At 33.4% G+C, this 72,089-nt stretch overlaps 1 long non-coding RNA gene across 1 annotated transcript; it reads left to right on the forward strand.

The window, feature by feature from the left end:
• Positions 1–20,934: 20,934 nt before the first annotated feature.
• On the forward strand, positions 20,935–46,953 carry LOC125616866. The gene is made up of 3 exons (XR_007347651.1): positions 20,935–21,034; positions 44,356–44,359; positions 46,915–46,953. It is a non-coding gene; the product is annotated as an uncharacterized LOC125616866 (long non-coding RNA).
• The last annotated feature ends 25,136 nt before the right edge of the window (positions 46,954–72,089 follow it).

Here is a 72,089-nt window from a genome sequence, read left to right on the forward strand (position 1 = left end):
TCCAGCTAAACAAGCATAAACATAAAGAATTGTAAGCAACTATTTGCAGTCCCAGGAAATCTTGCTAGGCCTACATCAAATGGAGAAATGTTTATTCAAATATGTCTTGATATCTAAAACAGTGTCTTCAGCACTGGATCATGACTTTCTTATTCCAACTGCAGAATAATGTGATGGAGATCTACTCTACTTTAGTATGACCAAGAACATAGACTCCTTCTCCCCATAGCTTTTGTCTCCATCTAGGACTACAGTTTCAACTCAGGACACCAGGACCTCTTATACCACCTAACTATTTTCCAGTAAAGCATTTAAGAAAACTGAGGCTCACCAGCCCCACATTGGCCTCAATGGAACAAAGACAGAAAGTGAAGACCATGTGAAGAAACAAGGAGAATCTGGCTATCTACAAGTCAAAGAATGAAATCTCATTAAAAAAATAATACTTCCAAAACCTTGATTTTAGATTTGTAGCCTATAGTGTTGGAAAAAAATTATCTGTTGTTTAAGTGACTCAGTTCATGGTACTTCGATAATACAACACTAGAAAATTGATCCAAAAAGGACATACAATAACTAAACTATCTGGAAAAAGAATAAAAGTTGAGGGCTCCAGGACTCAGCATCAGAGTAGGTCTCCCAACTACTTGCCCACACAGGACTACTGGGTGCCCAAGCAGAACCATAGGCTTCAGCACAAAACCTTCAGCCACCCACCCGAGCAGAAATCCCAGACACAGCTCTTGGGCAGTACACCTGGAAGTTACCCACATGCAGGGTCTCCAGCTGGACTCCTGTGTGGACCCCCATCAACCAATAGCCAGCTTGCACCAGAGAACTTCACACCGGCTCTGAAGACAGCCACAGCCACAAGCTGCAGGCCACAGACCCAGGCTCTGAACTCATCATCCAGCACCATCACCAGGTTCACTCCACCCAACCGGAAACCCCATCACTAAAAGCAAATGCCTCCATTTTGGGTCACCTTCATCACCATCTTTGGGGGGGGGCAACTCCCAGTTTGGAACTCTGGCTGGACAGGTACCCAGTTTCTAACTCCCCAGTCTCCCCAGTAGCCGCTAACCCACTAACCCAGCACAGTGAGTGGTCAACAACAACAACAAGAAGAAAAAAACAGCTCTCAGTGGGGCAGGTGCAGAGCACCCAAAGTGCTGCACACAAGAGCCTCAGAGAGAACATTCCCTTATTTGGAAGCAGTAAGGGAGAGGGTGAGTGTGAGACAGTTTAGAGACTAACAGAGACCAGGAACTGGGAGGTCTTCAGATAGGATAGGTGATAAGACCAGGAGCTCACACCAAAAGAGCAGGCTAACAACAGATGATCCCACCTATTGAATGAGAAGGGAAGTAGGAAAGATACTGATCTCCAACCAAAACAATCCTTGTTTCTTATGTCCAGATTTCTTTTTCTTTTTTTCTTTCTTTTCCCTCTCTATTCTCCCACTGTTACATCCCCAACATATGTGAAACCAGGTACTTTGGATGAATTATGACATTGAGGTCTGAGACAACAGAATAGTATATTACAGTTGTGTTGTATATTCTTTTTTTTTGTTTTTGTTATTTTTCTTTTTTCTCCAATTTTTATTATTTTAACTTTTTTTGTAACTTTTCTTAATATATATGTATGTTTGTTTCATGTACTCTACTGTCTTTCCTCTTAGTTGTCTAGCCAAAATAACTTTCTCTCTATTCTCCTTGTTATGACCTACTTCTTTAGATTTCTCTTTCACAAAGCAAAGGATTATTTCAACAGGGAGATAGAAATTCAAAAGAAAAACCAAACAGAAATCCTTGAAATGAAAGGAACAATAAGCCAAATAAAAAGTCCAATTGAAAGCATCACCAATAGCTTAGATAATGTGGAAGACAGGACATCAGACAATGAAGACAAAATATATAATCTTGAAAATAATGTAGACCACACGGTGAAAATGGTAAGAAACCATGAGTAGAACATTCACAAGAAATAAAGGATAGCATAAAAAGTCTAAATTTAAGAGTTATTGGGATAAAGTAAGGCATAGAGTTCCAAACCAAAGGAATGAACAATCTATTCAATGAAATAATATCAGAAAAATTTTCAAACATGAAGAACAAGTTGGAAAACCAAATTCAAGAGGCTTACAGACACCAAATGTACAAAATCTCAATAGATGAATATCAAGACATATTATAATGAAAATGCCTAACATACTGATTAAGGAGAATATTAAAAGCCACTAGAAAAAGGCATTAGATTACATATAGGGGGAAAACAATTAGGTTACGTGCAGATTTTTCACCACAGACCCTGAAAGCTAGAAGATCCTGGAACAACATATATCGAGATTTGAAAGAAAATGGATGCCAAACAAGAATCTGTATCCAGCAAAATTAAGCTTTTGATTTAATGATAAAATAAAAACCTTCCATTATAAACTAAAGTTAAAAATTTACAGCTAGGAAACCTGCATGACAGAACATCCTTGGCAAAATATTCCATGAAGAGGAAATGAAAAGCAGCAATAAAAATCAACAGAGGGAGGTATTACACTAAAGGAAAAACTAATCAAAGGAGAAACCAGGTTAAATAACAAAAATAAACAAATATGGCCAGGAATACAAATCATGTCAATGGCCTAAACTCACCAATGAAAAGATATAGGCTAGCTGATTGGATTTTAAAAAAGACCCAACAATATTCTTCATCCAAGAGACTCATCTCATAGGAAAAGGCATCCACAGACTGAAAATGAAAGGTTGGGAAAAATCAATCATATCACTCACATGGATTGCAGAAGCAAGCAGAGGTTTCCATCCTCATGTCAAATAAAGTAGACTTTAAGCTAAAATTAATCAAAAGGGATAAAGAAGGACATTTCATACTATTCAACTGAACCGTACACTAACAAGACATAACAATTATAAATATATATGCCCCAAACAATGGAGCACCTACGTTCATCAAACTCTTCTCAAGTTCAAGAGTCAAATTGACCACAACACAATAATTCTGGGTGACTTTAACACACCTGTTTCACCACTGTGTAAATCTTGCAAACAAAAGCTGAACAAAGAAACTATAGAACTCAATAATACAATCAATAACTTAGACTTAACTGACATATATAGAATATTTCATTCTTCAAGGAGTGATTACATTTTCTTCTCAGCAACATATGGATCCTTCTCTATAATAGACCATATTATAGAGAAACAAAGCAATTCTTAACAAGTAAAAAAAAAAAAAGTAGAGTTACTATCCTGCATTCTATTAGATAACAATGGAATGAAATTAAAAATCAATGATAAAATAAGAAATCAAAACTACTCCAACATCTGGAGACTAAATAATAGGCTACTGAATAAAAAATGGGTTGCAAAAGACATCAAGGAGGAGATTTAAAAACTCTTAGAGGTGATGAGAATACTGATACTACACATTGAAATCTCTGGGACACTATGAGGGCAGTACTAAGAGGAAAGTTCATTGAATGAAGTTCATTCCTTAAGAAAAAGTTAACAAATAAATGACCTAACATTATATTTCAAAGTTCTAGAAAAAGAAGAACAAATCAACACTAAAGCAGTAAAATAGAGAATATAATTAAAATCAGAGCTGAAATCAGTGAAATTGAAACAAAATAAACAATTGAAAATATTGACAAAACAATTCTTCTATTATATATAGCAAATTAGAATAAAAATTTTAAAAAATGAAAAAAGAATTGAAAGTTGAAAAGATTAAATTTCCACATTTAATAAGTTACTACAAAGCTATAGTAATCAACATAATGTGATACTGGAATAGAATAGACATGTAGATCATTGGAATCAATTAAAAGTACAAAAATAAGCCCTTATTATGGTTCATTACGTTTTTCCAAAGGGGCCTAAATAAGTTCAATAGGAGAATTTTCTTTTCAATAAGTGATGCTTGGATGACTAGAAATGCACACTTAAAATTATGATTTTTGAAGTCCTCCTTTAGACCATACACTAACATTAACTATTCATATATTGTACATTTAAATGGAAAAACTTAAATTATGAAACTTTTAGAAAATAACTTAGGAAAGTATAGTTTTGATTAAGAAATGGTTTTTGGGATATGAAACCAAAAGCATAACTGACAAAAGAAAACATGAAACAAACCATCCTTCATCATAGTTATACATTTTGTACTGCAGATTATAGCATCAAGGAATTGAAAAGGCAGCAGGCAAATTGAGAGGAAGTATTTGAAAATCATCCATTTAATGAGGGATTTGTGTTGAGAACATGTAACCAATACTTACATAAACAACCCCTTTAAATGGGCAAAGTGCCTGAATAAAACTTTTCCAAGGAAGACTCATAAATAGCCAATAAACACTTGAAGAACTGCTCGAAATTATTAGCCAATGGAGAAATGCAAATTAAAGCCACAGTGGTGTATGACTATTTGCCCCTCCTAAGATAGCTATAATCAAAAACAGACTACGAATGCATACATAGATTTGGAATATAGGAATGTAAAATAGCTTAGGTAAACATCTAAGTTTCTTGAATTGTTAAACACTTATCCTATAACTAAGCAATTCAACTCTCAAGTAAATCCAAGAAACATGAAAGTATAAATCCACTCAACAACATAAACATGAATATTTATAGTAACATTATTCATAATAACCAAAAAGTTGAAGCATCCCAAATCTCTATTAATTTAAAAATGGATAAATCTAATGTATTACATCTATACAATAAGATGTTATTTGCCCATCAAAAAATTACTAATATCAACATAATGTGGATGAAGGTTTACAATATTATGCTAAGGGAAAAAAAAATAGTCACAAAAGACCATATTATATAATTCCAATTACCTGAAATGTCCAATTTAGGTAAATGTATAAAACAGAAATTAGGCTGTGATTGCCGAAGACATGGGATTTGTAAAAAGGTTGGAAAGTGTGAACAACTGCTAGTGAAAATGTTCCTTCTTGTTGAGGTGACAAGTGTTTTCTCAGATAAGATTTTCATTATAAATATACAAATCTTTGACTAAAAATCATTGAATTATACCCTTTGAGTGGATTAATTTTATATTATATGACATTTATCTCAATAAGACTGTGGGAAAAATTACAAGTAGTAGGATCTTTTCAAGATAAAAGTGTTAATCTTAAAAGTAGAAAAACACTGATGTATTAACTTGGTTTAGAACTGTAGTCTTCTTCTAGAAGAGTTATTGGTAATATCTTAGTTAAATAGAGGTGTCACATTGAAACTTTCACTCTTGGAGTTATGAATGAATTCACAGAATGACTATAAATAGAATTTAACACATTCCACATGGGTCTCAAAGATGGATCCAGGATTTATGCCTCAGACATAAATCATGTAAGTTGGTTAAAAATAGATAAGAGGAGATAGGGAGGGATAGAGACTCTCTAACTGTAGTGATAATTATGCAAGCCCAGTTTAATTGACTGTGGGTCACATCATATATGTCAGTATGAGCAGGCACAGATGCTTCCAACACCTCTAGTCTTTGTTAAGAATCGTTTCTGTTTTTGTTCCCTTTTCTGCAGAAACGTGAGTTTACAGCCAAAGTTTTACTTAACAGCAACAAAATAATTCAAGCCAAATACACTAGAAAGTCAATGGAATCTGATATAGTACTTACAATCATGTTTTTATTTGTGTAATTCTGTCCAATACATAGACCATCCTTTCCTAACTTTGACAATATTTACCTGCAAGTAATTTTCATATTCAGCAATTACAATTCTCATGCAATGTGCAGCCTAAAAGATGTTCCTCAATGATCACTGACTTTTAGTAGTTTTTTTTTTTTTTTTCTTAATCCTGGGTTGAATTTTGAGAATCCCTCTAATGAATGTAGTAAGGCAGAAGTTACTGCATATACTGTGATATTAGACATCCAGATCATGATAGAATGACAATCTTCTCCACTCCTTTCCTCTCACTCTCTTGTCTTTCAGATTCCTATGATGAAAGTAATGTTCCACCTTTTGGCAGGTGTACATGGTTAGAAAGTATTTCTGGCCAGAGACCATGTCAGTGAACTCAGAGGGGATCTTGGCCTAGTCAACCCTTAAGATGAATTCAGTCTTGTCTGACATCTTCTTTGAGCCTTGTAAAGATCCCTGACCAGAGGCATTCAGCTTCTTTATACACAGAAACTATGTGATAATATTTTTTGTTGTTGTTTTAACTCACAAAATTTTGTGGTAATTTTTTACACAGTGATAAATAATTTATATGCCTTATAAAGATATTACATACTAAAGAACACATGCTGTAAATATGTGGGTTGGAATATCCACAAAGGAGAGAAAGTAAATAATTTTGCACTCTTGAACAATAAATGCAAGTTTATGTCACAGATACATTTTAAATTTCTACTGAACAAAATGTTCTAAATGATTTTTTCCCTAATTTTCAACCTTTCCTCTACTCTTCTGAACAACTGTGATTCTACTTGTTTTTAACACATAGCTTCACTTATTTTTTGATAGATATAAGATATATTTATTCAACAGCCTAGTTTTTAGAAGATATATTTATATTTTCAAGTATGTATTTGACCTTTTTTGCACTGTTTTTAAAACATATATATGCATATATATACACATCTTTTAAAAATTTTTACAGATTCACTTCATTTCCTTGTGCTCCTATTGTTTTAGAACTACACATGTCAATCATTTTCAAATGTATATTATTAGCTAATCCTTTTAAGTTTTGTGTATTTATGAGTCAAGAGCCTCCTTCTCATGTGGATCCTAAAATGACTCAAGAAGGCAGGAGGTGATTGGAGGTATCTTGGTATCAATTTATGTGTTAAAAAAAGTCTCTAAGATTGAAGGGTTAAGAAATAATATGAAGTCACCTATTGCCATCTGCCTTTTTAGCTACTTAGTGTCTATTTTATTTTTCCTACCTACAGGCTTTGTTTTGGTTTGTTTTTTAATAGTTGTTGGCAAAGTCATATTGTGTATGTATACATAGAGAAAACTATTTATGTTATATAAATATTACATGTTCATATGTATGTACTCTGATCATTTGCCTTCTTTGGGGGATTTTTAAGGAATTTGCCCAGTCAGATTCAGCATATTCAACCATAGACACATAAGCAATACTGGTTTTCGAGCTGTGCTGCAATTTTGAGAGGTAACAAAATGCTTGTTAAGCTACTACATTCTGGAGTCCTAACTAGTCCATGCATCCTAGTTCCCTAAGGCAGATTCCTTCCTGATGCTATGCCAACAGCCATGCATTCTACATTTACTACTTTCTACATTTTTTCTAAGACTTGATATTGCCACTTGTCCTCTGTGGATCTTATATCCAGTGGAGATGGAAGTCATTTCCTGCTCATCTTTGTAACCTTATAACCATGTTAAATGCCTCACACATAATAGATATGTAGTGAATTGCTATTCACTGGTGAATTTATTCAAACTTTTCAGGCTTCTTGTAGCATGGAGGCACAATTTAAGTTTTCTCTTGTTTCCTTCACTCATTCAGATAATGTAGTGGTGATTGCTTTGTGTTTTCTCATAGCTGCAGAGGCTTCAAACATCCTGAGAGATTCAGTGACATTTGCTATTCAAATGTTTTTGTTCCAATTAATAGTGGTGCTTCTCAAGGGGAATTGAGCACAAATGACTGGTCTCAGAGATGTTCTCTCCCTAGGATAACTTTGGGGGAAAATCAAAATATGCCATAGTTTTAATGAAAAACAGTCTGCATAAGTCTCAGTAGAAGTGGAAAACTGGGAATTATGTTGTGAAATAGAGCATGTCAAACAGAATGTGGCCTTTGCTCTCAGCTACTATCTCTGGAATAATTCAACAGCAAAATCAATGAATTGACCTATTTCTCCCTTTAACAAACCTGTTAGGATTCCATTATTTTACAGTGTTGCTCTTAAAAATCAAAATGTACTCATTCTTTCTGTAACTTTTCTAACTATTAACCATAAAGAAATTATGATTTAAGTATATTTTGAATTAAACTCATGATCCTATAAAACCTCAGTACTTAACCTTATGCAAAGACATATTAATATAACATATTTGGAAAGCATTCCAAATAGTACAAAATGCTACAATGTCAACAATCCAAGAATGTAACTCTGGCAAGAATTGCTAATTTTATTTAATATTGGAATTAGCAAAATCTCAAATAATTAATATATTACATCTCACAAAGAAGTGAAGAATCAATATTGGAACCAAATCTTATTTAAAAATCATTGCACTTTTCTGAGAAAGGCATTTTTTATTTAACCAATTTTTAAAAAATGAAACTTCATATATCTACTTCTTTCTCTTTTTCTTCTACCATTAAACACTGGATTCGTTACTTGATGCACGGTTTTATTTGCAGGCAGAGGAACTTCTAATCCCGATTTCTAGTGGCGGCAACTTTATGGGCAGTAAGGAAGTTGTTACCCGTGATTACAAAAGACTTTTTAAAGGCAAAGATCATGAGTTGTGCACATCCTGGGGTTTGCAGCCTGACTTTGACTCTGGACTTCTCTATTTGAGATTTTAATCACCCATAGTTGATATATGTGCTAGAGCATAATTATTCTTCCACTGCATAGCATAACATTATTCATTCATCTTTTGAATCAGCGTTTAGGAATATCTGATTCTTTCCAATTCCGACTATATGATAATGTTAGAGGTATCAGGGTGCCACAAGAAATCAGGCATATGCTCAAAAGTTACTCTGCAAGACAAACTTTACTTCTGCATAAGTGTGTGCTACTGAACAAAATCTGGGAAGTAAACACACTTGGGTGGGCAGTCTGCCTGTATCTACTCCCTAATGCAGCACTGGTCCTTGCTCTGATAGCAGGAGCTCAGGGTTACAATTCACACATTGGCTAGTTTTAAAATTATGGCTATGATTAGATTAGATAGAGGTTGTGAAGTTCAAAATGGCTCTGATTGGATCTTCACAGTTTTACATTTAAGTCCAAATACTCTATTCTGCAAATGGAAAAAACTGAACTTTCTATTTCACACATGGTAAAAAAAAAAAAAAAAAAAAAAAATCCACATTGTGCCTGTTCTCATGGGTTTATAATCTAGTAGAAGATACAGCTTTTAACAAATAAACACACAAGTATAAAATTTAAAGTTGTAATAAATGCCATTGTGGAAAATAAGCCAGTACTCTACAGGAAAACAAAAAGAGTATAGATTTCTACAGAACTGAAAGGCAAGAACACCAAGTAAATCCAAGATCAAAGTTCTCAAGTTGAATTGGACTGGAATCCTTAGGTGCTGCTGGAGGGTAGTAATTGAATCTAAGGCTGCCAAGAGATAAATTCAGGAAGGGTGGATGAATCCACTTCACAGAAATCCATGAAGATCAAGGTAAAGAACTCAGATTTATTCTAAAGGCAGTGAGAATCACTGAGACAGCTTTTAAGCTGAGGAATGAGATACAATTTGTTTTTAAAAGATTACTATGGCTGTTACATGGTGACAATTGAGGGAGTAGAAATGAGCAAACAAAGTAGGAAAGTTATAGTTGCATAGAAGATATTTCATTGACTTGTGTGTGTACTAATTTGGGACCACATTGTTGGGAAGTAGAATGATACAAAGTGTGTGTGGTAGTTCCATAACCAGAGATGTCCAGGATGGGTTGTAGCCTTTGATGTTGAATATAAAACATATATTTTATTGTGAATATTTCCCAGATTCCTAAGAAAAGTAGAATGTAAATATATATAGCATCAATTTAACTCAGAACCTATGCTACAACATGGCTCACAGTAAAGTGAAAAAAGCCAGTGACAAAAGCCCAATTGTTTGATGCCATTTGCAGGAGTTATAGGAAATTGGAAAATAGAATGGTGGTTACCAGGAGCTACAGGAAGGTGTAATGACGAATTACTATCTAATGAGTATAAGATTTCAGCTAAAGAAGATAAACAAATTTTTTAGATGTGATTCTATAAAAATATAAATATAGCAATACTTCTGAACTTTATACTTAAAAATAGTCAAAATGCCAATTCTGTGTTAAATATATTTGACCACAAAGTAATATTAGAAAAAATATTGAAAATTTTACCTGAATGAATTCATGAAAATTGCCATGGATATTTAGTAATGTATTCTATATCAATTTCCTGTATAATGCATTGATGTGTTGTGAACTAAAATATGAACTAAATGCTGCTGCAGCTGCATTTTGAATTTTATTCAGGAAAGCACTGAGAAAGTTTTGCATGCTCTGTGTGTCAGGGTTTAGGCATTTTCATGTTCTTGTAAAGATCTGGTATTCTACTTTTCTCATTTTAAATAACTTTCACCTGACTTTCATTTCTGTACCAATAAGTTCATTCTAGTCATAAAATTTTATTGTCAGTCTCTCCAAGTTTTTATTTTCACCTTTTTATTAATACTATCAGGAGACAGAAAGAGCTTTACCCTTATATACCAATGTGCCACTCAAATTTATTTCCTTCAGCTAATCAAAAAGTTTTGGAGGATTTATTTTCTCTTATGATTATCCAAATGTGTCAATTCAGTAACATCCAGGTGTTCTAAAAATTCAGCTCCACTGAGACCAGATAAAAACCATTGTAATTATTAAGCTGAGTGGATCCTAAGCTTTTGAAATGAAAAGAGAATCCCCTGCCCCAAACCCAAACTAGATGACTCAATATATCACACATAAGAGGTGCAGAAAAATATTTGACTGGGATACTTAATATGTGTTATCTGCCCAACATCATATACTTGATGTGTGTTTGTGCTTCCATGTCATTTGACATAGAAGAGAAAAAAACTAAATTCTGTCATCCCACAGTCTGTAGTCATACGACCTATGTTCCCCTGATAGGTTGTACCTGTGTGAGACTTGGATTTAAATAAACAACATGAGAACACAAATCTGCACCAAGCCATCTGTTTTCTGAAACAAGCATGTGGAGGTGTCTGATGCTGGGTACAGTGGTAGTTCAAGGTCGAGGTCTTAACTCAGAAGTGCCACCCCTGTGTGGCAGTAGTAGTGGTTGCAGAGCTGCAAAGTCCCTAGCATTAAGTAATGGGTGGGAGCAGTAACAATTGAAAAGTATTTTCATCTAAAGTTCAACATTCTTTACTTAGTTGGCATTTCTTTGCTTCATTTTGATAGGAGCTGAGCCTCGATCCTGTGTGTCTGGGCCTCCTAATGATTCTCTGTGCTATCCAATGTACTTTGATAACAGAAACTATGTTTTTGCTTCAAGCATTAAGAATATATTCTATTGTTGTGAAAGAAAAATCTGATTATTATATTATATATTATATTATATTATAAAATTGATTTTAGAAAAACCCTTTCATTGTCTTTTCTGGATGGCATTTTCAAATGGGATTTATCCTTCAAACAGTAAGCCATTCATTCATACCCTTACTCAGCATTCACTATATACCAAGAACTGGGTTTGGTGTAGGGAAAGACTGATAATGGAGTTTTGTCTCAGAAATACCTAAATCAGGTCAAGGGGCTTGCTGAGGAAGTGGAAAATCCCATCAACAGTGTGGTTAGAATTGTAAATAAATACTCAAATCAGCAATTATGTGAAAACACAGAAGGTGCAACTTTGTCAGGCTTATCAGTGATCAAATAATGCTTCTTAGAAACAATTGTGTTTTCCAAAGTGAGACTCTTAGGTTACCAGCATTGGTGTCAACTACCAGGGCCTGATATGCCAAATTGCTTGCTCTATTCTAGTATCTACCAAAGAAAAAGTTTGATGTTTTTTCTCAGTTATCTTTGTGTGTAACAACCATTTCTAGAATGTAATTTGGGAAAGTGAAGGGAATGTACCTTGGAAGATACCTTTTCAAAATTTTAGAAGTGGGAGCAATTGAATAATTGATATTCTAGAGTCAAAAACAGATTCAAGTATCTCTAGATTAATATGTTTTGACATTTGCATAGAGCATCAAGATTATGGGGCAAAGTGATGTGTATTTGAATCCAACACTAATTGTACTGGCCAAGATGTCACTGTCTTGCAAAGTATAGTTTTAATTTTTGACAAAAAACAGAAGGATATCAAAATCAGAGGAAGACAATGAGGTTTAAGTTTAATTAACTGTAAAGTCACTCACATTCAATAATGGTTATATTCATTACTCTTACATATTTTTTTTTTTTTGCCAGAGAAGTTCCCTTTTTTGTTTCCTTGTTGATTTTTGTGGGGTTTTTGTTGTTGTTGTTGTTGTTGTTGTTCTTTCTTTAAAAAAAATCTCTTTACTCAGAAAACAGGAAAGTACTATGCAGATAACAATTTAATAAATGGATTTTAACAGTAGTCATGTCAATGGTTTATACCTTCTTAAGTTGTTTTTAATATAATTTATCTTACATTCTACTACAGAAATATATCCCTTTGAAAAACATATGGGGATGTATTTGTTCACTTTATGAATATTGGCTCTCATCCAGCATACAAAAAATAGCAAAAAAGAGAAAGACATATTTGGCCAAATTTCAAGGAAAATATTTAAAAATGTACTGGGAATGTCTTAACAGATGTTTCTCAGTGTTTAATATTGCTATGGTGAAGCTTAATGTTGATATAATATTTTAATTCAAATTTAACTGCTTTGCTCCTAGGTATATAAAACTGTATCTACTTCTCCAATTTTGACCCTTTTGTTATTGATTTAAAAAAAAAAAAGAAGATGAGATCAATTATGCTTACGTCACTCTTTATTGAGGATTTTCATTTTGGTATTTTATGCTACCCTTGTTTTTTTGGTTTCCCATGAAATCAGATATTATTTTCTAATTATACAATGCAATAACAGCCAAGGATGCCATGATTTTTCTGTTATTGGTTTTTGGAAACAAGGTGTTTATGATTTTAGCATATGTCTTTGATTTGTGAGTTTTCACTTCTTTCTAAGCAAATGATCAAGTCACAGAGACAAGCCCACAATAGGAATATTGTGCTAATCTTATAATCAGCAGCTTCACAATTTCACCTGCTGCTTTCAGAAACTGTATAGGCTCAGAAATTAGACTGACCATGTGCTCTTTTTGCCAATACAATTTAGTTGTTACTCATTTTTATGATATCTACTGCTTTCGGTGTGCCTCTATAATGCAAATATACACAGTGAAAATTGTGTGCTATTTGTTATTACCTCTATTACTTTAAAATGTATTTTGAAATGTATTATTTTAAAATGTATTCATAAATACATATATTCACTTTTTAAAATATATGTAAATGTATATTTACATATATTATATATGTATGTGTGTATGTTTATATGTATACAATCACATATGTGTGTGTGGGTGTGTGTGTGTGTGTATAAACATGATTGTGATTTTGGGGGGAGAACCCACACTTTTATTATTCCTTGTCCATAGCATAAAGTTAATATTTCTTTTCATGTTATCTGAAGCCTCCCTTAAATTGATGTTTACCAGTCTTTTTAGATATATTATTTTTTTTAGTTTTTAATTTTTTTTAAATTTTAATTTGTTATATATGACAACAGAATGCATTACAATTCATATTACACATATAAGCACAATTTTTCGTATCTCTGGTTGTTCACAAAGTAGGGTCACATCCTTCATCTTCATACATGTTTTTAAGGTAATGATGACCGTAGCATTCCACCATCTTTCCTAACCCTATGCCCCCTCCTTTCCCCTCCCTCCCCTTTTCCCATTTGCCCTACCCAGAGTTCATTTAATCCTCCCATCCCCTCACAGCATATTATGAATCAGCATCCTTAAATCAGAGAAATCATTCAGCATTTGTTTTTTTGAGATTGACTAATTTCACTTAGCATTATATTCTCCAGCTCCAACCATTTACCTGCAAATGACATGATTTTATTCTCTTTTAATGCTGAATAATATTCCATTGTGTATATATACTACATTTTTTTAACCATTCACTTACTGAAGAGTATCTAGGTTGGTTCCACAGTTTAGCTATTGTGAATTGTGCTGCTATAAACATTGATGTGGCTGTGTCCCTGTAGCAGGCTGTTTTTACGTCCTTTGGGTATAGACCGAGGAGAGGGATAGCTGGGTCAAATGGTGGTTCCATTCCCAATTTTCCAATACTGCTTTACATATTGGCTGCACCAATTTACAGTCCCACCAGCATTGTATGAGTGTACCTTTTTCCCCACATCCTCACCAACACTTACTGTCATTTGTCTTCATAAAAGCTGCCATTCTGACTGGAGTGAGATGAAATCAGAGTAGTTATGATTTGTATTTCTCTAATTGCTGAGATGTTGAACATTTTTTTCATATATTTGTTGATTGATTATATAGCTTCTTTTGAGAAGTGTCTGTTCAGTTCCTTGGCCCATTTATTAATTGGATTATTCGTTTTTCTGATGTTAAGATTTTTTTATTTTATTTTATTTTTTTATTGGTTGTTTAAAATATTACAAAGCTCTTGACATATAATATTTCATACATTAGATTCAAGTGGGTTATGAACTCCCATTTTTACCCCAAATACAGATTGCAGAATCACATTGGTTACACATCCACATTTTTGCATAATGCCCTATTAGTAACTGTTGTATTCTGCTATCTTTCCTATCCTCTACTATCCCCCCTCCTCTCCCCTCCCATCTTCTCTCTCTACCCCATCTACTATAATTCATTTCTCTCCTTGTTTTTTTTTCCCATTCCCCTCACAACCTCTTATATGTAATTTTGTATAACAATGAGGGTCTCCTTCCATTTCCATGCAATTTCCCTTTTCTCTCCCTTTCCCTCCCACCTCATGTCTCTGTTTAATGTTAATCTTTTCCTCCTGCTCTTCCTCCCTGCTCTGTTCTTAGTTGCTCTCATTATATCAAAGAAGACATTTGGCATTTGTTTTTTAGGGATTGGCTAGCTTCACTTAGCACAATCTGCTCTAATGCCATCCATTTCCCTGCAAATTCCATGAAAAAATGCTCACCATCTCTAGCAGTCAGAGAAATGCAAATCAAAACCACCCTAAAATACCATCTCACTCCAGTAAGATTGGCAGCCATTATGAAGTCAAACAACAACAAATGCTGGCGAGGATGTGGGGAAAAGGGTACTCTTGTACATTGCTGGTGGGACTGCAAATTGGTGCAGCCAATTTGGAAAGCAGTATGGAGATTCCTGGGAAAGCTGGGAATGGAACCACCATTTGACTCAGCTATTGCCCTTCTCTGACTATTCCCTGAAGACCTTAAAAGAGCATACTACAGGGATACTGCCACATCGATGTTCATAGCAGCACAATTCACAATAACTAGACTGTGGAACCAACCCAGATGCCCTTCAATAGATGAATGGATAAAAAAAAATGTGGCATTTATACACAATGGAGTATTATGCAGTATATTCTTTACAAATCACACATTTTAACTGAATTGGGTTTTTTTCTAAAGTATGCCTGCAGTTTGATAGTTCTATGCATTTGCTTACTATGTCTTTGCTCATAATAGATCTCCCTTGCTGCTTTTTCCATAAAGTTCAACTGTATAGCAATGGTAATGAAACCCTCCGCCAACGTTCTTTGGAAGAGGTCTAATATTGCTATTAAAAATAACTGCAGGGGACAGTCTTGTCTATCTTCATATGTATACAAGCAATGGTTACATTACACACACACACACACACACACACACATGTGCATTATATGGAATTTTAGTGTATAAATCCTCAATTTTACATATCATGCCAAATTTGGTCCTAAGAAATTCAAATTTATACTGCACTCAATATAATGCTAATTCCCAAGCTCAATATCCAATGCTTGAAATTGTCATATTTTAATTATTGCTAAAATTTTTTTTAACATCTATATGCTAAAACCTTTTACAACATGCCATACCAAAGATAATGGTTCATTTCTGTGTCAACTTCATTAGGCAAAAGAATGTCCATTTATCTAGATGTGTCTGTGAGAATGTTTTCAAAACAGGTTCAAACAGGTTGAAATGGTGAACTGAGTAAAGTAGGTGGCCCTCTCCAATGTGGGTGGCATCATCATCCAATTCTTGAAAAACCGAATAGAACAAAATAATAGAGGAAGTTTGAATTCTTTCTCTGAACGTCTCAGCTGGAAGGTCTACTGTCTTCCCTAGGCAGTCCTGGTTTTCAGGCCTTCAGACATTGCCTGGAATCTACACCATCGGCTCAGCAGCAATCAGGCCCTCAGATTTCTGAAAATTTCCAGGGTTGAAAATCTTGTGAGGTAATATCCAGTACCTTGCAATACATGTCTTCATAATAGATAGATAGATAGATAGATAGATAGATAGATTAGATAAATAGACAGACAGATACACAGATTCTTGTTTTCTCTGGAAAACCCTGAACAAAATGCAGGTACTTTATTGTGATTTTAATTTGCATTTCCCTAAATACCATGACATTTCCAAAATATCCATGATCATAAGAGTGGATACATTTTACTAATACAAAGGAATAAAACTATAATTAAAATAAGTGAACTAGAGAGATTGTAAACATGGATAAATCTTAAAAATTAAAATTTGTATTTAAAAAGGTGTAGTGGAATCTCTCTAGCTTACCTTCTACTCTATCCTACTCTATGTAGTAGGAAACCATTTATATACAATCTAAACATCATCAAATGAAGCTTATGCCAGGTTTATAGATGCATTTTAAGTAGTATAAATTGCTATTTCTCTGATAGGTTTGGAAACCGTTCCTAGTTCACAAGTGAGTTCATAAGGATTTTGCTTTTTTTCTGCATCATTCTAGCTCAGAAATACTTTCATAATTAAACTTAAATCATTTTTTCATATACGTGATTGCTATTTTATTATCTGATCTTTAATTTTTCTCATGAAATAGAAGAAACAGCTGGGTATGGTGGCATACACCTATATTCTCAGTGACTCAGGAGGCTAAGGCAGTAGGATCACAAGTCCTGGGACAGCCTGGGGAACATAGCAAGAACTGTCTCAAAATTTTAAAATTATAAATAAATAAATGAAACGACTGGAGATATCACTCAGTGGTAGAGTGTCCCTGGTTTCCTTCAATTCCTAGTACTAGTACCACTGAAAGAAAAGAAAGAGAGAAGAGAAGAGAAGAGAAGAGAAGGAACAACATGAGGTGTGCCTAATGTCATTTCACTGTTACTTTCTTATGGTACCACAAATGCTTTTCTACAGTATTGCAATTGCATGCTAAATACCATCCCTGTTTTCCTTTTCCCCCTAATATTGTCTATTTTATTTTGAAAATTACCATCAGTTCCTCAAATATTTAGGTCAGATTCTGTCTCTTTTATTTCTTGAAAACTTGGAATTAATTCCCATTTTAGTCCCACAGAAACTACCTATCACACAATGGCTTCAAAACCATCAATAAATTTCTGACCTTATATTCTAGTAATCTACTGATCCAAAATGTCAGAAAATACCTTTGGATATATATGTTGTGTTTGGGAGGCTATGTCCAAGGAAGTGTTGCTCAGCTAATCCTTTCATCTCCTTCCTGTCTTCTCAGATCACCCTTTCTCAAGGATCTCTGCCTAAGACACTGAATGTGACACTGTAACTTGCTGTCCAACCAATCACTCTGCATGTGATTCCTCCTCATTCTGCTGCACTTCTTCCATTTTCAACAGCACTTGTCAATTTTAACATGCCACATATTTCACTTATTAAAGTTTATTATTTATAATGCATCTCCCTCCTCTAGAACATAAGCTTTCCAAGACAGGGGAGAAGCTTTATTGGGTTCAACAATTATCCAAAATATTTATTGATATGTGGCATTCAGTCATTATTCATCGAATAAAGCCACAAATAAACGAGAGGAGAGTAAATTTCCAAATATTATCTCATTCTCACTCTGGGAAATTTCTTATGGAAGACATTAAGTACATATAAATACTTTTTCTTTGTTTTTGTGGTTCTTCTAGTTCATAGAGTTTAATTTGCTCACACATGCATTAATGTATGAATTCACTGTAGAATTGCCAAGTAGGGTACCAAAGATCCGAAACACAATACATGTGAAATTGCATAAGAAATTCCCTGCTCTAGAGAAGCACACAGTCATTTTTTTTTTTTTCTAGTAATACAAACAGAAAGTATTAGTCAGGGTGCTTCTGTTAAAAAATAATAGTCATAAATTCTCAGCTCAGAAGGCACATGCACTTTTGATTCCATCTTTGTCTAAAGAAATTCATATTGCCCTGCCTACTTTCAATGAGACAGAAAAGTGCAATTCTCCCATGTTCCAGAAGGAGAATCAGAAGTATTTGAAATAGCAGTAATGACCATCTAACTGACCTCACATAATTCTAGTTATTCTTTTCTTCTCCCCAGACTCCTTTAAATATGTCTTCCATGAATTGCAGAGTAGGGAAAATGGGTCAAATTATCCTCATCTGGTGTGACACAGTTTAGCTGTTGAAAATGCTTGCTAATCTCTGAGAGTTTCATTGTTCTTTACTAAATATCATTGCCTTTCTAAATCATTGATACCTCCAGCAATGTGAATCAATCATGGCAAAGTTCTGATCCCCAAATGTGAAGATTGAACACCCGAGGAATGCTGAGGCAAGTGTAGAAAGCAAGTTTTATTTAAAGGATAAAATAGTGATAAATTTCTTTACAAACAAGGGGATCCTGGAACTGGGTGTCCGAGGAAGTGGGGGTGTCCTGCTGCTTTTCTATACATTTTAGAATTTCTCTGTTCCCATATTCCACCTCCCATCCTGGATTCTGACTGTGACCAAAGTGGCTCTTGACCAAAAGTTAGATCAAGCGCAGCCAAAGCTGTTCAGGGGTCCAGACAGCAAGGGAGCAGCCCCAGAGGCATTCATTAAAAGCCCCTTGTAGGGAGGACAATTCCCTGGAGGATGGTCACTTTGATAACAGTTTGCAGTAGAGGAAGGGCTCTGGAGGTTAGCATTTCATTTCCCCTGAATCAGCCTTCATCTTTTGACCCAATCATTATTATTTACATTGACTATCTTTTTGTCCCCTGTCCTCATCACAGTATTAAATGTTCTAGAAATTATTTTTTGACCTGATGGGAGGATATCCATCTCAGGTTTTCATGTCAGTCTTTATTGGAATTACTTGGAATAGTTGGTAAAGATTGACTTGGTATCACTTCAAGATCAATATTGCATAGATCTGAGGTCAACACAGGTAGCCATTTAAAATCTAGGATTCTGATGTAGCTGCCTAAGAAATATGACTTATATCTAAATAAAAATTTAAAGTTCCCCAGCTTCTCTGGATTCAAGAACACTAAGATGTGTGAAGGACTCAAGGAATTCAGATTACTAACTAGGACTTTGAGTGACTCTGGTGATCTGCAAGGTTTGATCTGTAAACCACATATCACAGAGGAGTAAATGAACATGTGAAATGGGTAAGTCTCTTATCTATAGCTAGTTATGGACAGTGCTAGCACTAGAATTGAAAGGAGACAAAAAATGCTGAAATTGTAAAATCCTAGAGATAATGTTGTAAACATACCAAATGAATCTATCATGAATGGCAGGAGCAATTCACAGGATTCTCTGAGCCTCAGGACCAGATTCCGTCTTAGGCTCAAGCTATTGCCTGTAGATTCACTGTGTCTTTTCATGAGGACCCTAAAGCTCATTTTTTTCCCCATTTCCCTTTGCCCAGGTCTCAGTGTCCTTTCAGGCTCAAGACTTCTAACTACTGTTTGCTGTTATTAAAGGATATAACCCTCCAGAATGATCCATTTAAAGCATTTCTGTGAATTATTATAGAAATGTAAGGAATAAAGCAATAATTGACATAATAAAATTCAAAGCATGAGAAATTTTACCAACTTCTTAAAAACTCATTTATAATTGTTGCTTATACTGTAACCATGGTCCACTTTATTCTTTGAATATAGCTCTTGCTGCTCTGCACCTGTAATTTGTTTTTTAAAAGGACATGTTTTTTCTATTCCTCTCTCCCTCTCCTTAATCTCAGGAGAAACAGAATTACTTCTGTTCCCCATTTTAGGTAGATTTTTCTGTCCTTAAGTACACACCCACCATAGGAATGAAGACTGTGGGGATGATACCAGATCTCAGAAATGACTATCTCCCAAATTAACAAGTGAATTACAACTCCAACAGACACATGGAATGTAGCTTTGAGTCACCTCTTTAACCCCTATTGGGCATAATCACAGCCTTTAGGAGTCCCCTGTGTTTCTCCTTTGCTAGCAAAGCAATATACCTTCTTTGTCCTTTTTCTCAAAACCATGTCCTCATTGTTGGATTGGTATTGGGGACAAGGACCTGAGTTTTTGGCAAAAATATCCTAAAAAGGTGAACTGTTGAATATTTAGTTCCCAATATTTTATCCTGAGAAAAATTCCCACAAGTCTCTACCACCACAAGTTTAATTAGCAAGACTAGGAGGAATCACACAGGCTAATCAATGAGTATTAGATATAGAAAATGAAAAATCCCTAAGTAGTGAGTGAAGCATGGGAAAAAAGAGTGCAAAAGAAAGCCATACACAGGTAGACTTGATCCTTTCCCAGTACATTCTTTTCCAGTGACAAGAGAAGCCCTGGGGAGGAAAGATGAGATTCAAGATGAGACTGAAGATCTCTAGGAAGAAATCAATGTATTAACCCTTCCCAAAATGAGTACTTTCTCAGTGACAGTACAATTGATACCGCTAGTTACCGGTGCCAAGTTTTGCTCCCTTACATGTTGAAGTATAAGATTAGAGAATCACGCCAAGGCAAGCATATAAAGCAGAGTTTATTTAAAAAAGGGGTAACATAGACTTTTCCCCGGAGGAAAAAAAAGTTTTCCTGGTATCCTGGTATCCCAAGAAGTGGGATTCCTGCTCTCTTCCTCTTATCTCTCTTCTTCCTGCATATTAGGCCCAGGAGATGCTCAGGTGGGATGGCCAAAAGGTGAGAAGCAGATGGGCTGGAGGGGCCAAGTTGGAGTGATCTGGGCAGAAGGGGGGGGGCATAATTAACAACTCCCTGTACTAAACCACAATCCCTGAGATAGGGTACCTTAGTGACAGGTTGGAGCAGGGGGCAGGTTATCTTGATAATGGTGGAGGAAGGGCTCTGAAGGAATTAACAATTTAATCCCTCCATTCTCTGGATCTGACTCTTGCCTATCTGCCTGTATAATTCTGGCTTCACAATGAGACCTCGGAGGGAAAGACATGAATACTAACCACTGTCCCCAGACCCTCCATCAAGTCCACTCACTGCTGACCCCAGACCCTCCATCTGACCCACTGACTGTTAATCCCGAACCCTCTGTTAGACACAACACTGGCAATAATTAAATAACCTCTCAGGATAACCTACATAAGCCCAGTCCCTTTCTTTTTTAGGGGACTCATATTCCACCAAGGAAGGGGGTACCACCGGGTCATTTCGTCTTTGCATTCCCCGTTCCTGTGTGAAACTCTATTCCTGAATAAAAGCGGTGAGCTGATTGTGAAGTCTGTGTTCCTCCTTCTCTTTTTTGTACTGACAATGAGTACCTTTTCTTCCGTCACTCTGCTTAAATGAAGAGGTATATTTTAGGTTGCATTTACCTCATGTTACTTAATTTTGTCACATTCAAGCATGTGCCCATTGTTTTACAAGATAGCAGCTACATCTCAAGAACATTAAACTCTGGTTCAGTGTGGTGTGTTTTACACTTTAAATCTAAATGAAAGTATAACTGATTGTTGGCATGATCTCGGGTTTATATTTTGTCCTGTGAAGGGAACTCTGCTTCCTGGAACTGTGTCCTAGCATGTATTCTTCTGCCATAATCTTCTGTCATGATATTCTACCTCATCTGGAAGACAGAGCATTGGGGTTAGCTATCTGTGGACTCAGACCTCTGAAACCAGGAGCCCCAAATAAGCTTTTCTTCCTCTAAAATTTTTCACATCAGGTCTTTTGGTCACAGCAGTGGAAAAACTGACAATAACACAGAATATCCATAGATTCAGCCTTGGGAGAAGGAGTTAAGTGAAGAGAGAAGGTAATTACTCAGGAGGGACCAGAGGAAATATGGATTCATATGTCCATCTAAGAGTACAACTCTTACAAGAGAATAGACTTTATAATGTTTAATATAGAATTCAGCAATGGTTACAATGGATATTCTGAATTTGTTATTATAAATATTTATTTGGCACTTCTAATAGTAAGTGACTGAATACATAATGTATTTGTGCACAATGACATTAGTAGTCTAAAAATTGATGATAAAATTTTAATGTCACATCTGACATTTATTAAAGAGTTTTTGAGAATAAATTTTTGCTTTTGGAAGTGGAAAAGAAAATGAGAACAGGGGCTGTGAGGGAATTACTCCTTTATTTTTCTCTTAGGAGATGGTAAAAACAAAGATGGGTGGTCAAAGTTCATTGTAATTATCTTTACAGCAGAAAGCATAATTCATAGTTGACCCTAAGATTATTCTGTAGGTTAGACACTTGTTTTAAGATTTTCCTTATACAATTATTCTTAATTATTTTTCTACTAGTATGGGAATAAATAATCTGTTTGTTCTAAAGGAGTTTTAGCACATTATCTTACTATATTTGTCTAGATAAAAAGTCAATATTTTATTTTTTCCTTACATGATTTTAATTAGTCTTTATATTCTGGCCAAGTGACATTAGATGCAGTCAACTAAAACAAAATTATTTCTGAAAGACAAACAAGTTTTGTAGGCATGGTTGATGTTAGAATTTATTACTACTCAACTCTCATTTCTTCTTATTAAAATTATAAATATTTTTGAGGAAATGTGATTTTCATTCACATGAACCATGATGGAATCTTTCCTTGATTTAATTAGCATTTGTTTTCTATTGAAACATCAATGATGCACTTGTTTAACCAGCAAAAATGTGGTGTTAATTGAAACTACCTTGGATTTAGAGCTCCCTGAGACCTTAAATACTGATATGATTAAGAGTTGCTAGAATGCTCAGAAAAAGGCAGAACACTTAGTCCCACCATTAGAATACCCAGTGAAGAAGTAACAAAAGAGACTGGGAACCTACACTTTCAATCAAAGTCTCATCCTGTTGTTATTGGGAATTGCATCAAGAGAAACACATTTATATAAAATCTAGTGAGTAGAAATTAAAACTTTATTTTTCAAAACACAAAGAAGTGTGTTTTCCATTCATTACTTGAAATATATGCCAATGTTTTCTAAGCAAGTTTGTTACCTCCAGCTTATTAGTTGACACTTTTCAATATGAAGATTGAATTTCATAGACTTTCCAAAAATTACTAATTTTTGAGCAGCACACATGTAAATAAAATGCTCCAATGCATCAAATGTGAATTTTAAAATAACTTATTTAAATAAAATGATCTTCTTCCATGTTCTTGGGTAGGCCAAATTAATAGTGTCAAATGGCTATTACCAAGAGCAATGTAGAGATTCAAGGCAATCTCTATTAAAATAGCAATGTCATTGTTTGCAGAACTGGAATAAAATTGTTAAAAATTTATATGGAAGAATAAAAGAACCAGAATAATCAAAGCTATCCTGATCAAGAACATTGATGCTGGAGGTACCACAGTTGCACCACAGAACTGTAGTAACAAATACAGCATGATATTGGTATCAAAACAGACATGAAGACCAATGGGATATAATAGCAGACACAGAAACAATTCCTCTGATCCTTGAAAAAGGTGCCAAAAGCATTTCTCCTACTTAGGAGAAATGATAGCCCTTTTTAACACATGGAGCTGAGAGAAAACTGGATATCCATACGTAAGAGAACAAAGTTATATCCTATCTCTCACGTTGCACAAAAATAAACCCAAAATGGATCAAAAATTGAGGAATTATACCAGAAACACTGCAATTGTTAGAAGAAATCACAGAATCAACAGTCTTACATATTGGCTCAGGCACCAACTTCCTTAATGGAACTTATAAAGCTCAAGAAAAACAAACAAACAAGAATCAATAAGTGTGATGACTTCAAATTAAAAAGCTTCTGCACAGCAGAGGAAACAAGTAACAACATGAAGAGTGAGCCTACAGAATGAGAGAAAATCTGCCAGTTACTCTTCTCACACAAGATTTATACCCAGAATATACAAAGAACTCAAAAATATAATACCAGAAAAACAAATAGCTCAAGCAATAAAGTGACAAATAAACTAGACAGGCATTTCTCGAAAGAAAAAATGCAACTGGTCAACAAATATTTGAAAAAAAAAAATGTTCAACATCTTTAGTGAACAAGGAAATGCAAATGAAAATAGCACTGAGATTTCATCTCATTTCTGTTGGAATGGCAATAATACAAATAATAATAAATGCTGGATATGTTGTAGGAGAGAAGGTACACTAATGAATTATTAGTAGGACAGCAAATTATTACAATAATGTTGGAAAGGAATATGGAGATTCCTCAAAAGACTAGAAATGGATCCTTCATTTAACCCAGTCATCCCACTCCTTGGCATTTATCTAAAAGATCTAAAGTCAGCATATTATAGTGATACATGCATATCAATGTTTATGGCAGTGCAATTCATAATAGCCATGCTATGAAACCAGCCTAGGTGTCCTTCAAAAGACAGATGGATAAAGAAAATGTATATGTATACATATTGGAGTTTTACTCTCCGTATGACAGCCAAAAAGAAGAATGCAATTACATATTTTGTGGGTAAATGGATGGAACTGACCAAGAAATATCATGCCGAGTGAAATAAGACAGACTAATGCCAATGGTTGAATGTTTTCTCTCATGTGGAACTTAGAGATAAATAAAAATTAAAAAAAAAAAACATTATCTCATGTTTTAAACATAAAGAAGAAGAGTGGAGTAGAGGAAGGGGATTTAGCAGGAGGGAGGAGGAATGGGGAATGGGAGGAACCTCAGAATAAAATTGATCAAAGTATGCAGTGTGCGTGTATGAATATATCACAAAGGATTCCACTTTTATGTATAATTATAATGTACTAATTAAAAAATAAGATAGTAAAAGAAATACCAATAAGGTAGCAGTAGGAGTTCAAGGGAAGGAAGTGGGGGAGGGATTGAAATAGAGCAAATTATGATATATGCATTCATGAATATGTCAAAATGAATACCTCAATCATGTAAAATTATAATGAATATTTAAAATAAAATAGGTATTTTTCATATGTTTAGTGACTGTAATCTTGCATCAAATTTTTTATAATATACAAATTTGACTCTCAAAACAGGATCAATAAATATTTTTCCCTTAGAAAAATTTTAATAAGAATGCATTTCTAGTGTGTTATCCTGAGGGTTATGCAAGCAAGGATCATGTTGTGAAATATTTTTAAATGGTACAAATCTCTATTTTCTCATTTCCAAAAGGAGTATTGGTTATAATGAAATATGATCATTTATTACTTAGTTTTTTATTTATGTTCCAATTTTCAGTGTTCAAATTCCCATCACAAATGACCATATAGACTACTGTGAGATATAATGATAGATGGGAGGGTAAAATAGCAGAAATATTGTGTTTTAAAAATCTATCAGATACAGCAATTACCTCCCATCACTTTTATTTCCTCTGTACTCCCACTTTTTCGATTCCCCTGGCTTTATTAAATCTTTGCTCCTTTGCACTTGTATGTCACCATAGAAACAGCATGGGCTAGTTAACTTGTTTTGGGGAAGAAGAGACACTTGGAATTGAGTGTCCCCATCCTCTGCTACCTTAGCCTCCCACACTGCTGCTGTGAAAGGCCAGTTGATGGCCACTGAGCACTAAGTGAACTTGCAGATGTAAGAATAACGATAGATAAATTGCTCCTGCTTTAAACCCCTGAGTTTTGCAGAGTTAGCCAACATTTATGGAGGAAGAGATGTACACCACAGGAAGAGTTGATATGGGGGGTGGATATCAGTGGGGTACAAAGAAAGTTCAATCTAAAATGGAGTAACAGAGGCTAATGGATTATTAAGCATTAACTTAAACATTTACTGAGAAGAAAAATATTAGGGAATAACCATGTAGTTCTGCAGACTTTTATCAAAGCCTTTTATCCAAGCCAAGATATGTTTAGAGTATAGAATTTTTTAGATTTCATAAAGGTATTAGAATATATATTTCATATATTTCGTAGCATTCATTGACAAGTTCTAGGATAATGGCTCATGATATATTATTCTGAAACAAAACAAATGGATATTCACAGTAAGTTCAACAAATAAAAACTCTAAAATTTTTGTCTGGTCAATTGAAGTCAGGTTTTGCTTTAAAATGACTTAACAAAAATATTTTAGTCTTCAGAGCTTTCTGGCTTTCAGAACTACATGTGAAAAAGTTGTACACTTCTGTCAATACTACAATACTCACTGGAGAACAGGAGAGTAAAAGAATGAGCTGGGTGCTAAGTCTAACAGTTTTTTGGACTGAAGCAAAGAATAAATAAATAATTAATGAATTAAACGAACGAACAAACAAACCAAGAAACAGACGTAGCCAGTGAAAACTTTAAGTTCTTAAAACAAGAGTTCTCATGAGTGGCTGTTCTAGGGATCTACATTGGCCCTAATTCATACTTCTTGTATTGTTACATTTTCAAACATTTACATGAAAAAGATAGCTTACCATGTTTTCTCTGCATATAAAACAGAGCTATGCAGAACCTGAGCAGTGTGCAGTGTAGAGTCAGGAGGCAACATGAAGGGCCAGTTTGAATAATTGCACTTCAAGCTCAACTGTTTGGCTATAGTCCCTGAGTGGCTTTTCAGCATGTGTTTTAAAGTCGTCTCTAGTTCATGAAATGCACCAAGTGTCATTATGTTCAAAAAGGTAACTAGAACTAGCAAAAAATACAGGATTTTGTGGAAATCACAGGATCAAAATAAAGAATTTTATTCCAGTCCAGCTCAGAAACATCTGATAATTTAAATGCATGTTTCAGGCTTAATTGACATCTTCTCTGGTGACCTAGGTGCCAAGATAATGACAAGAAAGGTTCAGAACTAGTTCATATTTCATGATCTCTAAAATCATACTTTTAAATACTGCACATTTAATTCACATTGCATCATAAAATACAATATCATTGCTATTATAATTATTGCTATTAATTGCATTATAATTTTAAATTAGAATTTTATAGAATTATTTTTTAATTCTATTAAATCAGATAGCACTTTCCTGTCAGAGGAATGGTGTGCTATATGTAGTAACTATGTTTCAAACAATTAAATGCCTGTGGGAAATTATGAGTCTTCTTTGATGCTTTCATTTATCTGTTTAATAATCATGTTTTTGACTAGAAAAATAAATGAAAAATTATTTTAACCACCACCAATACAGGATACCTCTTCAATGTTTTCTTTATTATTTAAACAAGCCATTTAAATTTGAATGTCAATATATTTCTGTTCTTCATTTTCATCATAGTTCTTCAATGTTTTTGTCAATATAAATTAAATTCAATAGCTGTATTTTCCATTTTTTATGGATTAATTAAAAAAAACTGTCTAGAAGCCAAAAGAAATTTTTTTCCAGTCCATATTTTGTGTTTAAAGTTTGTTTTCATCAAGGTTATGTCATTGCTCAAAACTATCATATTATTATTTGCTCTGCTGAAATGTTATTTTTTCAAATAATTAATTTCTACACACAATATTTTGTAAATCACTGTATATTTAGAGATTTACTATATTAGAATCTAAAATCAGTGTAATGTCAGGTAAAATACATATTAAAACACTCAAATTCATTTTATATTAAAATGTGAATATTGCATGTTTTTTCTCATAAGTTCAGCTTGTCTTTCATATTACTGTTCCCTCCAATGATATTAATAAATAAAAAGTATCCCTAGTGTTCTTTTTGGTAAAAACTTGACAGAATCTTTGGGATTTATTCAAAATATGAAGAGCTTTAATCAGCCATCCTGATTCTGTATTATGAATGTCATTATTTGAAAGAATGACTATATTCTATAAATTTATTAAAAATGAGTCTAGTTCAGAAGAACATGGGACATAACAAAAGATACTTTTCCCTATGTCATAAAAGAGTAACAAAATATGTGATGTTTGTGCAAAAATACATATATCAAAAACAAGTTAATCATGGCATGAATATTAGAATAAAGAAAATATGTTTTTTAAAATTCAAAGACCAGAATAGATAAAAGATTGCAAAGTTTAGAAATTATAAACAAAGAAAAAAATAATTAAGCCTTAACCAGTTCTGTAGTTTGTTAAAAGTATAAAACCGGAATTATTGAACAGGTAGAATTTGATATCTCCAGATAACATAATATTTTTTAACTTAAAAATGTAGCTTATGAGAAAATCAAAACTTTTTAATGTGAATTTTTCCTTTGAGAGAAAAACTTGTCTAAGAGATACCAAAACTGAACTTTACATTTTATTGTGTCTGATATCACCAACTGAAGCTCATGAAATACCATTCAATTTTCATAAATTACTCAGGATCCCAGACTCTTAGTGATCAGAATTTGAAGCTCCTTCCTGAACAAAGAACAGTAGTGACAGCGCAGAGCTACTCTTAATTTCCACAAGCTACTTCTGCTTCTATGGCAAGTATAGCTCTAATGCAGTTCTAATGGTAACCACCGAAGTTCACTACAAGTAAGTTGCCTAAAATTATGACCAGTCACCAATACTTACATTCTGAATCGCTTTTAGAGCTTGCAAAAGAAATGTCAGGAAAACTCTTATCTCTGACTTATATGTGACTTATTAATGCTGCTAAATTATAATTATACAAGACATAAAATATGATATTCATACAAATATAAAATTAATATGGGTCAAAAGTTTTTATTCACTAATGTAGAAACTAGTAAAATGTCAAAATTGTAAAAAGAAGACTTTGAAGAACAGAGTGTGTGTATATACACAGATACATTTAAGAATTCTGAAACAAATTTTCTAATAGATGAAAAATTGTTTACTAATTTAGATGGAAATAAAATGCAGTAGTTGGGGTCATATATTTTTCAGAGCAGGAACCTCTTGTATTTCCATGAGAAAGAAATAATTTTCATTGTCATCAATAAGAATAATAATCAATTATGTCCCATTTTTATAAGTTAGCTTCTAAACCAGTGGATTTTAAAATGATTTAGTAATATAAACACAATAAACAGTGGAAACACACCTAAAATTGTATCACCTTTCAAGGTTCACTAGACTGTTTTGAACTGCCATGAAAAAAATAATAATAATAACAGTAATTTTACTTGCCCATTTAAATGTCTTGGAAAGATTTTCCTGGGAATCCTCTACTGGTTGTATCCAAAGTTGAAATTTTCTTGATTTGAAAATTCAATTTGGTATCTTCATGCTTTTTAAATTTTCTAAAGCCTCATATCACATTATTCTCACAGTATTCTAGAGGTTTCCTCCAAAAAGATTTCATTGCACAAAAACAGGAAATCAATTGTCCAGAAAATGGGTTTATAAATTTGCATTTATGTTAAACAATCATACACACACATACCTATACTTTAATTTAAATGTGAATTTGAATTCAGGAAAGATATACTTCAAAATTTAAAATCATTTATGAATAACCTTACCTGAGCCACAGATTCTCAAATATTGAACTGGAATTACAAATTATAAATTTTAGTAGTCTTTATATTTAACACTCACTAGATAATCCCAAAAATACATGGACACTACTAGTTTACAAAACAATGACTAGAATTAAGAGAAAATAAAGACAACCGTTCCAAATAACAAACATTTTTACATAGACATGGCTTGGCAAATATTTTATCTTGATAAATCTTTGGGAAATAAAAACATGCATGCTCTTGGAGGATACAAATATGTAAATGTGAACATCCTTAACTCCCAAGAAAATCTCATAACTGAAAAGATTCTTGGGGAAATAGTAGGAGGTTATTTTTATCCTAGGTGTCATCAATTAAAAGTCTAAAGACCCTTAGAGATGCAAGGTGCCATGGAAACACTGGCAGCTGTTGTTCCATTAGGAGTGGAAAACCAAGAGGAAAGATGGTTTGAGGGGCAAGTGAGTGTTTCAACTGTGTAAACAGAGAGTGGAAACAAAAGAAAACAATAACAGTAAATAAAAAACAAAAAACAGGCATCTCTTTCAAAGAGAAGGAAAAAAAAAGCAGTATGAAGAGAATAGAATAAGGTCTCAAAAGTCTGCGGGTTATACCTATCTATGCTGATACTTTTCATAACCTCTGTAACTTTGGAGAATTCTGTTTTCTAGAAATTTCCCCAGTTCTTTTGTTATCCACAGTTTATTTAGATGAAGTGATTCACAATAAAATCCTATATTTCTATTGCAAATAGGGAGATGAATCCTTCTTTTCAGTGGTCCTTGGATTAGACAGGAAATACGGTGGGGCACTGAGAAGGGGAATTTTGAGACAGAGGAAGAGGCAAAAGAGAAAAGAGGAAGAGAATGAAAACGGGGTGGTGGAGGTTAGATGTGGAAGAAGAGGAGGAAAATTGAGAGTCAGAAGGAGAGGGGAGAAAAGAATGGAGGGGAAACCAGCCTTGGCTTAAAACAAAACCTGGAATTTGAGAAAAGCCATAGACGTTCTTTGGTGATAATAAATTTAAGGTATGTGCATTATACTTAAGAACTTAGTAACCTCAGGCAAGTCTGAAGAGGATAGAAAGGAAGAAGAATACCCAAACTAGAGCCCTCTGGGTCATGGGTTTAGGTTATAAGAATCACTAATATGTTCACAGTATTACATAAATGTACTGCTGACAAGTTTATGCTCTCAAATCTGAGTTGAATAAGGAGTATGTTGTCCTTTCCCTTTTTTCCTTCTTTGGTTCTAACTCATAGGAAGGTGCTTTCAAATTGCTTTTAAGTTCACTGAAACCACTTTCTTCACTCTCAGCCTGTCACAGATGATAAACCTGGAGATGTCTTTAATAGAAAACAAAAACTGAGTTATGAAATATCTCAATTCCAAGGACCCCACCACAATTGGTTTCTAAAATACCTTAATACTTCTGCACTGTCTATATCCAAAAGAAATAATGGAAAATAAATTTGTAGTAAGCAATTTGGTTGAAAATAAATTGATGAAAATAATGAATTCATTAAAATAGAGTTCTCACAAAACATGATTTCCATATAATGGTAGCTTTTAATCACCAGAAAAATATTTGCATATTTTTATTTGTAATAATCTTTCCAAGTTACTTTATTAAATGTACCTCTATCAGTTATAACTGTTATGACAATATTTTCATGACATTTTAAATACTAGTCTCAGCCTAAATGATTTTCCAAAACAAGTCTATTGAAATGAATGTTCTACTCCTAAAATTTGTTTAAATAAATGTGAATCAACTAAAAGTAGCAATATATTTAAAATTATTAATAAGTGTATGTTACTACTTAATTATTAAGTTTTAAAATTTTATGTAATCAAATGAGATCCATGGTTCCTATTTGGCCACTGTTGTAACCTTAAAAATAATTGTTTACACAATTAGCATGATTTGATTCTACTTGATATTGCTACTTTCATTTTCATTTATATTAAGAATTCAGTTTCTATTTTTAAGTAAATGTTTCTAAAATTTGGAAATAGGTAAAATATTAAACATGTCAAGTTTATATATAGGATAAAATTTCTAGGTTGAACTTAAAAGACTGAATGAACTGAATTTTTCTGTTGACAAAATTTATGATTATTAATTTGTAAAGCTAATGGGTAACACTGGAATACCATTTTACACATTGAAAACTACACTTTGATATTATTAAAACAAAATAAAACTGAAATCTCAAACTCACTTCCAGGAGAAATAACTAATTTAGAATGATTGGCAGCTCTTTTTAAATTTTTTTCTGATTATTGATAGGGTCACAAGAATAAGCCTATACTATTGTATGAGAGAGCAATGATACCTCAGAAGAAAAAAGAATGCTAGAAAGACTTTTTAAAATATTATAATAAAATATACATAACAGAAAATGTACCATTCTAATCATCTTTAAACAGGCTATTCTGTCTCGTTAAGTGCACTTGTATTACTCTACAACATTCACTACTATCTCTCTCTAGAATTTCTCTATCACGCCAAACTGAAACTCTGTGGCCATTAAAAGAAAAAGACAAACAAATCTTAAAAACAAAAACAACTTTTCATTCCCTCCTCCCTGAGACCTCTAGAAACCCCAGTTGTACTTTTTAGTCTCTATGAATTTGATTATTCTTTATATCTCATACAGATTGAATCACACAATATTTTTCATTTCGTGCCTGATTTATTACACATAACATGTTTTCAAGTTTCATCCATGCTGTAACATGTAAGAGAATTTCATTTCTTTTTAAGGCTAAATTATATTCTAGTGTAAGTATTAAACCCCGCACTTTCATCCATTGATGGACATCAGAGCTGTGTCTTCATTCATGCTGCTATTACAGAGTAGTGCAGGTTGAGTAATTTATGATGAACAGAATGTACTGCCTCAAGATTCTAGACACTGGAAAACCTATGTTAAGGGGTCAGCATTTGGTAAGGACTTTCTTGTCATGTCATACCTTGTTGGAGCAAAAAGAAAATAGGGGAAGGGAGAAGAGAGCAAGAATTCAAGGAGGCATCTTCAATCACTTCTATACTTGCCATTAATCCATTCATGATGGAGAAGCATCCATGACCTGAACACCTCCTATGGGCTCCAACTGCCAACATAGTTGAATTTGGAGATTAAGTTGCCAACACCTGAACTTGAAGGAGACATTCAAACCATAGCAGATTTTTTTTCCACTTTTACTACTGTGAATGATGATGCTATGAGCATTGATATACAAGTATCACTGAAGCAAGAACAATTAAATATATCATAAATTTTCTTAGCACTTAAAAAGTGCCATTTTCTTCAGTAAACATTGGCTTGTATGTTGTAGAAATTTAACTCTTTTCCAAAATTCTTAGGAAGTTAGTCTAGACAATTTTTGGTTATTTTAAAATATTTCACTGGAGAAATGAGGGTTTAGAATTTGTTGGTCATTGTGCTTTGCACATGAAACTTCTAAGCAGGGCAGTTTAAATGACTTTTGGCCTAAAATGGAAAATTGAAATATTGTGATATGTAGTATAATTTACTTTGTATTTTACAAATAAATTAAATTTGAATGATATCCAGTGTATGCAGATTTGAATTTATTAGACTTTTTGTATACAAGAGAATTTCACAGTATACTGAAATAAAACTACATATTTTATTTTTCAGCAATAAGAGGGGAAGGTACTATCATCACTGTGTCACATAACAGGGAGTTTAGGCTTGGAGACAAGTAATCTACATAACTCTAAAATTATGAACTGAAAACTTGAGCATATATATTGTGTGGTTTCTGCTTGTCGGCACATATTCCTGTTGGTATGACATGACATTTTCTAATTGGATTGTATGTTTCGAGTTATGGACTCAAATATTTAATCAAAACTTTTCTGACTGTTCTCATGACAACAGGCATAGGATATATTCAAGGGCCATAACCATTTATTACACAATCCTCTCAGTCTTCCTGGACCCTTAATAAGTTATGGGAACATGGATATTTGTTATGGTGGTTTAAAATTAAGTTCTGGTTGCCTACATCCACTCAAAGATAGGCACTATAAATTCCCCAATGTCCCTACTCAATTTTGTCTAAAAGTCAGCTTTTATATTTGGACCAGGGAAAAAACACACAGGCAACTGGAATAATGTGGGTTTTTTTTTTTTTTTTGGTTTAACAAAGTTGGAGGAGGATGGAGTGAGATATAATTAGAACAAACCTAATAAAAACTTGAAACAATTTTGAGTTAAATATATATATTTTTTATATATATATTTATATAAAGTTATATATATATATATATATATATAAAAGTTATATAAAATATATATATAAAAATATATATATATTTTTTATATATATATTTATATATAAGTTAAATATATATATATTTTACCTTTCCACATAAGTATGAATAAATATCTGTCCACATAAAATGATAATTTTCCCCAGTATTCCAACACTGAGATACATCATGTTAATTTAACAAGGCCTATTCTTAGTGAACCTTTTTTATATTCTTATTTTACTTGGTGTCCCTTGGCTTCTGAATCACTCTATACTCGCTTTCTTACTTTGTGGCTATTTGTTCTGAAAACTGATTGCTGATTCTTCCTTCTCTCACTAACTAAAATAAATCTGTTCATATTTTTCAGGTCCATCTTTTTTTTTTTTTAATGATTCACCAAATTAGATAATACTACAGTTTAAAACAGAATGGAGATGGAATTTTATAAATTCTAATTTGAGATAAAAATTATAGTAATTAATTTACTCATCCATTGATATTCTTATAATCATTGAGAAATATTCACAGAAAATCCAATTCAACTGAATCTCTCTCATATTTCCAATTGGATGTTTCCAAGAAACTTAAATTCAATGCGGTCATTGTAACCTCATTCTCTGTACATCCAGTCCACTCCCCATTCATTTTTCTTATCTCTATTACTGATATTCTCATGAGTTTCTCAAGCTAAAATCCTAATATCTTTTCTTTGCTACACATCCTAAATTGAATTGATGTTGAAATAGCTCAAGTCCCCATATCAGGGAATTGCAGTCCTAATGGGTCTTATTGATTAAAGGCAAAAGATATAATGTGCTTGCTTTATAGAAAAGATTTACTCACCACAAATAAGTATTAATTTGAATTGCTAAGGCACAAGCAAGTTGAATAATCATATGTTACTAAAACTGTGTAAAATTTGAGTCCAAAATTCACACTTGAATAATGAAAGGATGCTTAGTGTTTAAAACTTTCACTGGCATTTCAAATCCCTTAGATATCAGAACTTGCCCCTATAAAACAATTAGGAAAATAAAACAAATAAAAAACCAAAAAAGCCATCCACAGGCAGTGTGTTTGAAGTTTTGGAACCAATTCTTAATTTATTCATTGTAAAGTTTGTTTCCTATTATATTGTTTTAAAATTACATTGGACAGTGGATATAGAGACAATAAGATTTTACAAGGGTAAAAGCATTTATGAAACCATAAAACTACTAAAGAGCTGATTTTAAAGCATCTTAAATAGTCCAATTAATAAATAATTTAAAATTTCATTGTAGCTAACTACTTCACATTATGACTTTACCCCTTAGGCATCTGATAAAGGGAGATTCAGGTGTAAAGAATGTAAGTTGATTTAGAAATTCACATGCTTATCTCAAAGCCATCCATTTTATTAACTGATTGATAATATTTATTTTTGCACCTTATATTCATTTTTGTATTTTCATACACAATGAATCATATAATTACTATGAGAAATTAAGAAAGGAGTAAGGGAGAAGGAAATCTTCAACAATGTATAACTTGCCGTAGCAAAAGTGTCTGAATCCTTGAAGCTGTGTGTATTTCTATAGATGTCAAACTTTTTTTGTGGCCTATGCCTTTGTTTAGCTGTTCTCTATGTTTAAAATTCACTTTTTTTTTCTTTTGGTATCTAAATTCTGCTAAGTTTAATACCTACATGATAAGTCACCAACATTGTTGATCCTTTACTGATTTTCCTATTCATAAGTAATAATTCATTGCTTCCATATTTTTCCAATAGTATTAGGTATATAACATTGTGTGCATTATAAATTGCAACATACAATGATATAAACCCCATAGATTGACTAATAATCTATGGGGTTTATATCATTCCTCACCTAATAAAGTATTATCTGCTTAAGTTCAGAGACCATAACATTAGCAGTTTTGTATCTCCTTGGAAATTGCAAACTGCCTTGAACATAAAATAATACATTTTGTATAAAAAAGGTTGAGTTAATTGAATTGAGTATTCCACAATATTAATTAACTGCTAAGGAAAAAGTGGCTTGGGTTTGAATCCAGCTTCATCATAACTGTATTTTAATATTACTTCATGTAGATATGATTTAATTTAACAATAAAGAAGTATTTACTTAAGTATGTCATGCTTTATATTTATTTCATATAAATAAATATCCATGTGGAATGTCTTATTTATCATGACCATTATATAGAAAATAAATGTACAAAATATACCTATGCAGAAAAAAAAATGCTTCTTATACTCTTCCCTGGTATTAAATGCATTTGGAGTCTTTTTGGTGGTGGTCATTTCTCTAGCTGGATATCCACTAAAATAGAAATAACATGAACTTAATTAAAGTTCCTATTGACACAACTGCTTTCAAAATATAAGTTGATCCTGTGGAACAAGAAGTGGCCATTGCCCTTATTTCAGTGGCTGGGTTTTTATTCCTGTTAGGAATATCTATTGTTCATCCTACTTTCAACAGGAAATCACCTCCAGTGGACCACAACTCTCTTTTACAGGTCTAGAGATTGGAAAGTTGGATATTTATTGCAGTTAAGGAACTAAGAATTTTAAAGAGGCAATTTGCCAAAGCTGGTTGATAAATTACCTCATTCTCCTTCAAGTTTATTGTCAATACAGTGCTGTGCTGGCACTCCAAGATACATGATGTGGTTCATGTCTTTCTGCATGAGTTTCAGGGGTATAGCTCTCAATAAAGAATTGCAATTGAATGGCTTATTTTATTTGTTTACTAAAGACTATCACTTTTATAATTCATCAAAGTAGGAAAAGACTGTTTTAAAGAGTTTCAAATAACTATAATTTAGAATATCAATATATAGACTTTCTTCCTGTGGTCAGTGTCGGCAGGCTTATTAGGCCTGCAACATATGCAACTTCACAAGTCCCTATGCTTAGAAATGTATGGTTTTACATTCTCTGTCACTCTTTCGAACTTCTAGTAATTTTGAATAAGGGACCTCACATTACCATTATGTACTCTCTCTGATTTCATGGCTTAGAGAGAGTCATGAAGTTTAGGATTGTAAAAGTGACCAATAGAAACCAATTTGATAAAGTTTCTATTTTTCCAAGTTCTTGAATTAGACTTTCACAGACTATGATCTAGATCTATAAAATTGTATTGCAGATTTTTTAATTAGTAGCAGAAAACAACCTCCTTTTTTTTCATTATTATAATGAAAGGTTATACAGGTGTCCAGCCTTTGAAACCATTAAAATTAGAGCTGATCTAGCTCAAGTGTGGTTGAGAGAGAACAAGAGTGCACTTTTCTCTTAGCCAAGATATGGGGGAGTCATTGGGGAACTGAACCAACATTAAAGATAACTGATATGAGACAAAATGCAGTTTTCAAAATCACAATGGAGGCTAAGGGTAATGGAATAATTGCAATTAAGTACAAGCTTATCAATATTTACAAACTCTGCATTTTAACCTGAATAACACAAGGCTTAGAAACTGGACTGTTCTTATGTGCTTAATATAAAAACATAAGTAAAACTGCAAATTTTCAGAGGCCAACAATCAAGTGAATATTAGAATGTTAAACTTCAGGTACCTGGATATTTTCATCTAAATATATAGTAGAACATATTGTAAAAGCTACAATTATTTGACATGCAGTCTCTAAAACATTGTTATGGTGCTCTTAATTTATCAAGAAAATGTGAGACATATGTTAATATCAGGTTTCAGAATATTGATTATTGGTCTCTTGCTTGATTGTGTAAACAACTTTGATTAGATCTAGGTGCATAATAAAAACCTGTTTCACTTGATCAGAATTAGAAATGTCTCAAACACAATGCAGTTAACAGGAGCTCAATGGTCTATTCCATCATGAATAATCTTAGAATATTGGTAAACATTGCTCAGTATCCAAATTGAGCTATAGGCTCACCATCTCATTACATGAGCACAAAGCATGAATTTTATGTGCTGAAGCCATGTCCAGCAGAACTAAACTGACAAAGGTATAAAAAAGCAATAATACAGATCTCTTGGAAGTTCTCATTACTGCTTCCAGTCAGGAGACTAGAGTTATAGTTCTAAAAGAGAGAGGTGGAGAGATATTTATTAAAACATGTTGCTAATCAATATTCTAAATGTACATTTTTTAGCAAAACAAATACAATGACCCTTTTCCAATATGGTTATTAGCTTGGTTATCAAAGTCATATTTCAATACTACCTGTGCTCACTTAAATTAGTACTTGAGTATAAATTTTTTAAATGCATTTTTATACAGAAAAAAAAAAAACTCTCCAAAAGAAACTAAAGTGGATTCAAGGACACATTTTACAGTTGATTTACTATCTACAGGTTTGACATTTTGATGATCTGTCAAATCTGTTTCCCAGGAGACTCATTGCCCTTTTCAAATTATGATGTTTTTAAAGTTGTATCCCAAGACTCAGCCACGCCTGGGTCTACTGGATGCATTTCTTGAATGACAGAAACGATAGCAATTGTATCAGTTTTCCTAAGCCAACTTCAGGGATTTGCAATGCCTCAATATTTTTGACCGTATGAGCAATTGCTGACCAACAAGATACTGTCTCCTAGATAAAAACTATACCTGATAGAGCATTTAGAAGAACACTACTTGACAAATAAAGTAGATAAGAGACTCATCTAGCTCAGGGAAGAAGTGGTTCCTCATTTTTGTTATGCTAGAATTACTCATTCCACTTTTTTGTCAACAAAAGCATACAATGTTTGATATCTTTAAAAATATAACTAAGGATTAGGAATGAAAGGGTATCTGTTTAACTAAAAGTGATTGAAATGAACCGGGTAGCTGAGGCCCCAATGTCAAAAAAATAAACTGAAAGGATAGATCATCTATCCTGCAAACACACTCAAAGCCAGTTTGAAGTGTACCAGGAAGTAGAGTTTGATACCAAGTTGTGTATTTCGTTCCATATCGCAAAACTCTTGAATGATGTCCTCTTTGCCTACTTAAACTCTATCTGGTACAATTTTCTTAGATAATTGTTAGAGTCTGTAAACAAGTCAAAATAACACCTGGCATTTTGCCAGGGAATGTTAGAGTTCGTAAACAAGTCTGGATGGTGCCTAACAAAATGCCAGAGGGAGTGGTTTGAGAAGTAACAAAAGCGAGCCATTAAGTATGGAGATTCCTTATTGGTTGACTGCTGTATCTAGTTTATGTTAATTAGATAAACTGTGTGGATGTATAAATACTGCTCCTGTCCTGCAATAAACGGCTCCCACTCCTGCTGTATCAATGTACACAAGTTGNCAGGTATGTTGCATGGGAAAGTGCCAGGAAAAGATAGACTATTACCTGCCAATGGTGATCTTTAATCACCTTTTATCTTTCCTCATTATGAATGCATCTCATATGTCAATAGCAGACTTTGCTTGAGCTGGAAAATTAGTTCTATCCAAACTTCCATGGCTTATTTTCATGCCACCACTAATCAGACTACTTCACCCAAAGTGAAAATCATCTGACAGATGATTTGTCAGATTCTCTGTCAGAACAAAAGCTAGAGCAGAAAGTATGAAACAGAATTACCTCAAGCACACCAACCAGGGTAGGAGAAAAATGGAGGGGATTACCTTTACCTTCTAACACTTACCGAGTGAGCCCAGGGCATGGAACTCATTTAACACCTTGCATACATATATTTTTGAAAAAAGAAAACTGAAAAAAAGGTGAATATAATTTTAGTATTGTTATAAGAATAGATGTATTACTTCTTTTTTTTTAAAGAGAGAGTGAGAGAGAGAATTTTTTTTTAATATTTATTTTTTAGTTCTCGGGGGACACAACATCTTTGTTTGTATGTGGTGCTGAGGATCGAACGCGGGCCACACTCATGCCAAGCGAGTGTGCTACCACTTGAGCCACATCCCCAGCCCAGATGTTTTACTTCTTATATGCCATGGAACAGTCTTGAAACATACAAAGTTCCCAAGAATACATTTTGGGAACTGCAACGCACCATGTACCATGTTAAAGTTCTCTGCTTGTATCCAACTCTCAATTCCATTTGCCAACAGCAGAGTCCCACAACCCTAAGATGAGAAGCAGCAGCTCAGGTCTCAGCTGGGTAAGAGTCAGAGAACCTTAACCTCAGAGCCCCAGATGTGACCCAGGCCAACCTGGAGGACAAAGTGGATGCTTGAATATGTCTGAATGAGTAGAAGCCACAGAGCAGGGTACGGTGTTGAACCAGGCAGGTCAGTTGAACCAGGCAGGTCAGTACATCTGCCAGCTGAGAAGCATCCAGATGCTTATGAATAATCAACAATGTAGAGAAACAGAAGTTGATTGCAAAATGCAGTTTATAGAATGTAATTTCCTTTGTTTTTAGAACATCGTGAATGTCGATGAAGTGCCCTTTCATTTCACATTTAAGCTATAAAATGTCACCACTATTTCCTGTTTATTAGATGATACGTTTCTTTAAAACTTTTGGTTTCATAAATACCATTCTCTGTTGTTGCATAAGGTCAGAATTATTTTCTGCCTGTTTATATGCAACTTTACCAACTAAATCAATGTTTGGTCTTTAGGAGAATAGCAATACAGTTAATAGACTGGACTTTCCTGTGCATAACATTTTTTCATAATGGATCCTTAAGTTGAGTGATGTGCTATTTACTAAAACACCTCCCTATCATAGGCTTTCATGGGCAAGATAGCATAAGATATAATTGATTAATTACTGAATATCCTTCCTCACAATTCTATATTATTTATTGACCCCTTACTAAGCACAGATCACTGTAATAGTTGCTAGGTATAAAAGGAACTATAAAATGTAGCCTCCTAGAAGAACTTATGATCTAGATGGAAAAACAGCACATATATCCATAAGTAAGTATACGTTGACAGATGATTTGTAACTGCAGTGATAATAGATAAATAATAAATGTCAGTTGATATAAACCATAGATACAGAGAGTAGGAGGGAATCTATGGTGAAAATTTGCCTATTGTCAACACAGTTTTCCTTTGTTAATATACCTCTCCCCACCTAGACCATCTGGTAATAGTAAACTGAATTCTCCAGGCTAGTGGTGTTTATGTGACTCCTCTCAGGTTAATTAGCACACCCATTCCACTATCCACACTGTTTCAAAGCTGGGCCAGTAAAACTACTTACAGATTTTCTAGAACAAGAGAGAAGCAATTATTTTTGTGTAGGTACATGTTTTAAGATGAAGTCATTTAAATTCCCATGGTAGTCCTTGCTATACAAGTATAAGAGCCTTCTGAGAACACAGCCAAAAACCAAAGAAAGCAGGATTGAGAGATGGAGAGGGAGAAATTCCTGATCTCACTATGTCTGGAGTCTTGTCCGTTTTAGTCTTTTCCGGGTATGTGAGTTGATAAATCCCTGTTATTCTTAAGCAGGTTGAAATTGAGCCAGTGGCACTAGCCACTTAGAGGTGACCAAACTTAGAGGGTCTTTGTTCATTTGTTCACACAGAAATTGGAGGATTACACTGGTCCAAGATGGTTTCTAGGAATGATTTGAGCAGAATCCAGAGTGCTATTTAAGACTGTGCAAAGAAAAAACTTTAGACAAATTAAATTCAGCAAAGTTTATTTGAGCAAAGAACAAGTCACTAATAGGGTATCCCTCAGAACCAGAAAAGGTTCAGATAGCTCCTTTCTGTGAAGTGCTAAGGCAGCATTAATACACAGAAAATGGTAGCGAACTATAGAAACAGCTTGATTGGTTATAGCTCAGTGATTCCTTTATTTGAATATGGCCTAATCGGTTGGCTACCTGTGATTGACTGAAGTGTGGTGACTGTGATTGACTGAGGCTCAGCTGTTTGTAACTAAAGTATACTCCTTAGTAAGGCTTACAGTTAATTTATATACAGAGTTAGGTTGTAGTTCATTATATAAGGGACTCTGCATATGGAGGTACCCCTTATGCCAAATATATTTAAAACATAAAACTCAAGAGGGAGGAATGAAAAATGTGTTTTCAATATAGGACTAACACAGAGAGAAATACAAGTAGAAAATTTAAAGCCCTATCTATTATAATATAGACTTCATATATTGAAATAGATGTAAAGTTGTACAGAAAGAAAATGAGCTTGAGTTTACAAAAAATTACAGTTTATAGATGGTTATTGAGATTTTCACATACAAGCAATAAAATATAGAAAAAAATTAATATAAACAGCCTACAAAATACCAAGTAACTAATAAAGTGATTTTAAAATGATCTATCTTATCTATGTCTATGCATATATTCACCTATGTGGTTTGTATGGCAAAGATATGAATTTTTGTCATTCATGCCACTGGCCTAAAAGATTGATAAGCAATTGCCCAACCCACTCGCAACATTACTTTCTGTTTTTGATATCTATTATACAGAAGTAACACATTCAAGTAAATTTTCTTTTAGGAATTGAACATTTTCTTCTCAGTAGTTTCTTTCATTTTTAAACTTAATACAATATTATAGATATTTATGGGGTATAGTGTGATAATTTGATACATGTATATAATGTATAATGATGAATCATGATAATTAGCCTTTATCTTTAAGTAAACATCACTTCTTTGTGTTGAGAATCATTGAAATTCTAATTTTTTATAAAGTACAGTTCCATCATATATTTTATAAAATACATTATAATTACTGTTAAGTCACACTCATGCAATAAAGAACATTAAAACTTATTCTTCCAATATAAGAGTCATTTTTGTACCCATCATCCATACTATCTATTACCCCTTTCCACAATCTCTGGCCTCTAGTAACCACTAGTGTGCTGTCTATTTCTAAGAAATTAACATCTGTAGCATCCACAGATAAATAAGAACATGCAAGATTTGCCATTTCTGTCTTCTTTTGTGTCTTCCTTATTTCAATTAAAACAATTTGCTCCAGTTTCCCCAAAAGACAGGATTCCATTCATTTTATGGATTCATAATTTTCCATAGAGGACATATATCACATTTTCTTTGTCTATTTGCCCAACGATATTTGCCCAACGATTCTGTCTCTTGTATTCATTAAGTTGATTCTAATCCAAGCTGTTGTGAATATTGCTGTGATAGACATGGTAGTGTGGGTATATGTTCTACACACTGATTTCCTTTCCTTGTTTAGATATATAGTTGGCAGTTATATCACTAAATTATATGGTAGCTTAATTTTTACCTCTTTTTTTGAGGAAACTTTGTATTGTTTCTGAATTAACTTTATTACTAGACATTTCCAGCAACTGTGTATAAGAAGTGCCCTTTTCTTCACAGCTACTAGCATTTGTCATTTTGATTTTAGCCATTGGAACTTGAGTGAGACATATCATCCTGTTTTTTTTTTTTTTTTTTGCATTAACCTGATAATTCACGAAGTTGAACATTTTCATATACTTGCTGTCCCTTTCTCCATCTTTTATTGACAAATATCTGTTGAGAGTATTGTCCATTTTTAAATCAGATTGTTTACCCTTTTTGCTGTTCAATTGTTTTGAATTTTTCGTATATTGTAAATATTAATCCTATGTCAGCTAAATAGTTTGGAAATATCTTCTCCTATTCTTCCGGTTGTTTCATCAGTCTTTTGTTGCTGTTTCTTTTGCTGTGCCAAAACATCTCACAATCCTAATTCTAATGTAGCTACCCATCCATGTTTTGGTGGCATTATGGAAAACACCATTGCATGCAGTGATGTCCTTAAGTGTTTCTCCTGCTTTTATTATCAATTAATTTCAAATTTTAAGATCAAGCATTTAGGTCTTAGATTCAATTTGATTTCAATTTTATATATAGTGAGAAATAGAGAGCTAGTATCATCCTGCTGTGTATAGATATCAAGTTTTCCCAGTAAATTTTTGATGTTCTTATTAGTACATTATAGTTACATGTAATAATGGAGTTCATTTTGACCTATTTATATTTGTCCATTTCAATCCCAAATACTTACAATTTCCCTCCCTCCTCCCTCCTAATGTTCCCTTTCCTCTGTCCTACTAATCTTCCTTCTATTTATTTATTATTATTATTTTAATATTATTTTTATTTTTGGTATTGGAGCTTGAATCCAGGGGCAATTTACACTGAACTGCATCCCCAGCTCTGTTTTTTTTTTTTTTTTTTTAATTTTTCTTTTGAGATAGGATCTTGCTAAGTTGATTAGGGCCTACATTGCTGAGTCTGGCTTAGAACTTGCAATCCTCCTCCCTCAGCTTCCCAATTTTCTGGGAGTGTGCTACTACATCAAACTGACTTATAAATTATTTTTAATTGGTGCTCTATAAATATACATAAAGGTGGAAATTTTAAATTTTTCTTCTATCTATTCCTTTGTCCGCTCATTATTCAAGAGCAATATTGCTTAATTTCTGTGTATCTGTATAATTTCTAAATTTCTTTTTGTTGTTTATTTAGTTTTTAGTCCATTGTCATCAGAGAAGATAGGTAATATGACTTCAACATAGGTACTATTGCTTTGAGACTTGATTTGTGGCTACCACACAATTCATCCTGGAGAGTATTTCATGGGTTGATAAGAAGAATTTATATTCTGAAACTGTTGGTAAAAATGTTCTATAAATTTATGTTAGGCCCATTTGGTCTACAGTAAAGTTCAAATTTGATGTTTACTTGTTATTTTTTTTGGATGATCTGTCCATTAAAATAGGTATTTAAGTTCTCAGATATTATTATATTATAGACTATCCCTGTATGTCTAGCGAAGTTTGCATTATGTAATTGGGTATTCTAGTATTGGATGCATATATATTTATAAAAGTTATTTCCTCTTATTTGAATAAATTTTAAACCATTGTATGATGCTCTTCTTTGCCACTTTTGACAGTTTTTGACTTAAAAGTCTGTCATATCTGATGTGAGTACAGCTACACAGGCTCACCTTTGATTTCCATTTGCATAGGATATCTTTTTCCATCTCTTCAGTTTCAATCTATGTTTATCTTTCTGTACAAGTGTGTTTCTCATAAGCATCATATCATTTGTTTCCCTACCCATTGAATCAGGCTACATCTCTTAGTTTAGGAACTTATTCCATCGACATTCAATGGCATTACTAATGAAAAAAGGACATAATCCTATGGTTTTGTTAATGTTTTTCTGGTTGTCCTATATATCCTATTTTCCTCTCTTCCTCTGTTGATGTTCATCTTTGTGACTTGGTGGTTTTCTGTATTGGTAAGGTTTTATTATTCTTCTTTGTTTTTATGTATATGGTTACCTAGTTAATTTTATATTTTTCATATTTCCATTAAGATAGTTATGCCATTTCACTTTTAGTTTAAGATATCTTTAATTATGTCTTGAAGGGCCAGTCTGATAGTAATAAATTCTCTCAACTTTTGCTTGTTTTTTCTTCAGCTTTGTCAGGTATAGTATTCTTGGTTGCCAGAGTTTTTTGTTTGTTTGTTTTCTTTTTTTCAGGGCTTTGAATATATTATCCCGTTCTTTCCTCGCCTATAAATTTTCTGCTTAGAAATATCTGCTGTGAGTTTAATGGGGTCCCCTCAGGTAACTTAACAGTTTCTCTAGTTGTTTTAAAATTTGTTCTCTCCCTATATTTTAGACAATGTGACTATAATGTCCTCATTAGAGGACATCATGTGTTGGAATATGTTCAGGGTCCTTTGAGTTTTGGGGAACTGAATTCCCATATTTTTTTTCCAAAATGTGGATATTTTTCAAAAATTTTTTTGCTAAATTGATTTATGTCTTTTTATTTTTTTTTCTTCTGAAACATTCATAATGTAATTACTTGTTGGCTTAATTGTGCCACAGGTCTTGTAAGCTTTACTATTCTTTTTAATTCTTTTTCTTTTGGTCTCTTTTATTTCAAAAGATCTGTTTTTAAGCTCAGAATTTTTTTATTCTGCTGGATCTAGTCTTCCATAAATGCTATTAAATGTTTTTCTTTACTTTTTGAGTTCTTCAGATTGAATATTTATTCACTTCTTTTTTAGGATCTTTATCTTTTTAAAAAAATTTTCATTCATGGAATAAATTGCTTTCCTAATTTATTTAAATTGCCTATTTATATACTGTCTTGTATTATTGACTACCCCAAAATTATTATTTTTAATTCTTTTTTCACACAATTTGCTAATTTCCTTTATCTTTTAGTATTCTATTTCTACGAGTTATGTTCCTTTGGGGACAGACACTATCTTGCTTTTTAAGCCTTTTTGTATTTCTTTATTGAGATGTGCTCAACTGGATTATTCTTTGCCTTTGTTAACTTTATAGGTTTGACTTCACATTAAAGGAATTGTCTGTATAGGCTACATGGACTTTGGCTTCAGGTGAGTACAGCAGTGTACTATCTGTTTAGTTTCTTAAACTGTAGTCAATTTTAGCTATGCCTGCTGATGTCTTTATGGGATTTCTCTGATAGATGGATATAGCTGGGATGCGCCTCTTCTAAGTGGATGAGTTTGCTGTTATCCCAGGTCATGACCCATGTGGATGTGGGTATGAGACGCCCCTCAGTTTCCATGAGTCACATGTCTGATAGGGCTATTATACTATGCCTGAGCATGTAAACGTGACTGGTATGACAGTGAGGCTGTTGTGCCTGTGAGTTTTCAAGAGCCATGGATAGGTGTTGTTGATACTGCCATTACTGGTGACCAGTTCTGCTCCCTCACATGTTGAAGTATAACATTAGTGAAGCATGCTTAGGCAATCATATAAAGCAGGGTTTATTTAAAAAGGCTAACATAGACTTCTCCCAGGAGGGAAAAGAGGGCCATAGCTGGTATCCTGGTATCCCAAGAAGTGAGGTTGTTTTGCCTTTTTATATATGTTCTAGGCTTCCTTTGATCTCCTGCTCTCTTCCCCTTGTCTCTCTCCTTCCTCTATAGGTGACTAGGCTCAGGAGATGCTAGGTGGGATGGCCAAAAGATGGGAAACAGGTGGGCTGAAATGGAAGGGCAGGGTGAAGCAGCTGAAGACACATTAATTAACAACTTTATAACTCCCTGTAGGGAGGGGTAATTACTGGCACAGGTTACCTTAGCAGCAGGTTGGAGCAGAGGGAGGTACTTGATAAAGGCAGAGGAAGGGCTCTGAAGGCATTAACAGTTCAATTCCTCCATTCTCTGGATCTGACCCTTGCCTCTCTGGCTTCAAAGTCACTAACGTGGACCCAGGAGACAAGGTCAGATATGCTCAACAGTGTCTGAGGGCTGCCTATGTACCAAGCTACGTCTGGGAGCCAGGTAGGTGTTATCACTGTCCAAGGATTGAGTAAGTTCCTTCATAAGCCTTTTGAGACCAAGATGCTAAGAGTGGCTCTCCAAAGGGTCTTATGGCTAAGGATGGGTAGACATGCTATGTGAATTCTTCTTGGAAGCATCAGCAGACCAATGCACTCAGAGTGGGCTGCTAAGCTTCTTTGGGAGCTGTAGATTGGTAAGTGTAGACACCCAGCTGCTTCCCATAGCTTCAGCAGACTAAGTCACTTAACTCAGGTTGCCTGGCTCTTTCTAGGACTAAAGAAGTCTGAGCAGAGTGCCACCAGGGACAATGAGATCAAACCTCCTGACAGCTTTTGGAGATACAGTGGCTAGGCAGGGCCGCTTAGCTGTTTTGCAAGAGCTTCTGGGGGCAACTACTCTGCTACTTCATAGGACCCTGGATAGGCTAAGTCTTAAGCTGACAGCAGGCACAAAGAGCCTGGATGAGTTTGGGTACAATGGAGACTAGGCTTTTTTTTTTTTTTTTTTTTTTTAAATCAGGGCAATATAGTCTTATGGATTCCTGAGAGCTCCCCAAACTGGAGTAAGGGAAATGAAACATTCAGGGTTTTCTAGCAGCAAATATTTTAGGTGTCTATGGCATTAACAGGGACTATGAGGAGGAAGTACAAGGGAGGGGTTCCTGCTCACCCTTTCTGTGCCAAACAAAGTTCCTCTTGATTCATTGTTAATGAGAGTAGCAGAGGGAGAGAGTAGCAGAGGGAAGCAGCTTACATCATAGTGATCAAGAAGCAGACAGCGGTTTTACTTGCCAGAAATAAATATATACACCAAGGCCACTCCTCCAGCCACACCCTACCAATTCAGTTAATCCCATCAGGGATCAACTCACTGATTGGGCACTCACCCAATCATTTCTCCTCTAAAACTTCTTACATTGTCTCACTTGTGATCTTTGGGGGGAACCTTTACTTGCAAACCCAAATGTCTAGTAAACCATTTTGCTGACATCATTCTGCATTTAAGAAAAAGAAAGAGAAAAAAAAAAAACCCTAAATGATACAAACGCTTATAATAAAAACAAGCTATTTTCCTGCCTGGTCCCCTTTCACCTCTCTTCATTCCCAATTGCATTACAAGAGAGGAAGAATCTTGAGGCTGTTAATACCTCCTTTGTATATCAACTACATATTTCTCAATCTTTTATTTATGTGTCTATAATTTAAAATTTCAATTCAGACATCTATTATTTTCCTATCAAGTTAATTGGAGACACTAACCACCTACTTCTGTTTCCCCTTAAATAGAATATTGATTTTGGGTAAAATAATGAATAAGTATTTACTTGGATTATGTAAATATTTAGACTATGTTAATAATCTCCCAATGATTCATGCATGACTAAAAAAAGGAGGGGGCATGATTGTGACTCATTTGTAATCAAATAGGTTTTACTCCTTTGCTGCATCAAACTTGACAAATAATTTTTAGAAATATTGTTTTCCAAATGCTCAAATGAATCAGGTAATTTGTCAATTTTAGCTTTATTTCTTGATCTTTCTAAAGCTCACTATCTCAATTTTAAGCTTCCACCTTCAGTTTTGTTTTCAGGTTACATAATGCCTCACATTCTGAAACTTACTGGGCTTCAATGCTGTGAGTTCTCTCTTGGGTTGTTGCTGTCTTCTTTACTAAGTCAGCTACTAAATCTCTATATGCTGACTTTTTTTCCAAAAACCCATTGAAGTCATATTAAGGTTTGTATATATTGACTTTTATTTTCTTAAACCTTTTATTTGCATTTTAATTTTGAATAAGAGAAAGATAGTTACATGTAATTCAGCCACTAAGATTGTCTGAAAATTTCTACTCCTCACTTTAATTTCTTATGTTTTTAGAAAGTATATTTTTATCTCTGAATGTTAGTGTCTCCAATTAACTTGATAGGAAAAGAATAGATATCTGAATTGAAATTTTAAATTATAGTCACATAAATAAATGATTGAGAAATATGTAGTTGATATGTTGTATATTTTCCTTAGTATATGAAAAATCTTTTAATTTTTAAAAATATTCTATTTTTAACACTCTTCTTGGTATTTGGTGTTGTCCCTAAAGTAACTCATTTTCTGTTCCTTAAATCTACCATTTAGTATTCCCAGAGTTCTTGCATTCCCTATTTTTATAAATAACTTTGAATGATTTTTGAGCCCCCAAGCTTCTGTTAACAGCATTTAGTAATATCTCTGACATTCTTTAGAGTCAAGGATACATCAATCACTTTCAAAACTGATTTCAGAATAATGCCTCTACTTTTAAGAATCTCCTTAAAATCAGTGGTCTGCAAGTACACACAGGAATCCTGGTAAGTTAATCAAATCATTTGCTCTTAGGAAACACTCAACCCAAAAGGCTGTGTCACATTGTAACTTTACCAGTTAACAGTTTGAAACATAAAACTCCAAGAACAATAAGTTCCAGAGCTTTTTGCAGTCTTCCTGATGCCCCACTTCACCAAATAAATCTATTGACAATCAGCAAGAGATGGCAGGCCAGATTCCATACAAGAGCAGTTGATTTCACCCACACACTTTGCCTGAGCTAGGTATGCAAGTTTTAGTTCAATCTTTTTACACATTTCTCCCAAATTCCCCTTTAAATTCTGTGTGTTCCTCACAGTTAAAAAAAAAAAAAAGACAGAACAAAACCTGCTCAGGCCTAATTGAACAGAAGAAAAAAGTTTATAGGTATGCATATCAATTTTTAATTCTTGATTTTTGAGTGGGGGTACCAGGGATTGAACTCAGGAGCACTTAACCACTGAGCCACATCCACAGCCCGATTTTGTATTTTATTTAGAGACAGGGTCTTAATGAGTTTCTTACTGCCTCACTTTTGCTGAGGCTGGCTTTGAACTCCCCATTCTCCTGCCTCTGCTTCCTGGGCCACTGGGATTATAGGTGTGTACCAACAAGTACAGCTCAATATTTAATTCTTAACTGTGGTCTTTATGTCTTTAGTAAATTAAAGTGGCCTGAATAATTTACTCTAAATTTGCATTTCTTTTGCTGTTTCCTTTGACTCTTTCCGATATTTTTATGAATTCTAGCTGGCCATGCTCATTGGAGATTCATCTTCAGGGATTAGTGTCATATAGAGTATAGATTCAATATTTGCAAATACACCAACTTGCTGCAATTTATGTTTTACCTCCAAATCAATATTCCCAGAGCTTTCATTATCATTCACATATATAGCTAGAGCAGGAAAAAAAAAAAAAGATATTAGGTTAGGTCCTTATCTAATTTCCAACAGTACTATTTTTAGTCTTCTTTTTTCAACTCACATACTAGAAAATTTTTGTCTTTTGTGGACTCCTTAATGCCATGTTTCCTGCATTCTTGTGATTTTTGCTGTTGAATTATATCTTTCAAATGTTATCTAAGTACAATGCTGAAGCCCCCGTCAGTGTTTCTGAGCTCAAGAAAGATGTAATGTGCCTTGTTGAGAAAATACATGTGTAAGAAAAAGCTTATTTCAGCCACAAGTTGGCTGTGAGGTCAATGTATTTGAATCAGCAACATATATTAAACTTCCTTTAAGCAAAAATATACATAAAATAAGGCTATGTACAAGATTGATAAAATATTTTGACTGGAGACTCCCAACAACCTAAAACTGGATCTTCCCTAGAAGCAATAGACCAGTATTCCCTACATTAGTGTCTATGGTGACTTTATAAAAAAAAAAAAAAATACTGTGAATATTGAGGAAAGACTGCATTTACATATTAACTCAATGTTTGCCTGTTCCAATTTGAAAACTTTGGAATGGAAGGTATGGTGTGGATGTACCATTTCAAGTTGGAATTGGATCAATGGATTGTCTGCACTTAATTTTTATTGTAATTCTATGATTCAAGATGCCCAAGTTGTTTTATTTTAATTTATGCTTATTCTCTTTTATGGAACACAAGAAGAAATGCTCCAAGGTTTTTGTTAAAATGAAGATCTGTTTTATTCTTATGAACAATGTTACTATTTACATAGACTTAAAGTCATCTTTATTATTTTATTTTAAAATTTTGTCCTATTATCTGAATACTTGTAATTACAGCAATACAGAACTCCTAGCCACAAATACTAAGGTGATAAGTTATTTAACTGGTGAAAGTAATTGAACACTGATATCATTTCTATTTTTTGAAAAATTCCAAAATCTTCATTTTAAGTGTTGAGAATAAAATATTGATTGCTACTTACAAAATACAACATTATTAATTGACTCTAAACCTTCGCAAATCTGAGTGCATTTCACTATCATAATTCATCTGAAATAATCAAATGATAGTTTCAGTTAAATAATACACACTATAAATAAAGTTTTCAAATTATTGTGGCAAACTCTTATTTTCTTCTCCCTCACTAAAAATAAACTCCTAGCTGATACACGGATAGTAAGTTAGTGATTTAGACAGTCATTTGGATTTTCTTATATTTAACTTGACATATTTATATACTTGGCTATATTCAAATAAGAATCTCTGTCTTTTAACTTCTGATGCAAAGATTTCATTAAATGACTTTTACAACTGTAGGTCTTTGAGAACTAACTTCATTGGTCCTGTATCAATAATTGGTCAGACTGTTCCTGTATTGCTTTCCTCATTTCTATTTTGGTTGCAAAAAAATGATTCTTCTCCCATTTCCCAGTTGCTGAGGCAGAACAATTACTTTATTCCCACTTCAGTGGAGCTTCTTTTTTGGAGGTTGAAACACCTGCTATGCATACATTATGCAAAGATCATACCAATCATTTAGAATGAAAGCTTGAATATAAATGTCAGACATTATGGAAACCTATTTTATAATGTGCTTATGTATCACTTTCATTGTTTTACTCTTCCACCACTGGGTAAGTAAGCAAATATAGATATAGATAGATGATAGGTAAATAGGTAGATAGATAGATAGATACATGGATAGATAGATAATAGAAATATATATGTGTGCATACAGATATATAATTAATAGGTGAGTTTAAGAACTAGTAGGGAACATAGATAAATGTTCTCAATTATCAATCTGCTTTAACTCCATATTTTCATAATTCTACAGAAATGATGCAAAAAAATTCCACTCTTTGCTACATTCAATTTGCTTAGAATATTTTCATTTATGTAGCAATACTTTCACAACTGTTTCTTCAAATTTTCTTATACATGATAAAAACATGCAGATATACTATATAATGTTCAATTAAAATACCAAGACAGGACTACAAAGAGGTGACATGAAAAGAAAGTGAAATTTGTACTATATCCCAAAGCTTATTATATATTTTTCTTATATTTCTCTAATTTCTTATTTTATCATGAGCAACTTGTCCACCACAGCTAGTTCTTTACAATTAGTATTTATTTACTTTTTCATCTTCTTTTTTCTATATCTAAATCCAACAGTTGATAAGATGTCACAAACATATCACTGTCTCCATTCCAAATACTGAGTTTAGGTATGGTTTGAAAGTGTCCCCCACCCCACACACTGTGTAGAAAGTATTACCAGGGCTGGGGATGTGGCTCAAGTGGTAGCGCGCTCGCCTGGCATGCATGCGGCCCGGGTTGGATCCTCAGCACCACATACCAACAAAGATGTTGTGTCCGCCAAAAGCTAAAATGAATATTAAAAAACCTCTCTCTCTCTCTCTCTCTCTCTCTCTCTCTCTCTCTCTCTATCTTTAAAAAAATAAATAAAAAATAAAAAGTATTACCAAACTTGTCAGCAAACTTGTTGGAGATAGGATCCCATTTTAGATTTTCATGAAAGACCTCATTGAAACGATTCTTTCCCCTTGGCTTTTCTAACACATTCTCCCATTTTTCCTTTTGCTTCTCTAATTTCTATTGTTTGGTGTCATCCATCTGTATTGAACTTTACATATTCATATAGCTAAAGATTAATTGGCTCATTCTGTCATATTTTTAAGGTCATTTCTACATATCCACTGCTTCCTTTTCTTCCTTTACACCTGGGACTCCAAGCACTGACTTCTCCTTTACTCTTCATAGACATTTGTTTAGATTCTCACTTCACACCTCCATGTTTTTATTTTCCAGAAGCACCATGAATTAAATCCATCCAAAGGATACTCCATGAATTATCATCTACAGATTTTGTGGCAGGTATTATTTTCCCCTGATAACATTTCAACTTTTCAATAATCAATTTTTTTAAGTTAGATTTTTCTCATGTTCTTCCTTAGTTTCTCTATAAAACTGATTATCAGTCCTATTCAGTTTACTCATGAAATATATTTAGAATATGTTAACTACTTTCTCTGTGTTTCACTACTTTCTTGATTCATGCTATTATTCTTCTTGTCTGAATTACTGCAGTGGCCCACTAAATAGCTTTTCTAAACTGATCATTGATTATTTCCTTCAAATTAATTTTCCTTACACTTACATGCTGTTAATATTACAAAATGTGAGGACAAAAGCATTGAGTGTCAGTTAATAAAAAGTTGAATTTGGTTATTGTATCTATGTTAGAAAGATATCTGACTATGGTGAAACATCTCTGTTCAAGGAAAACTCTCAAGAGAAGTTTAGTAAGGGCCTGAGATTAGCAAATGGTAATAGAAGTGAAAAAGAGAGCTAGACTCATAAGTATTTTTTAGTTCTGTGCTTGTTTGCCAATAGGATATGGTGAGGTGAAAGGCCAAGCATTCAGAGGAAATAGAGCAGCTTTTCTTAGTTAAAAATCTATTCCAAGGCCTGGGGCTTTGACTCAGCAGTAACACACTTACCTGGCATGTGTGAGGCACTGGGTTCGATTCTCAACACCACATGCAAATAAATAAATAAAATAAAAGTCTATCAACAATGAAAAGTATATTTTAAAAAGATCTATTCCAGATTATATTTATTGTATTATTTTTTTCAGAAAATTACAGTACTCATTTTTCTATTCATTAACCATTATATGTATATGCACATGTGTGTACACACATGAAGGTATGTATTGGTATATCTGTATAAACACATGTATAGCTTCATACTGCATGCGCAACACACATATACCTATGTATTAGATAATATCCTAGGTTATGACAGTGAAGTTCCTTCTTTTAGTCTTCCTCAGTGACCTAGTGCTTTCTAAGAATATAATGCATCTGGGAAATATATTCTAGAGACAAATCAATTGATGTTTTCTGAACAGCTCAAATATCACCCTTTTAAATCCTTTCTCTTAACAGACTATGAACTTTTATACCCAATAAAAGTTTATAAATTTCTTCATAAATTTTTGTGTTTGATGATAACTAAAGTTGTAGACTACAAGTTAGAGATTGTGACTTTAATTCATTTCCTTGGGAAAAAAAGTTGTCAAGTTAGTTTTCCTAAGTCATTTGACTGTAATTTGACCACCTACATCGCTATAAAGAATTCTGTTTTCAGATCTAGCATTAATAAAACAAAATGAGGTTAATTACAGGTTATGACCATATAATTATTAAGCTGAAGTCTGAAAATCACACACATTTTGATTCTTTGTTCCCTTCCTTTTTATATTACCTTTCTTATATTCCAGAGTGCTAAAATCTATGTGAACTCTAATTTACATACCTTATGTTATTGCATGTGTCTTTGAAAAAAATTTTGCATAAAATAATATCTTTGAAATGTTATATATATTTCATATAAATTTAATAAATTATTCTATTTTGATATTTATTTTGATTATTCTTGAGAGAAGTTTAAATTATTAAAGAACAAATTTCTTATTTAATATGTATACTTTCACTTGTTTTTTACTCTAAACCTTTATCATTCTTTATATTGTCTGGATGGACTAAATATAAAAGTAATTTACAATATGGTAATTTATTTATATAAGAGTATATTTACATTAAATTATTTAGAAAAAAATATTTTCTTTTTCTCAAGGTATAAAATTACTAAGCATGATTTTCATTTCTCCCAAGCATATGGGAAAGTTGGGTTATTGTAACTTAATGGAAGTGTGACTGCTACTGACATTTACTTGTTCAGTCATTCTATTATATATTACAGGTAGGTAAAACCAAATCAGATGGAGACCCAGGAGAGCCAATTATATAGTTCCAGTCTAAGTCCAAAAGCTTGAGAACTAAAAACTCAATGGTATAAATGCCCATCTGTACCTGAATCTGAAGACAAGAAGAGACTTATGTTCTAGCTTGAAGATAGGCAAAGACAGAGAATTTTTGTTTGCTCTATCTTTTTGTTCTCATTCACAGGGACAAAGAGATGCATGTGGTGGGAATATGAGGTTAAGGGAATAACTCTATAAAATGGGCTCACAGCGCTGACCCCCACATGCTTTTTTTTTTTTTTCCTCGAAGCAATTTACCTGTAGCCCTGCCTGGCTTAAGTAGAGAGGATATGTTACATTTCTCAGCAAATTACCTGTTATATGGAGGAAAAATGTAGGCTGGAAGTAATGTACATAAGAGGATCCCAAGTTACCCTGAGGGGAGAGACTTTTGTGACCCTTTCATAGACTAGATTCTGAAACTCATGGAGATAAGGATAATTCTTCCTAATCATAAAGTCTTATAAGATTTTATGGTTAAGAATCCAATTAGAACTGGTCAGCATGGACCAAAGTGACTTAGAGTTGTCATGGCAGTGGGAACTTAAAAATCTGATGTCTTTCTGCTCTCAGTCAAAAGTCAAGTGATTGTCTTGGATGGGACTCTCTGGAAACTTCTCTAGGATCCCCAATAAATCAGGAGAGGTACACTGTCCTTCTTGTAGGGGGACTCACTAGTTCCTTTTAGAGTGTCTTCTTTCCCTTTTCCTACACTTTCTGCAAACTCAGGTTTGCTACTCTGAGCGAGGTCTGAAGTCTTTCTGCCTTGATTGGAAGAATCAGACAGACGTTAGAGGGTTGGGTATGTAGTTTCATCAGGCTGCTTCAGTTTCCTGGAAGTCCCCAGCTCTTTTAATATCTTTAGATCATCAACCAATTAGATGATATCTAGTCATGTTGAGAACAACTATCTTATTTCTAGGTTCACAAATTCAAATGCAAACCTCTGCTAGAAATACACATATAGACACATTTAGAAATGACATTTTATCATTGATTTGAGCATATTATGGCCCATTGAATTTGAGACATAAAATTAATCATCCCAAATTGGCATTTTTTTTTTCTGTTTCTGTCTCAGAAATTTGCAAACATCAAGACACAAAGAAATAATGGGTTAGAACACACATTGGGAGGAAGACTGAACACCCCCCCACACACACTTGAAGGTAGATAATTAGAGAAAATTCCACTACCCATCCTAAGTGTTAGTTGTCTCTATCTCAAACCCAGTGATGACCATACTGTTCTCAAGGAGTTACTGTGCATTTGCATAAGCTAATCCAAGCAAAGCACATGGTAATCAAACATTTTAAAAAAGTAGCATAAGATATGCATGTATATAATTTTTAAAGACTTTACTGAAAGATATAGTGTAAATAAAGACATTATGCACATGTAGTTCTACTTCACAGTTGTGAAATGGAAATTTTCAACATTCACTGCTTAGTAGGTTTCAAATTTCTGTAGACATACTCAAGACACCACAAATCAATATTTAATTTGATTAATTCACGTAAGACTAAAGTAAGTTATATATACCAGAAACCCTTAGCTACAATTTTATCATGAGTTCTAATAGTTAAAATATTAATTTTCAGCACTATGTGGATTTTATTTTAAATTAAAATTGCTTCATCACTTTTTAGAACATTTGCAATGGAGTAAAAATATAACAATGACTTGCTATTTATTACCATCTATTTTAAAACAGTATCAAAAATGTTTGGTTCAAGTCAGACATTTTAAATTTTTATTTTTTATTTTCTAATTTTACCTAACTCTCCAAATAAAATTTTTATCATATATGATGTACTTTAATATAGGATTATTTTTATTAATATAGCTTATTTTTTGTAGACATAAACCTTATTAATTTTGAAAAAAATTATTTCAGTAGTCAGTTATTACTACAGTAATTGTTCATAACTATAATTATCATTGTAGTCATTGAAAGGTAATTGATGTAGACAATGTAAATTTATCAGATAGTCTCATAAACATAGAGTAATTATTTAAAAAGATCTCTTCATGATTATTTAATTATATCAAATCTATTACTTTGAATGAACCAAGATTGTTAGACTAAGACAAATTTTGCAATACATTCTCTTCTTATTACTTATTTGCTTATCTTTATAACTCTAGGTATTGAAGCAACTATTAAACATAAATAACTAGATGGGGATAGGTATGTTATTCTATTCTATTCTATTCTCAATTATCTGAACTCTTCTTACGATTTATGTGAAGTCTTGTTCTAATTTTACAAAACAATTATGATTTGTAGATAACCTATATGCTGATAATTAAAGCAGGTAATCCCTTTTGTTTACAACTGACAATTTAAAACCACTTGGCTTTTTAATTTATTTATTTTTAAATTTATTTTAATTTATATTCTCAAAATCAATTAAAGATATTTTGATTGTTCTTCCATGAGGCCTCGGATGTTTTGAACTTTTCAGGACAATCTCCCCTATGAAGTTTAGTACTAGGTAAGAAGTACTATATTTTGAAATGTTTTGAAATTTTTACTGTTGACCTGAAGCTGCATCAAAGACTTTTATGAAATATTTAGCATAAACTAAAACTTTAAATTAGAAACTATCTGTTCTAAGGTACCCATGAGTGCATCTAGATACTGTAATGGGCACCCAAAACCCAGGTGGCAGACCCCTGATCTGAGGACTAATGAGACACTATCTAGGTAAACAGCTTCATAATAGTTTTCTTTGCTGTCCATTCTAGATTTCTATTTCCAGGCTCCTTTTCATATAGAAATTCTAGAGACTCACTGGGGAAATGTTTTTTAAAAAAGAAAAAAAATAGAGTCTTTGGAAGAAGCTGACATATAATATTTTTAAATTCTAATCTAAAATTTGTTAGGACTGTTCCTTATCAAGGCTTGATATTCTCTTGGGGCATAATCTCTTTTGTGTACAGAACAGTTTCTTATTTTAATTTCCTACATAATTTAAAACTTGATGAATTGATTTCATTAGCACATTAAATCTGCATAGCACTTACATTGCCCATTTCTCTTAACACAAACTGAAGTAAAAAAAAAATATCTTCTGTTGTTGTTTGAGACTTCATTTGGGTAGATTGGGTTCTGACTGATTGCCTGCTCTTCATTACCTCATCACAAGTTGCATTGATTAAGATTAAAGTAGCTATACTTACATCTTTTCAAGATCTTATTTAAAGCTTATTTCAAACTTTTATTCATTTTAGAAATTGTGCATTATACATAGTTGGAAATAGTTTCCAAAAATTCTTTCAGCCTGTAATGTATTCACAACTCTTGATTTTCACCTTGCCCAGCCTAACTCCTTTCATCTAGGGCAATTTCTAAACATCAGCTGTAATATTTACCATCAAGTGATAGTTGCATAGAAATGATAAAAGCAAAGATTCATGGCCCATTTCCTAAAGAAAGAGGTAGCTTCCCTATCTCAGGCCTTTCTGCACCTCAAGGCCAAATAAATCTCCATTTATATGGGTGTCTGTAAAAGGTGGAAGTTAGTGATTGAATTTAATTAAATTACACACTGATTTCAGGGATCAGATTCTGATGTTTTGCACATAATATTCTGTCTTTTTCTCAGGGGGTGGGTACTGAGGATTGAACCCAGAAGCACTCTACCTCAGAACTATTTCCTTAGCCCTTTATTATTTTGTTTTGAGTCAGAGTCTGTAAGTTTCCCAGGCTGACCTTGAACTTTCTAATCTACTGCCTCAGTCTACCAAGTTGCTAGAATTACAGGCATGGGGCTGGGGATGTGGCTCAAGCGGTAGCGCACTCGCCTGGCATGCAGGTGGCCTGGGATCAATCCTCAGCACCACATGCAAACAAAGATGTTGTGTCCGCCGATAACTAAAAATAAATACTAAAAAATTCTCTCTCTCTCTTAAAAAAAAAAAAATAGAATTACAGGCATGTGCCAAAACACCTGGCTATATGAGTCTTAAATATGTCAAGTTATACATCTAAATATACAGATGTGATTTTTAACATTGTAATTGAAATGAAAAGAAAAAATCTTTCAACAATCATTATAGTAATTTTAAAATTATGATTTTTTATCATGAAAAATATGAGCCAATCATTTCATATTATAAAGAAAAAACTAATTGGTAGCCTGAATAATTGAATTTTCAATTTTTATGTGTATTATAAAATAAGTATTAACAGTAAGTAGGATTTACCTAACATTTACTATTTGTTATATACCGGGTTCTAAGCTAAGAATTTTACCTAGGTTATATCATTTAATCATCATAGTTCTCTGATATATGAGTTTATTTCTTTGCATTTGACTGGATTCTAAACTGAGGCTTGGAAGATAATGATAAATGCAGTATTGATAATTCTTGAACTCCATGTCTCTAGCATGTACTAAAACACTTAATGATGCCTGAAAGAAGACAGGGCTTATTCTGTATAGACACCTTGTATTCAAAAGTATAAGTGGAATTGAGGAGAATTAAAATAGCACAAACAATGAAAATAAGCATGCTCATATTTCTCTTGCTTTTTTTTTTTTTAATAGAGCCAAAAGTTCTTTCCTTGGTTGCTAATTTTGTTCTGAGAAACTGATATGACTCCATTTTTGAAAACAGCTTCTACCTCAAAGCCTGTCCAAGGAAGGGGGCGTGACCCTTGTCCTTGGAAAAACCCACAGAGCACTCCTAGGCACACACCTACCCTGCTGAGTTGTTTGTCTGCAAATAACAGGAGAGATCTGCGGTGCCAGGTGTCCCTGACTCAGGCTAGGTGAGGACCCATAGCAATCCCCTAGCAACCACCAATCAGCATGAGATAGGGAAAATACCTGGGATGCCAGATGACCTCCCAGTAGTTTATGGTGGTTGATAACATGTTGGGAAACCATGTAGTTTAGCAAGTACACCTCTGGTGGCTTAAACCAATCAGTTCAAAGGAATCCCCCTCTTGTACTAACCAATCACCCCTACCCAACTTGTTCCCTCCAGTGAATGTGCTAATCAATGTTAAGAGTTGTTGTCTGATTTTCCCTCGGTATGGAATGATTTGCTGTGTGATGTTGTGAAGCATAGAGTATCCCCCCCAAAACCTATAAAATCTCACTGGAAAAAGGACCAGGACTCACTCCCTGGGACCTCTGTATCAGGAAAGGTTTTGAGTCCAGGCTTGAGCTTGCAATAAAGACTCTTGTGTGATTGCATTGGATTCCGCTCCTGGAGGTCTATTGGGGTCCCATGAATCTGGCATTACAGTTCCTAGTAGCAGAAGTCTGGAAGCAATTCCTTCCTAACAAATTTAATGTTTTAGTAATTCAATAAAATTTTGCAAGATCTAAGTTTTATAAATTTAGATGAGTGACAAATGTCATTCATCAAATGAAGATTTTTGTAAGAAATGTACATAAAATCTAAATTTTGAAAATTTATATCAGCCCTAATGAAAAGGAGAAACAAATTACATTGTCTTTGAAAACAAAAATATCATAGAGTGAGTGAAAAGCACCTCCCCCTAGATTTTTCTGTTCACAGCAGTGACAACATTTTTTATATATTTTCCTGAAAGTCAATCATCATCAAATTATCCACCTGGATGGATTATGATCTGGGGCAGTATGTCTTATATTCAAGAAACCATAGTCTTACCTGTTGGGATAACATTGCTGCCTCAATACAACCATGAGGGCTGCAATGTCAGGACTCTGAAGCATGTGAGAAGAGTTCTAGCTACAGGAAGGAAGCTTAGCTCACTACAGTTAAAATAGGTACTGTGTCTGATGATACAAAGAAAATAAAAAGGACTACCATACTGTTGGTGGAGATTGGGAATTCATTGACCTGGAAAACTCAATCAGAATACCACATCCCAGTATGCCAGAACCACTCCCTCACCAAAAGCCTCTGTCTTCATTTAATTTTCAAATTAGGAAATGTTTGCTGAGGATCAGATCATTAAAGCCAAAGCTATCACAAGTGAAGTCTTATTCTCTTAAATGTATAATACAAGGCAGACTCCATTCACACAGATGAACTTTTTTACACAAATCTATATTTTTGTCTTTTAAAATCTGTAAAACAACTTCTTTGTATGATAACATTGCACATGTAGTGAGACAAGAAGGTTCAGTGAAAATGTGCCCATTGTTTCAGTCCCAAAGCATCTTGCTCTTAGCCCAGTAGCCCATTAAACAGATAGTCTGACAGCAAAACATTAACAGGTGTTTCAGTGTTTCTTGTGCCAAAGATCAGATCATGTTCTAATATAACTTAAGAACAGATACACAATAAGGACTGCTGATTTCTAGGATCCAAGCACACTCACATATAATTAAAGACTAAATACTCAGGATTCAGTGTTTGATTTTTTTGAATGAATCATTAGCCAGCTGCTTAGTAACTGACAATTGTCATTCATCAAATGAAGATTTTTGTAAAAAATGTACATAAATTATACTAAAAACCTGCCCTTTTGTCCAAGACACATTTGAATTATGTTTAAGCTCTTTCTTTTAACAATTGGATTCAAAGACGATGGAGAATTTTTTTATGAAAAGCAAGTATTGATGCATTCTGTAATCACACCCATATTTAACTTCAGAACTCCTTCTCCAGGGAACTATAAATTTATTGATTTATTATTTCATATCTAAGGGAAAAACATAGAAAATTGGAAATAGTATTACATAAATATTTTTTTTTTTCTGTGTACTGATGAAAGCAACACCTAACTATGGAAGTTTGCTTCTACCTGATTCATATGGTCAATAAGGTCACTATACAACCATCAAATAAATTCTACATTCATTCATTTATCTTACACTCCACCTTTTTGTGGAATAAGCATGGATATGTCAAGATAATATTGAAAAGGGTAAAATAATTTTAATTCAGAAAGCTACATCAATGCAGCATGCTGTTATGTCCCCTATAATCCTTTTTTTGTACACCCATATATCTTTTCTGAACTTTGAATATCTATTGGAGTTAAAGTGTCTTTCATGCATAGATGAGATGGATGGCACTGTGGAGAAGTTACAAATTAGAGTGATTATTAATTTTGGCCCAGCTTCTTATGCTGTATTTCAAGAGAAATCTGAGCCGATATCATAGTTCTCATAAAGTGGAAGTTCACTCAGAGCAAGAAATCGATCATATATATATTCAATCACTAAACCTACATTTTGACAGAATAATGAGCAAGATTTCACATTTCAAAAATGATATTGCATACCAAGTATAATTCTAAATTTATTCCAGAAAACTGAAGCTTCATAATCTAAGAGCAATGTTACCTAATAACTGGAATTAAGAAGATTTAGTATTGCTGTATTTTAGTTTTATTTACACAGGGCAAATTATTTATATCACATTCCTCCCATTATGTAGATGGTCTTCTAAGGGCAGAGTGGCTTTTCAAGTCCTGCTTCGGGAAAACAAAAACTAAAAGGTACATTTGGACTCAAGACTCTGTTGTAGAACCACACTGGATAATACCAGAAAATGAATCTGATTTAACAAACATTTGACATAAAAATGCCACTGTCATCTTGAATTTGCAGGAAACCAAAGATTAAAACTGTCTCACAGAGCTGTGAAACAAACAGCATCCTTCAGGATTGTTTTTCAATCCTTGGAGTCAGAGGTTGGTATTTCAAAGAGTAGTCTGAAGAAATTAAACACGACCCAAAGCAGGAAAGAACAAAGCTACAGAGATAAACTATATCCCTTGTGCTATACCAATTTGGTATGAAAAACTCAGAGGAGAAAAGTTACAGAGTAAATAATGACTGCTATGAAATCCAGATCATGTCAGCAAAGAGAAATTCTGAGAGTTTAGAATTGCATTTAAACTGATTTTACTTAAATTTTTTCCAGAGCTTTTAAAATTGGTGCATATATATCTTTATATAATTTAGATTAATAATGATACAAGCATTCTCTTGTAAAATTATCAATATAGGTAAATTGTTAAGAATTTACTGATTTTTTAAGAAAATAGAGATTATTGTTAGTGATGGATTACTGAAGTATGTGGTTTTCTGCAGTTTTTACATATTTACACAATAACAATTTTTATTCAACTGGTGTAGCTGCTGATATAGTAACCACAACTGGATTAAAAAAATGGAATGAAACAAAAAATGCTACAAATTCAGATACACATTTTTGATAAGAGACATTATAAAAATAAAATGAGATTTATATAGAATTTGGGAAAAATATTATTTTTCTCACAATTACAAATTAGTGTAAAATATCTGCTTTCCACAGTGAAAAATGTTTTGTTTCTTATAATGATGGAATTCAATCTTGTGAATCATTTTTCCACATCCATTTCTATAATTATATAAAATCACTTTTATCTAAAGACTCTTACTAAATCCTTAAATAATTCAACCTTCCCTAAGATGTTAGAATCTATTTGAAGCCATTTCCTTTTGCTATTTCCTGTGTATATGTGTCATTGGGAAAGTAGCTCACTGAATAGTAGCAAAAAATATGTTAGTGTAATACAGTGGGAAATGGATTCAAAAGTATGGAAGCCTGTGTAGAACTGTTTGGGGAGTGAATGTATGAGAAACAATATGAATACATAATGAATGCAGTGCTACAGTGAGATTGGAATAGAGAATTAGTAAACTGTGAAAGGCAAGTGACTTATGTAGTATTTCCAAGCTCCCTTTCACTTATTGGTTTGTTTGGGGGGATATCAGTCAATACCTTTGTCTTGATAGATTCAATAATTTGTCCATTACCACACTGCCTGGCTTGGATGTGATACATGAAAATCCTGAGTCTAACAATCTATTGTCTATGTAGATTTTTAATAATAGGAAAATAAAGGAAGCATAATTTATGGATGCCCATAGACATGGTGATCCACTTTAGTTTAATAATTACTCTGTCATAAAACTGAAATTAACTCATTCAGTTGATGGGCTGAGCAGAAAGGGGAAATACAAAGCTGAAACTGAAAAAAAAATGTTATGAATTGCTAAAGCAGGGTAAGGAGACATGGGGTCTTTACTATACAATGAATTATATTATTTTCCCATTTGCATATGCCCTTAAGTGTTTCCAAAATACATTCTAGTTTAAAAAAAAAAAAAAGAGCATGAAAAAAATTATCTAGGGGGAAAAAAAGAGACAGGTATAAAAAATATCCAAGTCTTATTTCTTTGATTTTAATCATATGCCCCAGTTTCAAGTAAGCAATGAAAATAGGAAAATAAAATTGGGTGAAGGAAGAAGTAGTACAGATGTGGAAATGGGGTAAACAGTATAGAAATCAAGTTGCACACAAAAAGTTTTTGTACTCTCCTGGGCCAAGAATGCAGAGAAATCAACAGAAGAGCAGGAAATGAACCGTGGAGTTTAAGGTTTACCATATATTTCGTTGCTAAATGTAAATTTCCAAATCTCATGTTTTTTCCTTACTTTCCATGAAAACAGTCTAAATGGGGCCTATGCCAAAGTTTTTCATACTCTGTGAGTAAATTGTTAGAAATGAAACAAAACATCAAAAAAGTTTGTAGAAAAACAAAAAGGAAGACCTTTGAAGCTAGATTTTTCACTTTTTATAAGAATTACAGCTCATCTAGCATCTAATATTATTCTGGAAATGAAGAGAAGCAGGCCTGGGTTTCATGCATTCATTAGTCTTTAGTATTTAGCATTTCATATTACACTTATTAACAGCAAATAGCACTTTGAAAAGACTTCTCCTTGGTGAATATATAATTCAGACCTCGCAGATGTGATTCCAAAAATATGACACACATATAAATGGGTATTTTAAACTACAGGCTTAATAACAATTGTGGCAGTTCAGAGAAAGGATATTTATTGCATACTGAAATAATAGAGTGACACTCCACAGGGGTGGGTGGGGAGAGTTAAAAAGGGCCTGAAAGTATAAGGTTTGTAAAAAGATATTATAAGCAAAACAAAGAAAGTATTATGAAAATCAAAGTTGCAAATTTGAAAATAAGCTTGGGATTTGATAAGACCATGTACTAAAAGAGGAAAATTGAGCCTGGTATCCACATCCCATATTCTACCTTTACACTTTCCCCATTATTACCTCATTTGACCTCTTTTCTCATTCCTTTGGACTTCTCTTTTTATTCTCCCCCAAGTTTAGGATTTCAGGATATCATGGGACCAGGTTTTCAGAATCATGGCTTTGCTATTTTCAATATTTTCAAAAGGCTGTATTGAGTGTTTCAAAACTGTTTAAGATGGCAGCTCACTGTTGACTTGGTCTTTTGTGAATTCCCATATTCAAGAAGAGGCAGCTCTTTCCCAGCCTTTTTCGTATCAAAGAGATAAGTTACAGGGATCACAGATTATGTGTGAATTTAAGACATAGTTTGTCAATGTCATTTACTTAACAAGAAAGTCTACTATAAATACAGGGAGATTGAATTTAAAATGACTTTCCTACATTAATAATTAAAGCTTATCGTGAAAATGGAGGATGTTCACATATAAGGAATGGAATGAGAAAGACTAAAATGCAAGCAAGGAAAGCAGACTGTTAGATAGATGAGCCATAGAGTTTCTTAACGAGAAGCAACAAGTGGGCTGACTCTTCCATCAAACTCTGATCAAGGCACCCTGAAAAAGAGGCAGCAGGAACAAAAACACCCCAGCTTTCAGGAAAGCTCTTTTCATTTGCCTTGAGCATTAGAACTCTAGAATAAAGAGCCAGCATGCCAAATAATATAGAAAGCTGCAAGGAGTATGACTGCATATATGTAGACATGATTATTTTTTCAGCAGATAAGATAAAAAGGAATCCTTGCATTGAGTGATTTTCAAGATTGGGAAGTGTTACTTGAGATTCCTGAACAATCTTATCCTGACTTGTTTTGTTCTCAAGGGATCTTAGGATCCCTTCTCTGGTAATTGCGGTGTGCCTTCTCACAGGTGGCACAGTTAAAGCAGGGAGAAGCCACACACATTGTAGGGACTTTACAGGTATTTGGACTGGACACCACTTTTCATAGTGAGTGACATAGTGAGTATCAAATTTTGGAATTCTGAATTCAAATAAAAATGTCAGTAATGAGTAGTGGAGACCAAAAATATACCAGTTAATGGAAAAAAATGCAAATAGAGTATTTGATTCTATTTGTTGATTTTTTTCTTTTCTTCTGGAAGTCCCTTAAGGTTCTGTCTCTATCCACTTTAAATTGCTACCAAAGCAGCATTGACATACATATCTTCTATAATATTATTTTACAAAGTAAATTGGCAGACAAAAGGTACACATAATATAAAACATGAAGGAAAAAGAACTGGAAAGAACAAAGAGTTGACATTTATCTAGTGGTATTAGAAGGCAAAGAGAAACAAAAAAGAAGTGGGTGGGCTCATTTTTATCCTGAGATTCAAGGACATATTTCATCTATTAAACAAAACCAGAAACTCTTCAAGTGAAACAACCATCAGTAACAACAGGACCAGCACAGCAGTGCACACTTATTATCCCAGCTACTAAGGAAACTGAGGCAGGAGGATCACAAGTTCCAGTCCAGCCTGGGCAACTCAGGGAAACCTAATCTCATTTTTTTAAAACCAGGAATATAGTTCACAGGTCAAATACTACTGGGTTCCATCCCCAGTACTACAAACCAACAATCAATCAATCAATCAATGAACAATAGCAACAAAGGCCACTTTGAATTCCCTAACATTACATAGTGAAATTTACAATGACTTAAGATGAAGAGAATAGTCATTGAATACAAACAGTAAATAAAAACTGTAAATAGTGACAATAAACAAACTGATATCAGGTATCTTTTCAGTAACACCAGAGGCTAGAAGAGAGTAGAGCAAAGACTCCAAAGAACAGTGGAAAAATAACCATCTTAAATTGCATATGCTTCCAATCAGTCCAGTGTGATGACAGAAACAATCCTCAGGTGAGGAATAAACATTTTATGGGGAAAATGGAGACAATTAATAATGAGAAAATTTAGGCAAGTGCAGAAGGGAAGTTTCTAGGTGTGACAACTGGAGTTGGTGAGCAGAGAGTACCTATTGACAAAAATGGCACATCAGTGGAAATGTGGTATGGTTCTGAACTCTGGAAATGCTGAAAGTAAGGTAAAGGTAAGAGGGGACATAGGAAACAGAGAGGTAACTTAAGTTGGTGTCCATAATCTTCTGCATGCATCACAGGAATCATGGCATGGAACCTAAATGATAACAAATAAATTCCTTGCCTACTCTCTGTGAAGAACATTCACAGTTGTTACAGTGTATTTCCTTCTGGTGTGTCATACAATCACTTCATGGCACAATCTAGAAAATATAACTATGGTCTTAGTGTAGAATATAAATCTTACTAAACTTAATGGGGTAAAAGTGAGTGCACAGTGAGTTGAGGAGACCTGTGATTAGGGTGTCAGGAGACAGGTGGGAATGCAAATGTCTCTTTTTAAGAAAAGGAGAACTGGAAGTGCTGCCTGTAGTGAGAGTGTGAAAATTTCAATTACTTAGGACCAAAAGAGGGGTAAAGACTAAGGCCATAAGCATGGGGTCAACTATAGGGCAGTTGGGTTTACTGATATGAATATATACAAGGGTTATATATAGACAAGCAATTGAAGTTCAGAGAGAAAGAGAAGTGACAAACAACACACATTTTTTGAGAACTTTTTTTGGGGTCAGATCCTTTAGGAAGTTTTCCTGGTTAAGATGCAGAGCAATGATGTGCATAAAACATCAATCACACTTTCAAAGAAAAATAGCCAAGGATCAAGGAGATTAAGGAACCTGTCAAGTTTATACAGCTATAAAGAGTTGTGACTTGGGTTTGAGTACATTTCTACTGCCTCCCATGCCACATTCAATTCACTTCCCCTTGCCCCACTCACCACAGGTCACATCTTCGCTAGAAGATTCTGGGGCATAAATCTAGTCCTTTGGGTTTCCAGGACCAGTTCATTTGCGACTTCACAGTTCACACTCTCAATCAAAAACTGTGGTGTTAGATAATAGCAAAAGAGGAAAAGGTCAATCATGGCAAAAATAAAAATAAATCAGAAAAGAAAGAAAAAAGATGCATGATTATTATCAAGACTCTGAAGTGTAACATAAAAGAATATTGTTGCTTTGCAACTATATAAAATTGCCAAAACCAAAGTCAAAACATCATCTGCAGTGAAACCCTGAACTTTATAATCAATTTCCCAAACTTTGGATGATATAGGTATTAGATTACTCCAGATGGAGGAAAAATGAGGAAACATTTTCTTTTAAAAATGTGTGTGGCTGGGGGTGTGGTTTTGGCTCAGTGGTAGAGCACTTGCCTAGCATGTGTGATGCTCTGGGTTCAATCTTCAGCATCAGATAAAAAAATAAATAAAATAAACTGTGTTCATCTGCAACTAAAAATTTAAAAAGAGATTAAAATGTATATGGCATTCATATGGACTTTTGAATAAAAATTATATCTCTATGTTTATGTAAGAATCTGTATGAATATATATAATTACCAAAGTTAATTATATATATTTAACTATATATAATTAATAATATGTATAATATTACAATATAACAATAATTAATATTATATATATTATATAAAAAAGACTTTGTTTAATATATGAGATAACTATATATTATAATTATATATAATTATATAATATTTTATATAATATGATTATATATGAGTTATATACATATGAATTATATTTAATAATTAACTTTGTTAGTTATCTCATATATTTGTAAAAACCTTGCAATTTTTAAAAAAATTCTCAAATTAATATGTTAAACAATCTTTTAGTTATAAATGATTTAAAAGACTACTATTTCCAAATTATAACATCAAGAAACATTTTTAAAATAATTATTTTTGCTGTGATGCCTGGTTTTTATAAAGTCTACCTAAAATCTATATAAGAATTCTTCATTGGCATGTCCAAGAATTTCTGCTAAATTTAGCCAATGAATGTACTATATTGATAATTTAAATGGAACCATTCAAAAGAGTCCATATGATGGTTTGGTTGTAACTCTTGTGTTTCAGCTCCTCAATGCAAATGGCCTTGCTAGTACTCTGTCAGAATCTTACCTGAGGTAGCAGATAAGAAAATTTGCAGAACCTTCTATAGCATATCTATAGTCATGAAAGGCTTTGTGGGAAATAGCACCAAAATATGGACATTATTAACATACTAAAAAATGAAATAATATTTGTAATGGTCTTTTAAAATTTGTACTCTAATTTGCCCTTGTATATAATATATATTATATATGATTATTATATTATGTATTCATTATATTATATATGTATGTGACATATATTAATATAATATATACACACATATATATTATATCTCTATACATATACATAATTAGAAGATGGGTAGTATACATTTTGATTACAGGGAATTTAACCTACAACATTTCAAGCCTATGTACACTTTAAAGTAATAACTGGAGAAGATTTTATACTAAAAAAGAAAAAATTACATGGAGATATTTGGTGTTACATAAATTACATTTGATATGAAATAGACTACTTATTTATTATTGTTGCTTATTATCTATCATTGAGCCCTCTGGAAATATAAACATTTGGAAAAAAATATTAGGGAGATCCAATAGCCTTTCAGGGTCAGCTTATGACTCAGAGAACAGAACAGAACATTTAAGACAACTACTTTGACAAATATCTTTGGAAGGAATGGAGAAATCTTGGGAAACTGATTTTGTTCTTTTTGGTTCTATTTGTTCTTTTTAGATATACATGAAAGTAGAGTGTATTTTGACATATATACATTGAGTACAACTTATTTTAATTAGGATCCCATTCTTGTGGTTGTACATGATGTATAGTTTCACTAGCCATGTTTGTATGTATGATCACAGGAAACTTATGTTTGATTCATTCCATTGTCTTTCCTATTCCTAGCCCCTATCCCTTCTTTCACTACCCTTTCTCTAATCCACTAAACTTTAATTCCCCACCCCAACCCATTGTAAATTAGCATCTGCATATCAGAGAGAATACTTGACTTTTGTTTTTTGGAGATTGGCTTATTTCACTCAATGATAATTCCAGATCCATCCATTTATCAGCAAAAGTCATAAAGTCATTCATTTTTATGGCTCAGTAATATCTCATTTTATATATATATATATATCACATTTTCTTTGTGCATTCATCTGTTGAAGGGCACCTATGTTTGTTCCATAGTTTAGCTATTGTGAGCTGAGCTGCTATAAATATTGATGTGTCTCTGTCATGGTAGTATGCTGATTTTAACTCCTTTGGATATATACCAAGGAGTAGTATAACCAGGTTAAATGGTGGTTCCATTCCCATTTTGGATGGGAATTTTCATACTGCTTTCCAGAATGATTATACAAATTTGCAGTCCCTCCAGCAAGGTTGTTTGTGATTTGAGAGTTATTCCTGGGTCATTTGAGTAGTAGAAAGCCACATAGTAATGCCTGTTTTAAGCACCCATCTCTGAAGGCTCTGAAGAACTTTCTTTCCCCTGCATCTCTAAATAGTGATGGGAAGGAATAGCCATTATGGCAGTGATGGACCACTGTAAGACACAACTAATTGCTAGAGGAAAACCTGCTTTTCAGATAACTCAGAAGACAGAGTTTCAAGATGGGTATTCTGGATTCTGTGTGTGTTCAGTTTACCAGATGATTTCATTACCAATACCATTCATATACATTAAACAAACAAGATAATATTTTAAATAAGAAGCGTAATTAATGATTAATCATGGAAAACAAGAGAATAAACACAATATTGTGCCAGAAATCTTACAAAGCAACAATAACTAGAGAAAGGCAAACATTATGAGAACAAAGCTTAATAGTTTGCATATAGATGTAAAAGCTCTTCACATATTATATGAAGTGATAAATAATAAGCAAGGAATTATTTTAAATAATACCAATACATAAGAGATACAAATTTTGTCAAATAACAAAACATTTAAGGATCCATTATAAATCAACAAGTAAAAGACAAACTTTCTTGTGGAAAAATTGCACTATGGTTAGTCCAGACAATACACAAAATCAAAATTCAGTGTGGATTGCACATATAAATGTTGGATCCAGTTGGAGATCTAAGGAATGCAAATGAACTCTTAATGAAATAAAACAACAAAGCAAATGTGTTATGTTTGTTTTAGGAATAAATGATCTTTTAAACTAAGGATTGGATTTTAAAGTGGTCCAAAATATCTGGTGGACAATTAGCTGAAAAAAATCTCATACTGTATTGAATCATTACGTTGAAGATGTCTTCAATGTCAACAACTAGCACAACAAAGTTATAAAAAATGACAAAAAGTCAAAAAATATATTGTCAGGTACAAAGTGATAAGTAATCTATTAAATGGAATGTTAATATTCCATTAAGAAAACATAACAGATATGCTGGGCATCTGTTGTAATTGCTAGAATTAGATCATTTCTATTTCTCTACTTATGCTAATTAGCCTTTGTTAACTACCATGAGACACACACCCTCACACACACACATGTGCACGTAATGGACCAAGTTCTGCTATGGAGTAACCAAGTGTCATCACTTCTCCTATATCTTGAGTGGAAGACTGCTTTTAACAGAACTGACTCTGTTTTAACAGTACAGAGATGTCTGAAATTTACTGTCCCTTGATTTTTATCAGTTATATTCTTGGAACTCACTCGGTTTCTGTTCTAAATATGACATGATTCTTTAGCTTCTTTGTGAACTTTATAAGATGGTCCAATCACAGTCACCCCTGGCCATTCTTGAGGGGATTGGTTCTAGGTTCATGC

The sequence above is a fragment of the Marmota marmota genome, unplaced genomic scaffold (assembly GCF_001458135.2).
Source record: "Marmota marmota marmota unplaced genomic scaffold, marMar, whole genome shotgun sequence".
NCBI lineage: Eukaryota > Metazoa > Chordata > Mammalia > Rodentia > Sciuridae > Marmota > Marmota marmota.